At 40.3% G+C, this 72089-nt stretch overlaps 2 protein-coding genes and 1 pseudogene across 2 annotated transcripts; 2 read left to right on the top strand and 1 right to left on the bottom strand.

Annotated features, from left to right (window-relative positions):
• The first annotated feature begins 11797 nt into the window (after window positions 1–11797).
• On the top strand, window positions 11798–12755 carry LOC130865108 (pyruvate kinase PKM-like; annotated as a pseudogene).
• Window positions 12756–29303: 16548 nt separating this feature from the next.
• On the top strand, window positions 29304–30335 carry LOC130865585 (mas-related G-protein coupled receptor member A-like). Its single transcript, XM_057756679.1, has one exon. It carries the CDS (start codon window positions 29307–29309, stop codon window positions 30333–30335), a length of 1029 nt encoding a protein of 342 aa, XP_057612662.1. The 5' UTR covers window positions 29304–29306.
• A 190-nt stretch (window positions 30336–30525) lies between these two features.
• On the bottom strand, window positions 30526–50586 carry LOC130865584 (mas-related G-protein coupled receptor member B2-like). The gene is made up of 3 exons (XM_057756678.1): window positions 50576–50586; window positions 46714–47712; window positions 30526–30985 (listed from the first exon to the last, which is right to left on the bottom strand). Exons 1-3 carry the CDS (start codon window positions 50584–50586, stop codon window positions 30526–30528), a joined length of 1470 nt encoding a protein of 489 aa, XP_057612661.1.
• Between the last annotated feature and the right edge of the window lie 21503 nt (window positions 50587–72089).

Raw genomic sequence — 72089 nt, 5'->3', positions numbered from 1 at the left:
AAAGAAGTTGGCACTGCCTTAACTCATAGGATTCCAATCTCCTGAAGTCATGTCTGTAACCCACCAAGAGTAGCATTTGTAACTGATTCTTAAGAAACACCTAGGTTTTTTGGATTCTCCACCTTAAGGTGTAGTTATATGGTCACAGACTAAGCAAAAGAGATAAAATCTTTAGGAGAAAGGTTTCAAAAAACCTCTTACCTATTTTCCATTTTTCATATGGGAGGTGACAAGCTGGTCTGTGGTGAAGTGAAGTGTCCACTTAGTCAGTCATCTCCATGAAAGACTTCTGTAGCCTGGAGAATGCAATGAGATTGGTGCTTGAGGAAAGCTGATAAATAGAGCAGAGAAACCTATGGTTTCCTGTACTTGGATCTTGCATCTGAAGTGTCATGTAAGCATCACCCCTTTGAGTCAGCTCTTCACAAGACTGTTCTTGACTGTTGACCTTGCTCTTATCTCTAATCCTCTGGTCACGCCTATTCTTAGATTTCCACACCCTGTTTGTTTCAGTTGAAACAAGACATACCTTTTAAACTAGTTTAGCTCTTCATCTTTTTCCAGGTAATCCCACATTCTGAAATTGCAGGCAGACCACAAAACAGCATCAATGTTGGTAATAGGGATTTTAAATCAGGCCCTTACAACTTCAGGACAAATATTTTACCCCCTGAGCCATCTTTCCAGGACTATCTAGAAAACTTTTTATAATTACAAAATCCCACTTTATCTTCCCAATCTATTTTCATATGAATGACTTTTTAATGATGAAATTATTCACTGGGTTTTTGAGTTATGTGTTACACTGATTGATTGGTTTCTTTACAAACAGGGAGCAGGATGTTACAACTTAGTGTTGGACCCTAGTGTCCAATCACCGAGGAGGAGGAGTCACCCCAAAAGACCATCTCTCATCACAGGTGATGTAAAAGCATGAGGATTTTTTAAATTCTGTCATGACAGGGTCTTCCAGCAGTCGGGAAGCTAGAAGACCCTGAATGTCTGGTACAGGCTATTTTTAAAGGGAAAAAACACAGAATGAAGGGTGTCTGGGGGTTGTTCTTTAACTATTATGATTGGCTTATTCAAAAAGGCTATTACCAGTAATTGGCTGGAGAGTGGTTGCCAGATCAGATGAGGTAAAGGGAAACTTCTGAGGGTCACTTTGCCTCTTCCCAGGGACTAAGTCAATACATCAGTAACTGAGTCAAAACCCAAGGGTTATCTTGCCCCTATTCAGGGAGATGGAAAGTTCCCAACATCTCAGTATGTATATTCATAGTCGTTATGTCCTTGGTTCCCAGGGGAGGAGGGAAAGTACTGAGAGTCGATGGCTTCAGAATTATCTTAAAGTTCTACATTAGAGAATGTTTTTGGTTCTCTGCATTTTCAGCTTTGCACATTGCACAGGGTAAAGTGATTGACTTCTGATACACAATCATAAGTAGTGAGTCAGCAGGCAAAACTCCTGAGTCCAGGCCACTCCTCCACCACCTACAGCTGCATCAGAGAGCCTCAGAAGCACAGACACAATCTGCACTGACTGGAAGAAGAGGGAAGTGGCTGTACTTCTGGCAGGACAGACCCACTCTCCTGCCTGGACAGTCCAGCTCTCTAGTGCCTAAGTCATGTGGACTTCCTCTGCCCCTCCCTCACCAAACTTAAAATAGTAGCTCATCAACAGAAAAATCTCCTGTGGCCAAGTTACTCTACCACTATCTCAAGCTGCATCACAAGGCCATGGAATCATAACCCCCCCACCTACACTGACTGGAGAAAAAATAGAATCAGAGCACCCCGGAGAGTCACAAACACAAATTACACCAATTAAAGGATGAGATTGTTCCACCCCTATCCTCAGTCATATCAGAGGACAGTGGAGAAACATCCCCCACCTACACCAATTGGAGAAAGAGCCCCAGCAGCCTGTCAGCAGGCATGACTACTATAGACAGTCTACTTCACCACCAGCCCCAGTGGCATCAGAGGATATCCAGAGAAACAGCCTTCATTTTACCCATTGTAGGAAGACTCAACATAGGTATCTACAATTACCAATCTGGGTACTTTATAAAGATGACAGAGACACTTTAAAAGAAAATGAAAAATTCTTTTATAGAAAAGATGGAAACAACAAACAAAAATGGAAGAAATTAATAATCCCTTAAAGAAAGTCAGGAAAATCAAGAAAAAACAATCCAAATGGGTGAAAGAAACAGTTCAACACTCCATAATAAAAATAGGAGCAATAATAAAAACACAAACTGAATGAATTCTGGAAATGGAAAATTGGCGTAAAGGGTCAGGAACCACAGGTGCAAGCTTAACCAACAGAATACAAGAGATATATTTATCAGTAAGAAAACATCAAATCTTACAAATTCTTAATACAAAACACCCAGAATATCTAGAAGACCATGAAAAGACCAAACCTAAGAATAAAAACAATAGGAAAAGCAGACCTCTATCTAGCTCAAAGTCACAGAAAATATACTCAACAAAACCATCAAGGAAAATATTCCCAACCTAAAAAGTCATATCTATGAAGGAACATAGTATTGCATAACACCAAATACTCTGAACCAAAACAAATACCCTCAACACATATTAATTGAAACACTACACATATAAAATAAAGCATAAAGCAAGAATATTAAGAGCTGAAAATATAAAGGCAGACATATCAGAATTATCCTAGTCTGGTCACCTAGACTTGGTGCCTAGCTACTGGCCAATCAGCACTTGATTAAACCACTATGTGTGACAAATCTTTATAATATTTAAGAGCAATAAAAGAGAATTAAAAACCAATTTGCCTCATGAACATTCATGAGAGATACTCAATACAATATTGGCAATACAAATCCAAGAACACATCAAAAAAAAATCACCCAACATGATCAAATGGGCTTCATTCCATATAGAGATGGTTCAACATATGAAAATCTGTCAATGTAATCCACAAAATAAGCAAACCAAAAGAAAAAAGAAAACACATGATCATCTAAATATATGCTGGAAAAATCTTTTGAACAAGTCCAACACTCCTTCATGATAAAGGTCTTAGAGAGCTAAGAGAAACAGGTACATACAAACACATAATAAAGGGAATATACACCAAGCTGAAGGCCAACATCAAGCTAAATAATAGGATAGAAAGTCAAAGCAGTTACACTAAAATCAGAAAAAAGAGAAGGCTGTCCACTATCTCCATATCTATTGAATATAGTACTTGAAGGTATAGCTAAAACATTAAGAAAATAAAAGAAGGTCAAGGGGAGACAAAGTGGAAAAGAAGTTGAACTTTTGCTATCTGTGGATGATATGATAGTATGTATACACAAGTGATCCCAAAATTCTACCAGGGAACTTCTACAGCTGATAAAACTTTCATCAAGCTGGGCGGTAGTGGTGTATGCCTTTAATCCCAGCACTCGGGAGGCAGAGGCAGGCGGATCTCTGTGAGTCAAGGCCAGCCTGGTCTACAAGAGCTAGTTCCAGGACAGGCTCCAAAGCCTCAGAGAAACCCTGTCTCGAAAAACCAAAAAAAAAAAAAAAAACCAAACAAAAACAAAAACCTTCATCAATATTGAAGGATACAATATTGACTCAAAACTAAACCAGTAGCCCTCCTATGCACAAATCATAAATGGGCTAAAAAATTAGGGAAACATCACCCTTTACAATGGCCACAAATAACATAAAATGTCTTGAGGTAACTAACTAAACAACTGAAAGACCTATACAACAAGTTCTTTAAGTCTCTGAAGAAAGAAGTTGATGAAGATACCAGAAAATAAAAAGATCTCCCATGCTCCTTCATGAGTCAGATCAACATAGTAAAAATGACAATCTTACCGAAAGCAACCAAGAGATTCAATACAATCCCATCAATATGCCATCACAATTCTGCACAGACCTCAAAAGAGGTTACTCACCTTTGAATGGAAAAAAACTCCAAGACAGCAAAAGTAATTCAGTACAATAGAGAAATATCTAGATGCAACACCATTTCTTACCTCAAACTTTAATTTAGAGCAGTAGTCATAAAAGCAGCTTGGTATTGGCATAAAAACAGATACATGGAATCAATTCAAAGACCTGGACATTAATCCACAAACTGATGAACACTAGAAATTTTTCAAAGAAGCTAAAACTGGTGCACAGCAGAGACTTGTCCTGACCCTTCAGTCGTCCGACTTGGGTATCACTGTAGGATCCAGAGTACGCCCGAGTGTTGAGGAAACTGCGGGCTGTGTTCCTGCCATGCAGCTCCCGGCCGCCTGACTAGCTTATGCCCCAAAATAACAACACACAAACGGTATTCATTTTTTTTTTTTTTTTTTTTGGTTTTTCAAGACAGGGTTTCTCTGTGGCTTTGGAGCCTTTCCTGGAACTAGCTCTTGCCTCTTCTCGGCTAACTCTCACAGCTGGACTAGCCCATTTCTTTCTTTCTTTTTTTTTTTTTAGAAGATTGAGAATTTTATATATTTTTTTTTTTTTACTTTTACTCTTGGATATTTATTTTTTTTATTCGTTTTAAATTAAAATTTCCAACTGTTCCCCGTTTCCCATTTCCCTCCCCCTCCTCCCACATATTGCCCCCTCCCCCCACTCCCTTCCCCCATCCCCACTCCTCTTCTCCTCTCCCCAGTCCATTCCCCCTCCCTCTCGATACTGAAGAGCAGTCCAAATTCCCTGCCCTACAGGAAGACCAAGGTCCTCCCACTTCCATCCAGGCCCAGGAAGGTGAGCATCCAATCAGGCTAAGCTCCCACAAAGCCAGTTCATGTATTAGGATCGAAACCTAGTGCCATTGTCCTTGGCTTCTCATCAGCCTTCATTGTCCGCCATGTTCAGAGAGTCCAGTTTCAACCCGTGCTTATTCAGTCCCAGTCCAGCTGGCCTTGGAGAGCTCCCAATAGATCAGTTCCACTGTCACAGTGGGTGGGTGCACGCCTCGTGGTCCTGATTTCCTTGCTCATGTTCTCCCTCCTTCTGCTCCTCATTTGGACCTTAAGAGCTCAGACCGTTGCTCTAAATTGGGTCTCTGTCTCTCTCTCGATCTATCGCCAGATGAAAGTTCCTGTGCCATTCTCCTTGGCCTCTCGTCAGCTCTCATTGTCCGCCACATTCAGAGAGTCCGGTTTTATCCCATGTTTTTTCAGTAGCAGTCCAGCTGGCCTTGGTGAGCTCCCAATAGAACGGCCCCACTGTCTCAGTGGTTGGGTGCACCCCTCATGGTCCTGACTTCCTTGCTCATGTTCTCCCTCCTTCTCCTCATTAGGACCTTGGGAGCTCAGTCCGGTGCTCCAGTGTGGGTCTCTGTCTCTATCTCCATCCATCGCTAGATGAAGGTTCTATGGCGATATGTAAGATATTCATCAGTATGATTATAGGATAGGTTCATTTCGGGTTCCCTATCCTCAGGTGTCCCAATGAACTAATTGGGGACATTGCCCTGGGCATCTGGTAGCCATTCCAAGTTCAAGTCTCTTGCCAACCCTTAGGTGGCACCCTTACCTAAGGTATGAGTTTCCCTGCTCCCCTATCCAACCTTCCTTTATCCCCAATCACCCCGATTCCTCCAGTTCCCCTCATCTTCTCCTTCACACTTTTCTCTCCCCATCACCCCTCATCGCCATCCCACCCCACCCCCACGATTCCAATTTTTTGCCCATCAATCTTGTCTATTTCCCATATCTGGGAGGATACCTATATGTTTTTCCTTGCGTTTACCCTCTTGTTTAGCTTCTTTAGGATCACAAATTATAGACTCAGTGGCCCCTATCCATGGCTAGAAACCAATTATGAGTGAGTACATCCCATGTTCTTCTTTTTGGGTCTGGGTTACCTCACTCAGGATCGTATTTTCTATTTCCATCCATTTGCATGCAAACTTCGAGAAGTCATTGTTTTTTTACCGCAGAGTAGTACTCTAATGTGTATATATTCCACACTTTCTTCATCCATTCTTCCATTGAAGGGCATCTAGGTTGCTTCCAGGTTCTGGCTATTACAAATAATGCTGCTATGAACATAGTTGGACAAATGCTTTTGTCATATGATAGGGCATCTCTTGGATATATTCCCAAGAGTGGTATTGCTGGGTCCAGGGGTAGGTTGATCCCAATTTTTCTGAGAAACCGCCACACTGATTTCCAAAGTGGTTGCACAAGTTTGCAGTCCCACCAGCAATGGATGAGGGTACCCCTTTCTCCACAACCTCTCCAGCAAAGGCTATCCTTGGTGTTTTTGATTTTAGCCATTCTGACAGGTGTAAGATGATATCTCAAAGTTGTTTTGATTTGCATTTCTCTGATCGCTAAGGAGGTTGAGCATGACCTTAAGTATCTTTTGGCCATTTTAACTTCTTCTGATGAGAATTCTCTGTTCAGTTCAGTGCCCCATTTTTTAATTGGGTTAATTATCCTTTTAAAGTCTAGTTTCTTGAGTTCTTTATATATTTTGGAGATCAGACCTTTGTCTGTTGCGGGGTTGGTGAAGATCTTCTCCCAGTCAGTAGGCTGCCTTTTTGTCTTAATGACAGTGTCCTTTGCTTTACAGAAGCTTCTCAGTTTCAGGAGGTCCCATTTATTCAATGTTGCCCTTAATGTCTGTGCTGCTGGGGTTATACATAGGAAGCGATCTCCTGTGCCCATATGTTGTAGGGTACTTCCCATTTTCTCTTCTATCAGGTTGAGTGTGTTCAGATTGATATTGAGGTCTTTGATCCATTTGGACTTGAGTTTTGTGCATGGTGATAGATATGGGTCTATTTTCATTCTTCTACAGGTTGACATACAATTGTGCCAGCACCATTTGTTGAAGATGCTTTCTTTCTTCCATTGTATACTTTTAGCTCCTTTATCGAAAATCAGTTGTTCATAGGTTTGTGGGTTATAATCCGGGTCTTCTACACGATTCCATTGGTCGACTGCTCTGTTTTTATGCCAGTACCACGCTGTTTTCATTACTGTAGCTCTGTAATAGAGTTTGAAGTCAGGGATGGTAATGCCTCCAGAAGTTCCTTTATTGTATAAGATTGTTTTGGCTATCCTGGGTTTTTTGTTTCTCCATATAAAGTTGATTATTGTTCTTTCAAGATCTGTGAAGAATTTTGATGGGATTTTAATGGGGATTGCATTGAATCTATAAATTGCCCTTGGTAGAATCGCCATTTTTACTATGTTGATTCTCCCAATCCAAGAGCAAGGGAGATCCTTCCATTTTCTGGTATCCTCTTCAATTTCTTTCTTCAATGCCTTAAAGTTTTTGTCAAATAGATCTTTCACTTCCTTGGTTAGAGTTACCCCAAGATATTTTATGCTGTTTGTGGCTATCGTGAAAGGTGATGATTCTCTTATTTCCCTCTCTGCTTCCATATCCTTTGTGTATAAGAGGGCGACTGATTTTTTTGGAGTTGATATTGTACCCTGCCACATTACTAAAGGCGTTTATCAGCTGTAGGAGTTCTTTGGAGGAGTTTTTGGGATCGCTCATGTACACTATCATATCATCTGCAAATAATGCAAGTTTAACTTCTTCCTTTCCAATTTGAATCCCCTTTATCCCCTTATGTTGCCTTATTGCTATTGCTAAAACTTCAAGAACTATATTGAAGAGGTATGGAGAGAGTGGACAGCCTTGGCGTGTTCCTGATTTTAGTGGGATGGCTTTAAGTTTCTCTCCATTTAATTTGATATTAGCTGTCGGCTTGCTGTATATAGCTTTAATTAAATTTAGGTATGACCCTTGTATCCCTAATCTCTCCAAGACTTTTATCATAAAGGGATGTTGAATTTTGTCAAATGCTTTTTCAGCGTCTAATGAAACGATCATATGGTTTTTTTCTTTCAGTTTATTTATATGATGGATTACATTGATAGATTTGCGTATGTTAAACCAGCCCTGCATCTCTGGTATGAAGCCTACTTGATCATAATGGATAATTTTTCTAATGTGTTCTTGGATTCGGTTTGCCAGAATTTTGTTGAGGATTTTTGCGTCGATGTTCATGAGTGAGATTGGCCTGTAATTTTCTTTCTTGGTTGGGTCTTTGTGTGGTTTTGGTATCAGAGTTACTGTAGCTTCATAAAAGGAATTTGGCAATGACTCTTCTGTTTCTGTATTGTGAAATACCTTAAGGAGTATAGGTATTAGGACTTCTTGGAAGTTCTGGTAGAATTCCGCATTGAAACCATCTGGTCCTGGACTTTTTTTGGAAGGGAGGTTTTTGATAGCCGCTTCTAATTCTTCACGACTAACAGGTCTATTTAGGTTGTTCACCTGGTCCTGGTTTAACTTTGGTATATGGTATTTATCTAAAAAAGTGTCCATATCTTTTACATTTTCCAGTTTTGTGGCATACATGCTTTTGTAGTAAGATCTAATGATTCTCTGAATTTCCTCTGTGTCTGTGGTTATGTCTCCCTTTTCATTTCTGATCTTATTAATTTGCAAATTCTCTCTCTGCCGTTTGATTAGTTTGGATAGGGGTTTATCAATCTTGTTGATTTTCTCCAGGAACCAGCTTATTGATTTATTGATTCTTTCAATTGTTTTCTGTGTTTCTATTTTGTTGATTTCAGCCCTCAGTTTCATTATTTCCAGTCTTCTACCCCTTCTAGGTGAGTCTGCTTCTTTTTTTTCTAGAGCTTTCAGGTGGGCTGTTAAGTCTCCAATGTGTGCTTTCTCTGTTTTCTTTAAGTGGGCAGTTAGTGCTATGAACTTTCCTCTCAGGACTGCTTTCATAGTGTCCCATAGGTTTGAGTATGTTGTTTCTTTATTTTCATTGTCTTCAAGGAAGACTTTAATTTCTTTCTTTATTTCTTCCTTAATCCAGGTATGGTTCAGTAGTTGACTATTCAGTTTCCATGAGTTTGTAGGCTTTCTGGTGGTAGCATTGTTGCTGAATTCTAGCTTTAATCCATGGTGATCTGATAAGATACAGGTGGTTATTAATATTTTTTTGTAACTGTGAATGTTTGCTTTGTTACCGAGTATGTGGTCGATTTTTGAGAAGGTTCCATGAGCTGCAGAGAAGAAGGTATATTCTTTCCTATTTGGGTGGAATATTCTATAGATGTCTGTTAAGTCCATTTGATTCATTACCTCCATTAATTCTCTTATTTCTCTGTTAGGTTTCTGTCTAATTGACCTGTCCATTGGTGAGAGAGGAGTATTAAAGTCTCCTACTATTAATGTGTGCGGTTTGATGGCTGCCTTGAGTTTTAACAATGTTTCTTTTACGTACGTGGGTGCTTTTATATTAGGGGCATAGATATTCAGGATTGAGATTTCATCCTGATGAATTGTTCCTGTTATGAGTAGAAAATGTCCCTCTCCATCTCTTCTGATTGATTTAAGTTTGAAGTCAACTTTGTTAGAAATTAGTATGGCCACACCTGCTTGTTTCCTAGGTCCATTTACTTGATAAACCTTATCCCAGCCCTTTACTCTGAGTAGGTGCCTGTCTTTGTGGTTGAGGTGTGTTTCTTGTAAACAGCAGAATGTTGGATCCTGTTTTCGTATCCAATCTCTTAGTCTGTGCCTTTTGATAGGTGAGTTGAGTCCATTGACATTAAGTGATATTAATGACCAGTGGTTGTTAACTCCGGTCATTTTTTTAGTAGTAGATTTTGTGTGTTTCCCTTCTTTGAGATGTGCTGGTAAAGGATCTCTAGATGTCTGAGTTACTATGGTCATTGTTGGACTCCTTGATTAGTGATTTTCCTTCTATTACTTTCTGTAAGGCTGGATTTGTGGCTACGTATTGTTTAAATTTGTTTTTATCCTGGAAAATTTTGTTTTCTCCATTTATAGTGAACGAAAGCTTGGCTGGGTATAGTAGTCTGGGCTTGCATCCATGGTCTCTTAGTTTCTGCAGTACATCTATCCAGGACCTTCTGGCTTTCATGGTTTCCATAGAGAAGTCAGGTGTAAGTCTGATAGGTTTACCTTTATAAGTAACTTGGCCTTTTTCCTTTGCTGCTCTTAGTATTCTTTCTTTATTCTGTATGCTTTGTGTTTTGATTATTATATGGCGAGAGGATGTTTTTTTTTTGATCCAGCCTATTCGGTGTTCTGTATGCTTCTTGAACCTTCATAGGTATATCTTTCTTTAGGTTGGGAAAGTTTTCTTCTATAATTTTATTAAATATATTTTCTGGACCGTTGAGCTGCGCTTCTTCTCCTTCTTCTATTCCTATTCTTAGGTTTGGTCTTTTTATTGTGTCCCATATTTCCTGAATGTTTTGTGATGAGAATTTGTTGGCCTTGCTGTTTTCTTTGATCAGCGTGTTTATTTTCTCTATGGTATCTTCAGAATCTGAGATTCTTTCTTCTATCTCTTGTATTCTGTTGGTTTTGCTTGCTTCTGTAGTCTCTATTCGTTTACCTAGATTTTCCCTGTCCAGCTGGCCTTCTGTTTGTGTTTTCTTCTTTGCCTCCATTTCAGTTTTTAAGTCTTGAACTGTTTCCATTATCTGTTTGATTGTTTTTCCTTGGTTTCCTAGGGTATCATTCACTGATTTACTCATTTCTTCAAACTTTCTGTTATACTTCTCATCCATTTCTATAAGGGCATTTTTTACATGCTGTTTAACGGCGTCAATCATTTTCATAAAGTCAATTTTATCTACTTCTTCATGATTAAGGTGTTCATGTCCTCCTGTTTGGAGGTCGCTGGGTTCTGGTGGTTTCATATAGTTTTTCAGATTGTTGGGTGAATTCTTGCATTGGCGCCTGCCCATCTCTTTCTCCGAATGCTCCCCTATGGATCTTCTTTTACCGGATCAGGTCTCCTTGCCTACTGATGTACCTTCCCAGTGATGGCTCTCTGCAGTGATAGCTCTCCTGGTGCTCCAGTGATGTCTCTCCTTGCCCCCTGCTGTCTCTCCTGGTGCCGAGATCAGATCTCCGTGCAGGTTGGGTAGTTCGTAAACAAAGCGCCTACCTTGGTTGGTGCAGGCAGGCCAGTGAAACAAAGGAAGACTCGCCTGCCTACTTGCCCTGAGGATTTGCCCCCAGTGCCAGACAGACTGAGCTGGATGGTGTTATGTGCCCAAAGAGGAAAGGGGACAGAAGGAAGAAGGGTTCTGGATGCAAGATGGGTGGGACAAGAAGAGAGAGGCAGTATGCAGGGTGTAGAGCCCCTGCAGGGAGCCCAGGGAGTATAGGGTGGGGGATGAGGAACTTCAGAGTTCCCTGTCCAGGGCTGCTTCCGCAGCTGCTGGTCACAGACTCACCCCACTGCTGTCTCTCCTGGTGCCGAGATCAGATCTCCGTGCAGGTTGGGTAGTTCGTAAACAAAGCGCCTACCTTGGTTGGTGCAGGCAGGCCAGTGAAACAAAGGAAGTCTCGCCTGCCTACTTGCCCTGAGGATTTGCCCCCAGCGCCAGACAGACTGAGCTGGATGGTGTTATGTGCCCAAAGAGGAAAAGGGGCAGAAGGAAGAAGGGTTCTGGATGCAAGCTGGGTGGGACAAGAAGAGAGAGGCAGTATGCGGGGTGTAGAGCCCCTGCAGGGAGCCTAGGGAGTATAGGGAGGGGGATGAGGCTAGCCCATTTCTAATAATGTGTGTAGCACCCCAAAGTGCGCTTACTGGGAAGATTCTAGCCTACGGCCATCCTGGGTTGGAGCTTCATCTGGGTCCGAGCTTCATCGCATCTGCCCTGGGGAGCAGCTGCCGTGCATCTGAGCTCACTTCCTCTTCCTCCCAGCATTCTGTTCTGTTTACTCCACCCACCTATGTTCTAACCTATGAGGGCCAAGCAGTTTCTTTATTTTTTAACCAATGACCTTCCTCCATCACCCAAGGACCTCAGGAACCAGGCAGAAACCACACAGCGAAGCAGGGACTGTCTTCATTCAAACCCAGCAGCTTCATGCAGCCATGGCTGACACCTTTTTGGAACACACGTGCCGCCTGGACATTGACTCCACACCCATTATGGACCGCAACACTGGCATCATTTGAACCATTGATCCTGCTTCCCGGTCTGTGGCGATGCTGAAGGAGATGATCAAATCGGGAATGAATGTGGCTCGTCTCAATTTCTCTCATGGAACTCATGAGTACCATGCAGAAACTATCAAGAACGTGTGTGCAGCCACAGAAAGCTTCGCCTCTGATCCCATTCTTTACTGGCCTGTTGCTGTGGCTCTGGACACAAAGGGGCCTGAGATCTGGACTGGACTCATCAAAGGGAGCTGCACTGCAGAAGTGGAGCTAAAGAAGGGAGCCAACCTGAAGATCACCCTGGACAATGCCTACATGGAGAAGTGTGACGAGAACACCCAGTAGCTGGACTATAAGAACATCTGCAAGGTGATAGAAGTGGGCAGCAAGATCTACGTAGATGATGGACTCATTTCACTGCAGGTGAAAGGCGCTGACTTCCTGGTGACAGAGGTAGAGAATGGTGGTTCCTTGGGCAGCAAGAAGGGGATGAACCTCCCTGGAGCCACCGTGGACCTCCCTGCTGTGTCAGAAAAGGACATCCAGGACCTGAAGTTTGGGGTGGAGCAGGATGTAGACATGGTGTTTGCGTCTTTCCTTCGCAAGGCAGCTGATGTGCAAGAGGTTAGGAAGGTCCTGGGAGAGAAGGGCAAGAACATCAAGATCATCAGTAAAATTGAGAACCATGAAGGTGTCCCGCAGGTTTGATGAGATTTTGGAGGCCATTGTGCTGACTGGGTGGCGCCCTGGCTCTGGCTTCACCAACACCATGCGTGTAGTGCCTGTGCCTTAATGGCCCTCTGGAGCCCCTCTTCTAGCCCCTGTCCCATCCCCTTCCCCATCCCATCCATTAGGTCAGCAATGCTTGCAGTGCTCACTCTGGGCCAGAGTGTGGTGCTGGTGGGCTGGTACACCCGGGAAAATTACTGTCACTGAAACGTGGAATAGAGCCCAGCTGTCTGTCTATCATATGGCCCTACCCAAGCCAGGGGTGACAGAGGAATTCAAAATTGGAAACCCTCCCCTCTGGCTTTATCACAAAGGGGCAGCAACATCTCTGTGTACTTTGCTCTTGTAGAAAGTTGCCCAGAGAACTCCCAGCCCTGGCCTGGGGTCAGGAGACAGCAAGAGTAGGGGCTTAAGGCATGGGGCCCAGGTTCCTGTGTAGATAATAAACTCTGGCCCGGGGCCGGACTTGCTTCACCAACAGCTTTGGCCTCCCCCACTGTTCCTTGCACACTTCTCAGCTGTCACTGTGGTCACACCCTCCACCTCCCATTCTACTGTGCAGCATCTCCAAGCCTGTTGCTATAATGCCCACCTGAGTGTCAATAAACAGCAGCTGAAAAAAAAAAAGAAGCTAAAACTGTACAATGGAGAAAAGAAAGCATCTTCAACAAATGGTGCTGGCATTACTGTATGTCAATATGTAGAAGAATGCAAAGAGATCCATGTCTGTCACCATGCACAAAACACAAGTCTAAGTGGATCAAAAACCTCAACATCAATTCAGGTACAATGAACCTGGTAGAAGAAAAAGTTGGAAGAATCCTTGAAGGCAGTAGCACAAAAGTCCACCTCCTAAATATCACATTAGTATCACAGACACTGAAAGCAAAAATTAATAAATGGGGCCTTCTTAAACTGAGAAGCTTCTTTTAGGCAAAGAACGTGATAAATAAGATAAAATGGCAGATTACAGAATGGGAAAATATCTTCACCAATCCCACATCTGACAGATTTTCAAAATATATAAATAACTCAAGAAACTAGACATCAAAACACCAAACAATCCAATTTAAAAAAATGGTGTACAGACCTAAACAGAGAATTTGCAACAGAAGGATCTCAAAAGGCTAAAATACACTTAAACAATTGTTCAGCATTTTTAGTCATCAGGGAAATGGAAATCAAAATGACTCTGAGATAGTTTCTTAAACTTATTATTTAGTCAGAATTACTAAAAGAAAACCATAGATGACAGTTCATGTTGGAGAGAATTTGGAGTAAGAGGAACACTCATCCATTGTCGTCAGAGCGCAAACTTTGGAAATCAGTGTAGTGGCTTCCCAGAAAATTGGGAGTTAATCTACCTCAAGACCCAGATTACCATTTTCAGGCATATACCCAAATAATGCACATTCATATCACAAAGACATTTGCTCAAATAAGTTCATAGTAGCATTCTTAAAAGTCAGAACCTGGAAACAACCTAGATACCCCTCAATGGATAAAGAAAATGTGATACATTTTCAAAATGGAGCATTATTCAGCAGTAAAAAATGACAAATTATAAATTTGCAGACAAATGGATAGTACTACAAAATACAGACCTAGAAAGACAAACATGGTATGTACTTACTCATAAATGGATACTACACATGAAAGATAACTAGGCTACCATCCATAAACCTGAGAAGTTAGGTAAAAAGAGACTTGAGAGACTTGCTTGGATGCGAAGAAATAGATAAGATTTCCTAAGTAAATTGGGAGCACTTAGGATCTGGAAGAAGAAAACATTAGGGAGTGGTAATGGGATAGTAGAGTTGGTGAAGTAACAGAAAGGAAGAGCAAGGAAAAAGATATCTTGATAGTGGGAGTTGATACGGGGTTAGGAGGACACCTGTTGCTAGTGAAATATACAGGAATCCACAAGGATGACCTCAGCTAAGATTCCAATAATAATAGAGAGGGTGCCTGAACTGGCCTTTCCCAGTCATGAGATTGATGACCACCCTGATTGTAATCATAGAACCTTCCTCCAGTAACTAATATAAGCAGATGCTAAACACTGTGTCAAGCTCCCAGAATCCAGTTGAAGAAAAAGAGGAGGTATTTCAGAAGCAAAGGGGTTAAGATAATGATGGGGAAACCCAAAGAGACAGCTGATCCAGGCTGGTGGGCGCTCACTGACCCTGGACTGACAGCTGTGGAAACTGCATAGGACAAGACTAGGCACTCTGAATGGGGGTGGCAGTTCTGTGGCTTGGGCACTCTTTGGGGCCACTGGAAATGGCACTAGAATTTAACTTGCTTTTTTGGAGCCCATTCTTTTTGGAGGGATAACTTGTTCAGCATAATAAAGGGGGGTGGGTCTTGGTCCTGCCTCAACTTCATATGCCAGACTTTGATTACTCCCCATGGTAAACCCTACTCATTCTGAAGAGTGGATGGGGCAATGAATAATTAATACAGAAATAAATAAAATGTTAACACCAAATACATTTCAAAAATCAATACTAAGAGAAAACTTAAGTTCAAGTACTACATATACTATGTCAAATATTTTAAATGTCTTCTATACCCATGTGACATTTTAATAGAATTTTATAAGTACAGCTGCTGTGTGATCTTTCCCTCTCAGAACTATTTGAATGTCATAATGACTTTTGTTGTGCTGTTACATTTTCCTTATTTTTATTATTGGGACCTGAAAGAAAATATGAGTATATGTTATATAACATATAAAACTTTGAATATCTGTACTTGAAAGCAATGGCACTTAAGGAGAAGATTAAAAGCTCCTAGAGTAACTTGATAAGAATCCCAGGAAATGATCTTTTAGATTTTTGATGCTGAGAGAATTTTTTTTTATTTATTAAAAATTTCTGCCTTCTCTGATCCTCCCATTTCCCTCCTTTTTTCCTCCTCCCCCTCCCTCTCCAGTCCTAAGAGAAGTCAAGGTGCCCTGCTCTGTGGGAAGTCCAAGGCTCTCCCCCCTCTATCCAGGTCTAGGAAGGTGAGCATCCAAACAGACTAGGCTCCCAAAAAGCCAGTACATGCAGTAGAATCAAATCTTGGTGTTATTATCATTGGCTTCTCAGTCAGCCCTCCTTGTCAGCCACATTCAGAGAGTCTGGGTTGATCCCATGCTCGTTCAGTCCCAGTCCAGCTGGCTTTGGTGAGCTCCCATTAGATCAGTCCCACTGTCTCAGTGGGTGGATGCACCCCTCGCGGTCTTGACTTCCTTGCTCATCTTCTCCCTTCTTCTGCTTTTCATTTGGGCCTTGGGAGCTCAGTCCATTGCTCCCATGTGGGTCTTTGTGTCTATCTCCACCCATTGCCAGAGAAGGTTCTGTGGTGATATGTAAGATATTTATCAGTGTGGCTATGGGACAAGGCCAGTTCAGGAACCTTCTCCTCTGCTGCCCAAGGACCTACCTAGGGAAATCTCCTTGGACACCTGGGAACCCCTCTAGAGCTAAGTCTCTTGCCAACCCTAAAATGGCTCCCTTAGTTAAGATATCTTCTTCCCTGCTCCCATATCGACCTTTCCTCCATCTCAACCATCCCATTTCCCCACGCTCTCCCAAACCCTCCCCTTCTCCCTTCTCTCTCCCCATCTCCCCTTCCCCCAAACCTCCTATCTCCATGCTCCCAACTTTTGCCCAGTCACCTTGTCTACTTCCAATATCCAGGAGGAAAAATATAAGTTTTTCTTTGGGTTCACCTTCTTATTTAGCTTCTATAGGATCACGAACTATAGGCTCAATGTCCTTTGTTTATGGCTAGAATCCACTTCTGAGTGAGTACATATCATATTCCTCTTTTTGGGTCTGATTTATCTCACTCAGTAAAGTATTTTCTATTTCCATCCATTTGCATGCAAAATTCAATATGTCATTGTTTTTTACAGCTGAGTAGAACTCTAAAGTGTATATGTGCTACACCTTCTTTATCCATTCTTCTATTGAGGGGCATCTAGGTTGTTTCCAGGTTCTGGCTAATACAAATAGTGCTGCTATGAACATAGTTGAACAAATGCTTTTGTAGTATGATTAGGCATCTCTTGGGTATATTAACAAGAGTGGAATTGCTGAATCCTAAGGTATGTTGACTCCCAGTTTTCTGAGAAACCACCACACTGCAAAGTGGTTGCACAAGTTTGCATTCCCACCAGCAATGGATGAGTATTTCCCTTACTCCACATCCTCTCCAGTATAGGCTAACATTGGTGTTTTTGATTTTAGCTATTCTGACAGGTTCCGTGTGGTCAGATTTATATTGAGGTCTTTAATCCACTTGGACTTGAGTTTTGTGCATTAGAGAGTGTGAGACTCAGCATGCAGTGATGTTGCTGAGATCACAATGTCTAGTGCAGGTTCAATAACAGTTTCAGTCACCTAAATCCATGTTCTGAATTTAACCATTACTTTTCTATGAGAATGAGAAATGTTTCCTGTACTGTGTTCCTGAGTATAACCTTCATAAGCATGTAAGATGACTGTCAACCAGAGGCTTATAGACATTCCCATTTTTCCCATCACCTGTCTTCTCCAGCAACATAGTAATTCATAAAATTTAAGCGCTGATAAATGATCCCATTTATCAGCCTCTCTTTATACTGCATGACAGCATTGGGGTTGATGATGAGAAATAGGGGTGGATAGATATTACATGGGTCTGGACCCTGTATGAGGATCACAGATTCCTCTTCCTCAAAAAGAATGCTGATGTATTTCAGAGTTAGGTGGAAGTAGGGAGATGAGATATATTCTTCCCAGAATTGTCAATGTCTAACAATTCCTTCTCTCCTTTAAATAACTGTTCATATGTATAGAAACAAGCCCCCTCATACAATTAATTTAAAACAAAAATACCTGTGTGCACCAATTTAACTCGCTTTGTTCCATTCTCAAGTAAGCCATGGTAGCAGTAAAACCATTCCACAAAAATGACACTATATGAGAAGACACAATCATACTGGTAGAATATAACAGGAAAAGTCAGGTTGTCACTGAGATAGAGAAAGTCCACGAACATTCGAACTGTGTGGAGGACCCAGAAAGACATAAAGACATAAAATATTTTCATTTTCTATTAGTATCCTATATTTTCCCTTTAAACTCTTCTGCATCCTGATAAAAGACATCACTGTGCCTTGACAATGGGTTCACAAACAGCCTGATTTTTCATTTTAACTGTGTACAGTCACACATTGACAGTAGTCAGGAGGAGAGAAATTTGGTGTTGTGTTTATTTTATTTTTTTTTTTGCTTTTCTTTCAATTATCTTTCTTTTTCACAGTAGCACAATCTCTGTCTCTCTGTGTCTGTCTGTCTCTCTCTCATTTTCTCTCTCTCTCTCATTTTCTCTCTCTCTCTCTCTCTCTCTCTCTCTCTCTCTCTCTCTCTCTCTCTCTCTCCCCCTTTCTCTCTTTGTGTGTGTAGTAGGCTATAAAGTGACCATTCCATAATAATCCTACACCTAAATAACACTACCTTCCCAATAACCCATTCCCAAAACCACAGATACCTACAGTCAATTCTGTATTCTTTTTACTTCTCTCCATTCCTTCATTCCCAGTACCAGTAATGCTTCTCTGATAAAATATTGTACATGTTTCTCCAGAACTCCATTTATCTTGGTTAAATGTCTGTATAGAAGAAGTTTCAGTTATCCTTTTGTTTCCTGTCTTTTGTTTCTGAGGATGAAAAAAACAGACATTAAAGATGTGGCAGTAAACATCTGTGAATAAAAAAATAATCAGTGAAGAATGAGGGCATTATAAGAGTTTGGAAATTTGGCTTCACTGACATCATCTATAAAACCAGGACCAAAGAAAATAAGCATGGCCAGATTGTGGACAATCACATGTGTTTCTGGAGGAAAGGGAACACTTTGTTTAAGCTTCCTAGCTGGAGGTGAAGAAGAGACACAGCCTTCATAGAAGAGAGATGACACAGATGTGGAGACTAGAAGAAAACAAGAGCTAAAATATAAACAAAGAATGAGCACATGAGGTACACTATCACTAATCAGCCCAGAACATCACATGAGCATTCATTTCTTACTGAGTAAGAAACCCTTCCTTACCACAGATAACACAAGAGATTTGCTTGTGCCTGAGAACATTAGATAAGACAATTTTTTCTATAGTGTGGTTTTGACTCAGAATACAGAAGTTCATTTAACTTCTAGGTATCTCTGAGCTACTCTGGTGAAACAAATTCCTTCTAAGTGAAACAGTTCCTCCCAGAGTAAAGAGGGAGGCTCCTAAGGATCTATGACCTGATGCAGCTTCCTGGAGAAGACTTTCTAAATTAGCATGCCGTACATCATTCACGTCCTGCAGAGAGCATCAAGACTACAGATTTCATGAGTTGTTCTCCATGCTAGAGTACAGCTATCCCTGGGTTATCCATACTCCTGTAAGTAAACCCTTATCCACTCACTCTCCACTATTTCTTATCCCTCACTCAGAGTCCTATAAGATATTCCAGTAACCTTATTGGTACACCAAGCTGAACTTTGTTCTTTATGGGATTCCTACATAAGAGAATGTTTATTTATATCTCCTCTGAGAAGTCACACAGCCACTTGGGTCCAAACATTGCCAAAGGAGTCAAATCAGAGTTTGAGAGGAGGATGTCTGGGCCCTGCTTTGATCATTGTGTTACTAAATGCAACTGGCATTCTGATATGCACATAAACTTCTACGCTCAAGAGCAGAATGTAAAGGTTTGAATGTGCAAAACATTCTATATGTATGAATGCTTTATATGCTTCCTTTCCAGATGCTGGAGCTACTTGGGGAGATTGCAAGAATTTTGGAAGCCAGAATATACTAAAGAAGTAAGTCACCGGGAGGGTTGACATCTTTTCTCATCACATCCTATCTTCCATAGTGTGACCCTCCATCTTCTGATTTGTGCTCTCATTTCCAGCTCAGATGCATGGAACAAATCCTCGTGAAATAAATATAAGTAAACCATTCCCCTTTAGTTACTACATAAAATATTTGATCACAGTGAAGCAAAACAACTAATCTACCACATTTACTGCTCAGTGTATGCTTGTACCATGATGAACTGCAATTATTGTAGTGAATGAATGCTCTAGCCTAACTTTTGCAGTTGATACAAAGGTTCTTGTGCTCACAGATAAGCACCAGAAAAAAAACAGGAATATTAAATACACAGAATTTTCTTTTTAAAGTGAGAAAAGAATAATGAGTTTTCCACACCAAAGGTCAGAATAGGATGTGGTTAGTAGCCTGATGACTTTTGTCCTGTCTTTAGAACAGAGACCGTACTAGGTCCTCCACTCCAACCTTATCATGAGCTTGATTTTTGTCAGTAAATCTACAAAACCCATCTATATGAAAGATGTCACATATTCTATAAAAACACTTCAAATGTAGTCACATCTTAAATTTTATTGTGAAAATAGGATAGAGTATATCATCACCTGGAAACTTCCCCAAATTTCTCCATGCTGTAGGAAATCCTGTAGCCAGTAGTTACCCTCCCACTGGGGTGTGTCCTCTTATACTATTGATGCTGATGTAAAGCATACATCTGGCCTCTTTTTCGACTGTGGAATTCGGTTACTGTTTTCTGTTCCAGCAGAGGATTCTGATATGTGAGTCTACCCCTAAATAAATAACCTTCTATTATTCTCAATTCTGACATAGTATGGGATTGCTTTTAAGTGTCCATCTTCATCTGGTGCCCATGTGGATTCGGACTCCACACCTACTAGGTGGTCCACAGCCCAGAAATTCTCCCAGCCCTGACTGCTTGGCTTGCTTTTACCTAAGTGGCTTTTTGTAGAACCCCTTCCACAGTATGGCAACTTTAAAATTTCCCAAGGGCACGCTTGACTGCTGTGTTCTCTGGTGTGTTTCCTTGCCATATGGCAACTTTTGAAGCTTCTGGTTTCTGCTCCCTGTCCATGAGTTCTGGGTTTCTTGCTTCCTGCATGGAATTGATTTAATTGTTTATAATTTGTCATGCAAAGCATATTTCTCAGTATTTAACCAGTACTAAGGAAGAAAACTAAGGCTGCTCAGGACTGTTCCTGTCACCATTGTGACTCTGGAAACACCATGTTTGCTGGACAATAAAGATTACAGTTTATAGGATCACATAATAGGTAATTAATAAATCAATATGGCAGACTACATTAATATTGGAACTTTTAGTAACTTCTTTGCTAATACTACGGATTGTATTATGTGAGGTTTATATATTTATGGTGATAGTTCATTTATTGGGTATCAGGATTCAATTTTTCTCTTCATATTCTATCATTAAGAAAGAATGTGGCACTTTTAGAAATGATAGAGTCTTTACAGATTAATAATGAACAGCTAGTTGACAGGATTAATACCATTGAAAATCAAAAGTTACCTGAAAAAAAATTAATACTTTAAAAAAGGATAACATTAATTCGACAGACAAAATTGAATCCATATCTAAGGGTACTAAGAAACAATGGACATAAGAGATGTTACAACTCAAATGGACTTAATACATATCTACACATCATTTCATGCAAACATAAAAGAAAATACCTTCTTCTAAGCACTTCATGGAACCTTCTCTAATATTTACAACATACTAAGTCATAAAGCAAATCTCAATAGATACAAAAATAACCCCTTGAATTTTATCTGACCACCATGTGAAGTTAGAGTTCACAAACTACAGGAAGTCTACAAAATCATGGAAACTGTATTTGTAGCAGCAGGCCACTTGTTTGTCCCAGCCACCCAGAAACAAAATAACCACACAGAAACTATATTTATTGTTTAACACTGCTTGGCCCATTAGCTCTAGCTTCTTATTGACTAACTCATATTAATTTAACCCATTTTTATTAATCTGTATATTGCCATGTAGCTGTGGCTTAACAACAAATATTTGGCATGTCTGACTCTGGCAGCTCCATGACATCTCCCTGTCTCTGCCTTCTTCCTTGCAGTATTCAGTTCCATCTTCCCTGCCTACCTAAGTTCCGCCCTATCAACAGGCCAAGACAGTTTCTTTATTCATTAATGGTAATCACAGCACGCAGAGGGGGACTCTCTCACATCACCTCCCTTTTCTGTTTAAATAAAAAGGAAGGCTTTAACTTTAACATAGTAAAATTACATATAACAAAACAGTTATCAAGCATAAATTATAGTTATAATATTTATATTTACTTTATCTTTTATCATAACTAAGGAAAATTATAACTATAACTATCTATCTATTCTTTAACTCCAGCAAAGACTCCAAAAGGTTATAATATTGAAGTAAACAGGAAGTACATTGTAAGCCATGTCTGGACAGTCACCCAAAGTTCTTCTGTACTGTTGAGGCATCAATATTCAGTCTATAGGCCCATAGTATCTAGCAGACTTTTCCACAAAGCAAAAATTTCAAAGACAGTTCTGCCTATATTGGCAGTTTGTCAGTCACTTTCTTCTGTATCCTGCAGAATGTCTCACAGAGTCTTTCATGAAGCAGGAACCCCAAAGAACCATCTCACCTTTAAGCAAGTTCAGCAGTCATTTCTCTTTGGGTCCTGCATGTCCAATCAAGTAGACTAGACAAGAGCAGTTTCTTGCCCAAATGACTAGCAAACTCCATAAGTAGCCTCTTCGATGCCCATCATCCTTTTGAAGTAGCTTGATGTTGCCAGGATAAGATGTATCTCACTGTCATGAAAAGTCTTAAGTTTCTTAAACATTTTAAATACCATAATCTGAAGATCTCTGAAAGATTTGAAAAATATCTATCTAACTGAAATATATCTCTTTTTTTGAGAAAAGCATATTCATAGAACTTTATTTCAAAATTTATCTCAACATGAGAGCATCAGAAGCTAGGGGTACTTGTAAAAGACTCTATGAATCAGGTAACTATGTTGTGGCAAACAAATATACAAATAAAATGTCAACTTATTTTGAAAGACTGAAAAGGCATTGGATTATAAAATATTCTTTGTATTTCCTCACAACTGTACCTTGGAGAATCTGATGTTCACATGCAAATTTATGTTTCATCTCACAGTGAAAATTCAACTGACTCAAAAGTTAATAGCCTAGGTGATGATTATGATGATTTTCATGATGAGAAAATGAAGTTAAAAAAGTAAAATTTAATGAATATTCCTGTTAGTTTTGAAATATATCTCTATACATTTAGAAAATCTAGCTAGCATGACTACAAGACTATTATAGATGATTATCTATTAACCTATATTTCTTAACTATACTTTACATTTTTAAATGAACTTCACAAACATAATACCTTAATCAAGAGCAGAAATATACATATAATAAAATAGACCTTAAATTTGTATCAATAAACCAAGATCTATACCAATGCAAATCTCTGTAACATATCCCCTTTTAAATGGAAACAAACATTTATAGATAGTATTTGGGATTATGGGCACAGTTTCTCTAAACTGCTTCCTGCTGTTTATTGAATGAAGTGTTTTCTTTGTGGAGGTGCTTACAGCAACCTTTCAGGGGGTCTTGTTCCATCAAACAATATTGGTCTGGAAGCAATCCAAAGGTTCTCATCTTCTGTGGAAACAAAAGAAGAACCTCTTTTCAAAGGAACATATCCTTAGACTCAAATTTTGGATAACTTTATGTTGGTTTAACTTAGCAGTCCACACAATGAAATGTCTCTCTGTACTTACCTCCTTCACAGACAAAAAATTCAAAGATAACACGATAATAAACATAATCCAAACTCTCTGAATTTTTCATGTTTATGTGACTTATTTTTCTTTACTCCTTTTAATCTATGACTGTTAGTACTCTGTCTCTTTAAAGACTTTACCTTTTTTAAAAGCATAAACATTATTTTATGACTCTCTATACTCTTCCAAGCCCATGTACATTTATCCACCACTATAACTCATCTGTATTTGCCTTTATTGCTTATCTTTAATTCTTTAATATCCAGGAACACTTTTTAAAAACTAAGAGCCCTTTAAAACTTAAGCTGCACCATTAGTATGGCATATCTGGTACTGACTTCTTGACAGCTCAGTCTAAAACTTAAGTGTGCTATTATTATGATATATATGGTACTTCCTGCTCACTCTGCACAGTCCAGAACGGCACAGCCACTTGTGACTCCAAGCCACGTACACTGCCCCAGTTCCAGGCACAAAGCTGGTCCACATTTTCATCAACCAAGTTGCTCCACACTGCTCACAAACTCCATTCAAATGCTCTGTCACCTGAAAGAGCCAGAGTTTGCATAGGCAGCAAGACCCGGAAAGCCAGCATTTCAGAACTGCCACTTTTTAAAAGCCTTCCTTAAAGGAACTGCCTCACACAGTCAGCAAACAGTAAGAAGTTGTGTTAAACTCTGTATTTTGTGTCTAGAATTTGTTTACAAGCTCTCTCAGATTTTTAAGTCGACTTAGTTGGCCACATGGGCACCAAAATGTAGCAGCAGGCCGCTTGTTTGTCCTGGCTGCCCAGAATCAAAATAACCACACAGAAACTATATTAATTAAATGCTGCTTGGCCCATTAGCTCTAGCTTCTTATTGGCTAATTCGTATATTAATTTAATCCATTTCTATTAATCTGTATATTGCCATGTGGCAGTGGCTTACTGGCAAAGATCTGGCATGTCTGGCTCTGGCAGCTCCATGGCTTCTTTTTGACTCTGCCTTCTTCCTCCCAGCATTCTGTTCCATATTCCCTGCATACCTAAGTTCTGCCCTACCAAAAGGTCAAAATAGTTTCTTTATTCATTTATGGTAATCACAGCACACAGAGGGGACTCACACACCATTAAGTCATAAAGAAAATCTCGACAGATAAAAAAATAACCCCTTGAATTTTATCAGACCACCCTGTGAAGTTGGAGTTCACAAACTATAGAAATTCTACAAAATCATGGAAACTTTATTACAAATGAAGAAATCCCAATAAAACCATCTGTGGACTCCTTGGCAGAAACCCAACAGATCAGAACATAGAATAAAATACGTAAATTACTGTAGTAAAAACAATTGTGGAAAAAGAACACCATAACAAGTATGTCTGTCACTCAGAAGGGCTGTAGAAATAGCAAACTTTCCTGGATAAACAAGGCAAAGTTTATAACCTCTTGACATATTCAGGAAACGGAAAAGGAATTTTTTTTAAACCAGAAAACATGGGCCATTATTAATAACATGAGACTTACCAAACGACAGACTATAAACCCAACTAATGAAATAATACAGGTTCCACAGTGTCTTGCTCTTCATTGGTGGCTTGACTGGCTTTACAGAAGCCTAGGAAATGCATCTCTGGCAGTGTCTCTGGAGATATTTCCAGAGCAGTTTTATTAAGGAGGGAAGAGTCACCCTGAATGACATCATGCTGTAGTTGGAATCTTTTTCTACTTTCTGATTTAAGAAACCCATCATGAGCGAGGTCCTCCCCTGCCATGATGGGTCCTCCGAAACGATGAACCCAAATAAACCCTTCCTTCTCTGAACTGCTTTCATTAAGTGCTTTTATCACAACACTAAATATATTCCATAACTAAAATTTTTGTATTCAATGGTTTGTGTAGTGATGTGCAGGGCGAGAGGGGAACATAGATCCCATGGTGGGGGACAAACACACCATCAGATAGACCTTACATGGGAAGGAAGTTTATTGGGGAAGGGAGGGGAGAGAAGAGAGAGAGAGAGAGAGAGAGAGAGAGAGAGAGAGAGAGAGAGAGAGAGAGAGAGAGAGAGAGAGAGAGAACAGAGACGGGACTCCTAAGAGAAATGGCAGAAAAGGGAGTGGGCAGAGCTTGTCTCTTAATGAGACCTTTCCACCTGCATACAGAGTCAAGATACTGCCTGTCATGCATGTGTGGGTGTCCACTCTGTCTCTGCCAGGTCCCCAAGGAGTGGGGTCATGTGTGTATTTGCCTGGATGATAATAATTTTAAGCCTAATGCAAAAGTGAAAATACAAAATTATTGATAATGGCCACATCCATTACTTTTCCTTGCTATGGCTAGTACCTGACATAATGTAAGTGGAAGATTTACATATTTTGGCTTATGATTTCAGAGGATTCAGTCCCTTTGTTTCTGGGCCCACTGTGAGCAGAACCAGAACATAGTGGTGAAAGCTTATGGCAGAGGAGATTCAAATGTTGGTTTGTGGGAAGCAAAAATGGGGACATGAGAGAGGATGCCAGAGAAAGCTGTGACTCCAAGGAACACACTATCAATGACATATTTTATACGACTAGGCCCTACCTCCCACCAGCACATTCTTCATGAGTCCATCAATGGTTAATACATTTATTGCAACGGTTCTCATGACCTCATTTCTGGAGGTGACCTAGCACCCCTATTGAGAGATATGCTTCATGAAGTTCTTAGGTGTTTTCTAACCTACTCAAGTTTACTCTCAAGATTAACGATAACAAAGTCCACCCCTTCCCAGCCTGACACCCCAAAGTCCAACCCTTCCCAGTCTGGCACTCCAAAACATTACTTTAAACCACACTATTCCACCTCTGAGACTTGTGTCTCTCTCATAATGAAAAATCCAGTCCAACTGCAAAATTCCCAAAGCCTTAGCAGTTCCAACATTATAAATTCAGACTCCTCTGAGATGCAAGACAAACATTCAGCTGTGAACACCTATGAGAATATAAAAAGTGCATGAGAATGGGGGAGCTGGTCCTGCCCCTCACTGGCTGCAGCACTCAGGAGAGCAGGCCCTGTACCTCATTCTGGGCAACACAGCAGAAATAACCCTGTTGGAAAGGCTTAGGTGAGCCAGCCCTGAGAGTGTGAGAGCAGGAAAGTTGACCCCTCCCCTGTCTTCCTGTGGCACCCTCACACCCACTCCTTGTCACTTGCAGCAGGTGAGAGAGATGGCCATGGAGTCAAGAGAGAGGGAGAGCTGGCCCTGCCCCTCACCAACTGCAGCAATTGGGTGAGCAAGCCCTAACCCTTGCCTGGGTCAAACAGTAGAGCTGGCCCCCATGTTGTGGGTGTGGTGGAACCAGCCCCAGGGCCATGAGAGCAGGAGAACTGGCCCTGCTCCTAGCTGCCTACTGCGGTGGGTGAGCTAGCTGGGGCAGTGCTGGAGAGCCTCGCCTGGCGCTGATGATGAGGGAAAGCCCGCAGGCTGCCCAATCCAGCTCCATCCCAGCCCAGAACCAAGGCTATGATTTGGTCCACCCCAACGTCGACCCCATCTATGAACCTGCTAGAGTACTGAAGAGGCTGGACCTGCAGATCTAAAGCTCAGGGACTCTGTGACACGGGGCAAGGACAGGATATCCCAGAGGAGCCCCGGTGAGGCTCAGTATAAATGGTGTAGTAGAAGCCAGAGCCCTCGAACCAGATCTGTAACTCATTGCAGTGAACACTTGCAAGTAAAGATGTACAGACTAAAGGGTATTTTGTGTGACTCACCACAGTTTCCATGCTGAGACTTTAGTTCATTTGCTTTTTTTTATTGTTGTTTTTTGTTTTTCTTTCAAATTTTATTTTATTTTTGGTGGGGGATATTGCAAGGGCAGAGGATAGATATGAAGGGATGAGGAAATAAATGGGTTGGGATGCATGATGTAAAAGACACAAAGAATCAATAAAAAATTACATACATATAAAATACAATTCTATAAAGCTGTGACACAGAGTAGTCATTTTTATACAAACAACAATAAATGGAGGAGCAGAGAAAAAGGCTTTACCTTAATAGTTCACACATCACACTCTCAGGGATTCCCTGTAGAGAATACAACTCTGTTCCAGACTTCCTAGTTCTCCTCAGGAATCACAGTAAAAATTCTATGATCCAGGAACCTTTTTATCCTGAATGTATCACATGAACACCAGCTCAAGCAGTCGCTGGGCGCCCAAGGGTCTTGACTTCAACAGCCTCTGAGAACCTTGGCCAATGAGGCTGGGAAAGCACTTGCACTGATGGCAGGGTGCCCTCGGGGCTCATTCACTCACAGGGAAGTCTTTCAAATTAGTGTACTAGTTTGCACCCTTGAACTTACAATGCAAAGAGGTGAGTCTGGCCAGTGAATAGAATCTTGAAATGCCCTCAGGAAACTTTCTATTTATTGGCCACAGTAATTTTCTGTTTGTTTGGTTTGGTTTTTCTCAACTTGTCTGCCTCCATCAGATTCGCTAGTAGACAAGTCTGTAGGCATTTTCTTCATTAATGATTGATGCAAAAGGGCTCTGCCCACTGGTGGGTTGAAAAATCCTTGAGTCACAAACTAGTTACCAGTGGTCTCCATGGCTTGTGCTTCAATTCCAGTCTCCACGTGCCTGCCTTGAGTCCCTTCCCTAACTTCCATCAGTGATAATCATAAAGCATGATATGAGAGTTTTAAGCTTGAAACAAATCATTTTTACCCCGAATTACTTTTGGTTACGATGTTTTATCATAATAGAAACACTAACTAAGACGCTAATGTCCTAGTGCAGTGCTTGGCTTCTTCTTAATGGTCTTACTCTTTTTAACAACCATGCACTCACTGATCACAGATTAAAACTTGACTCTATTCTGGTCAAACTACATATCTTTCATGATGGGGTGTGTGGTGATGTACAGCATCATGGTGGGGTGTGTAGAGACGCAGTGCATCATGGTGTGTGGGAGGTGATGCATACCATAATGGTGAGAGGGAGCAGTGATGTGAGGAGAGAAAGCCTTAAGCAGCACTGCAATTGATCAGGGATGAGTAATAAAATGACTTGCATGGTATAATCAGAGGAGTATTTAGTTCTCTTCTCCCTGTCCCCCGTGTTAAATGAGGATTCTACAAACCCAAGTAGGTTAGTCAAAAAACTAAGTATAAATAACTTGTTGCTATGGATTTCCAGGTTTCATGAAAAAGAAAATGCATAAGATCCTACAACTAGCTGTACAAATTTTTAAATTCCATAAAATGGGAACGGGGACCAAAGCGGCCATTGTTTCTTAGAGAGGGCATCGATAATGGGGTGCATCAGTGCTGGATGTCTGTCTGAATCCCCGAAGAACAATGCATCCTCCTGCCTCTGTGAATTCCTGAAATCATGGTTGCTTTTTTAAGGGGGGGGGTGTGTGTGCAAGCAAGCAAAGCAAACTTCCAGAATCTGATTTTTCCTCTAGATGAATATTTCATTCCATGTTGTTGGCTTCTTTTCTTTACTCCTTCTGTATTTCATTTAAGCCTGGTAGTTTCTTAATCCACAATACTGACTGCCATCTTGAAAATAATTAGAACATTTTCCTGCTTGTCTCATATATATATATATATATATATATATATATATATATATATATATATATCACTGTGGTGATAATTCTACAGAACTGCTCAAAGGGATATGGGCAGGTTCCAGGGCTTTGGGATTTTTAGTAAATTGTATGAACTCTGCCAGCGTATATCACCTCCCGTGAAACACAAGATGCTAAAATAGGCCTATCAATTAATTAGTGATCATAAAAAGTACATTATAAACATGTCTGAAAATCTCATAATAAACCCATCATCTTATACAGTTAATATGTGCTAATAAAAGTATATCTTAATAAAAAGTTGTATACATACAACAGGCTCACGTCTTCTCTGTGTTCCCAGCAGCACCATGGCAGGGTTTCTGAGCCTCAACACCTCAGCCTCGGGGACGGCAGTCACTACAAATCCAATGAACAAAGCCGTGCCTGGGAGTTTCAACAGCATAGCCCTGGTCCCTAACTTGATGATCATCATCTCAGGACTGTTTGGACTGACAGGAAACGCCATTGTGTTCTGGTTCCTGTGCTTCCGCTTGCGCAGGAACGCCTTCTCCGTCTACATCCTAAACCTGGCGGTGGCTGACTTCCTATTCCTCCTCTGTCACATCATAGACTCCACGCTGCTTCTCCTCGAGTTTTCCTATCCCAACATTATCTTCCTCCCAGCCTTTAACACCGTCATGATGGTTCCCTACATAGCAGGCCTGAGCATGCTCAGTGCCATCAGCACCGAGCGCTGCCTGTCTGTCCTGTGCCCGATCTGGTATCGCTGCCGCCGCCCGAAACACACATCAGCTGTCGTGTGTGCTGCGATCTGGATCCTGTCCATGTTGATCAGCATTCTGAACTGGTATTTCTGTGTCTTCTTAGATGCCAAATATAAAAATGTCAACCTGTGTCGGGCATCACATTTCTTCACTGCTGCGTGCCTGATGTTTTTGTTTGTGGTCCTCTTTCTGTCCAGCCTGACCCTGCTGGCCAGGTTGTTCTGTGGTGCTGGTCGGATCAAGCTCACCAGACTGTACGCGACCATCATGCTCACAGTGTTGGTTTTTCTCCTCTGCGGCTTACCCTTTGGCATCCACTGGTTCCTGTTAATCTGGATTAAGACTGATTATGATGTATTTGACTATGGCCTTTATCTGGCATCACTTGTTCTGACTGCCATTAACAGCTGTGCCAACCCCGTCATTTACTTCTTCGTGGGCTCCTTCAGGCATCAGCTGAAGCATCAGACCCTCAAGATGGTTCTCCAGAGGGCTCTACAGGACGTCCCTGGGATGGGTGAAAATGGAAGCAGTGTCCCTCAGGACACCACGGAGATGTCAAACAACAGAGTGGAGCAGAGAGGAAGAGAACTGCCTGGACCTCAGAGATGACTTTGGAGGGATCACGGCTATGTTCCCTTAAGGGTGGGCTGCTCTCTTCTCAGCCTTGTAACCTGACATGCCTCAGTGGCTCACCAATGTCTTCAACAGATCACTGTTGAAGTTTTTTTCTACCTTTCCTGAGTAAAACTATTTATCTGAAAGTATCATCTCTTCATCCTCCTTGACATAAATAGAATTCTCAAGCTAACTTCTGAGGCTTTCTTGCTGTTTCTTTCCAACTTTTGTTGCCATGGAAATAGCCCCGTCCAAAACCATGACTCTCTTGTTTGCGATTGTTCTGTACCGGACAGTAAAGACGAAGGAGCCTCATGGTTTTCTGGGAACCACGCTCATGAGACAACACCTTCAGCAACAGCAAAATGTTTGCGATCATAATGCTCATGGTGCTGATAGTAGCCCTCCGTCGTGAGACTGCTGCACAGTTTACAAAGACAGATGCCAGGGCCCAGGCGCTGCGCTGCCTCACACACTCCCACAGCCCTGTGCTGCAGCAGAAGAATCCCGGGGCTCCAGTCAGCTGACCCCAGCAATCACAGAGCAGCTGGGCTTCAGAAGCTCTGAGAACGTGGGAGAAAGATGTGGTGTGACAATGCTTCTGCTCTCCCTTTACCTTGTCCTTTACTCCTTCCCAAAAGCCACTGGAAGAAAAGATAAAAATTTCAATATTGCTTAATTACCATAAATGCTTGAGTCATTTTCTTCCTGCCTAGGTGTCTGGGTTATAATACCTCTCCAGAAGACCAGTGTCCCCATTAGCTGTGACGGACCCCCATGTACTTGTGTGGAACATCTATCTACAAACTGCCCTGCTGAATACATTGTATTCTGGTTTAATTGTTGGTGTGTGTGTGTGTGGTGTGTGCACGTGTGTATTCCTATGTGCATGTGTATGCTCACTCATGTGTGTGCCTGCACATGTGTGCATGTATGGGCATGTGTGTGAGTTTGTGTGTGTGTGGTGCTTTTCACTTGTTGTTTGAGACACCCTACCCCCATTAGCCTGGACTTCACCACACAGGCCAGGAGAGTTAGCCTTCAAGTTTCCAGGGATAATATCTCCCATCCTGTCTCCTGTCTGATTACAGGCTCCTTTTCACATGGTCTGTTAGTTACTTATCTTGTTATTGCAAAAAAAATATCTGAACAAAGCAACTTGGGAAAGGAAGGGTCTCTTCTGAGTTATGATTCAAGGTGAGGGCTGTCATGACAAGTCTGTCACAGCAGCAAGAGCCTGAGGCCGCTGCCTACATCACAGCCCTTGTCAGGAAGCAGAATAACAAATGTTCCATGCCCATCAGGTTCTCTCCTTCTTATTCCATCCTGGACCGCAATTCATGGAATGGAGACAACCACATTCGGGGTGGGACTTCCCACTTCATTTAATGTAATCTAGATAATCCCTCACAGAGTTACCAGAGACTAGCCTAACCCACCCTTGTCTTCTAGGTGGCTCTAGATCCTATCAGACAGACAATAAACATTAAGCATCGCACATGGTCTTCAGGCTTGCAAGCAAGGGCTTTCCTGGCTGAGCTATCTCCACAGGCCTACTTGAGAATTCATTAGCTCAGAAGTGTTATGTAGTGGACTCACATACTAACTTTGAGTTTGTCTTTTTCTTCTCAGTATACTGTCCTTAGGATCCATTCAAGTTGTAGTGTGCGCCAATAGTCCATTGCTGACTCGCTTTAATGATAGAGCAGGATTCTATGATAAGATCATACACGTCTTTCCACATGTCACAAGTGAGAGGGTGTTGGGATTGTTTCCAGACTAGCTATTATAAATAAAGTCAAGTTCAGAGTGCCTGTACAGATTTTTAAGTGAACATCGTTTTCCATTTCCTGGGATATGTGCCACAGTGGAGCGTTGGGTAGAATACAAAGTACGTGTTTAATTTTCCAGGAAATGCAAAAGTACTTTCCATAGAGCTAAGCTGAGTTACTTTCCTATTGGCAGTGTGTGAAAACTCAGCTTTCTCCAAGACCTTGCCAGAGTAATTTAGCCATTCTGTGAGGAACACAGCAAGCTCATCCAGTTTCTTATGCGCCTTCTCTCTGTAGCTTGTAAATGGGACCTTCTTCACATGAACCAACTTTTGTCTCTTTGGACTAATCACGTCTTCTTTTTATTGTGCTTCTAATTTTATTCTTCCACAACTGTTGTATAACATTTTCCTAGAGATTCAAAAACTCCATCCTTCATGGAAGCTCATTAAGAAAGAAAGTAAGTCTGTGAAGAATTTTGATGGGATTTTGATGGGGATTGCATTGAATCTATAGATTGCTTTTGGTAGAATTGCCATTTTTATGATGTTGATCCTCTCAATCCAAGAGCAAGGGAGATCCTTCCATTTCCTGGTATCCTCTTCAACTTCTTTCTTCAAAGACTTAAAGTTCTTTCAAATAGATCTTTCACTTCCTTGGTCAGAGTTACCCCAAGATAATTTTTGCTGTTTGTGGCTATCATGAAAGGTGATGTTTCTCTGATTTCCCTCTCTGCTTCTTTATCCTTTGTGTATAGGAGGGCAACTGATTTTTTGGAGTTGATATTGTATCCTGCCACATTACTAAAGGTGTTTATCAGCTGTAGGAGTTCTTTGGTAGAGTTTTTGGGGTCACTGATGTACACTATCATATCATCTGCAAATAACAAAAGTTCAACTTCTTCCTTTCCAATTCGAATCATAACTCAGAAGAGACCCTTCCTTTCCCAAGTTGCTTTGTTCAGATATTTTTTTGCAATAACAAGATAAGTAACTAACACACCATGTGAAAAGGAGCCTGTAATCAGTGCTCCAAGGTGGGAGACAGGATGGGAGATAGGATCCCTGGAAGCTTGAAGGCTAACTCTCCTGGCCCAAAAAGATAAATTTGGTATGTACTCACTCATAAGTGGATTCTAGACATAAATAAAGGTCAGTGAATCTATAATTCGTGATCCTAGAGAAGCTAAATAAGAAGGTGAACCCAAAGAAAAACATATAGTAATCCTCCTGGATATTGGAAGTAGACTAGATTGCCAGGCAAAAATTGGGATCTTGGGGGTGGGGGTGGGTGGGGGTAAAGGAAGAATGGGAGTTGGGGAGAGAAAAGTGAGTAGGGGAGGATGGGGAGACCCTGGGGGAATGGGATGGTTGGGATTGTGGAAGGGTGGATGTGGGAGCAGGGAAGAAGATATCTTAATTAAGGGAGCAATTTTGGGTTTGGCAAGAGACTTGACTCTAGAGGGTTTCCCAGGTATCCATAGAGATGTCCCCAGCTAGTTCCTTGGGCACCTGAGGAGAGGGAGCCTGAAATGGCCCTATCCTATAGCCATATGGATGAGTATCTTGCATATCACCATAGAAGCTTCATCTGGTGATGAAAGGGGATGGAGACAGAGACCCACATTGGAGCGCTGGACTGAGCCCCCAAGGCCCAGATGAGGAGCTGAAGGGTGGAGAACATGAGAAAGGAAGTCAGGACTGCAAGGAGTGCACCCACCCACGGAGACGGTGGGGCTGATCTGATGGGAGCTCACTAAGGACAGCTCGACTGGAACTGAAAAAGCATGGGATCAAACCAGACTCTCTGAACGTGGTTGATAATGAGGGCTGACTGAGAGGGAAAGGACAATGGCACTGGGTTTTGATCCTGCTGCATGTACTGGCTTTGGGGGAGCCTAGCCTGTTTGGATGCTCACCTTCCTGGACCTGGATGGAGCGGGGAGGACCTTGGACTTCCCATGGGGCGGGGAGCCCTGACTGCTCTTTGGACTGGAGAGGGAGGGGAAGGGGAGTAGGGGAGGGGAGTGGGATGTGGGGAGGAGGTGGAAATTTTTAATAATAAAAAAAAGAAAGTAGGCCAGCCTGGTGGCATAAGCCTTTAATCCCAGTGCCTGGGAGATAGAGGTAGCTAGATCACTGTGAGTTCAAGGCCTCCCTGATCTACATAACAAGTTCTAGGGCAGCCAGGTCTCCATAGAGAGGTTTTAAGTCTCTGTCTTAAATCTTACTCCTAAAATAAATAAATTATATATATATATATATTGTAAAAAGAAAGAAAGCAAAAGTTTCAAAATAGCTTCAGGAAGTCCTGGAAGCTGATCAGATTCACTAGGCTCCTTGCCTCCCCAAGAAGATATAAATTGTAAGGATTACTAAGAACTACTGTCAGACAATCCAAGCAACAGAGAAGTCTTTGAAGTCTGACCACCTGCCTGGAAGAGGCTCAGACCACCTGGAGCACCTGGACAGGACACTCCCACCTGTGGAGCTGTCTACAGTTGTGCAGTGCATTCCAGCACCCCAGGTTTTATATGCTGTCACCCATACTAGGGTGGGTTTGAGAGATCCAGCTGTCCTTGAGTAAGTGTAAGTGACCCTTCATCCACATTCTTGTAGGGAACCCCAACAAAAGTCACTGGTTCACCAAGTTGGACTTTGGTACTTCAGTGGTGTCTGTACTTTGCTCTGTCATCTTCTCCCTACCTGGAGAGAGTAGATGTGTGTGGTTCAACTCCTCGGGAAGGATATGTCACACAACAACAATTTCATGCATACATTGGACTTTAATTGTATCCACTTCCCATCACCCGCTCTTATCCCCATCCCACTCTGGATACAACTCTTACTGGTTATGACCTATCCTAAGTGGTGACAGTCTGAGATGAGAGGGGCTGATATTTCCACATACAACTACTGGAGGGACACAGTTAAGTCCATAGCAAGGTTTTTATTGTGTATTTGCTGAAGTTCTCCACTGAAGAAATCTTCTGAGTGTGGTTATTTATTTGTCATATTTTCATTCCTTGACATGGCCTCCTTAATGGAATAGATCTTAATTTAGATCACAGTTCTGGAAACTACAAGTTCAAGCATCAGTCAGGCTCTGGGATGAGTCTCACGGTGGATGATTGGAGTGCACACGGAGGAATGATCCCTTTCTTTTTTTTTTCTTTTTCTTTTTTTAAGATTTATTTATGCAGTATCCTGCCTGTAGGCCAGAAGAGGGCACCAGATCTCATTATAGGTGGTTGTGAGCCACCACATGGTTGCTGGGAATTGAACTCAGGACCTCTGGAAGAGCAATCAGTGCTCTTAACCACTGAGCCATCTCTCCAGCCCCTGGAATGATCCCTTATCCAGCCAGAAATCCCTTAGACATGGGTGGGGCCAGGCTTGATCCTTCTGTAACAACTATGCTTCGAAAACCTCCTGAGACTTTTTGAAGGACTTCCTGAGAATGGGATTCCAAGAGCACCTAACAATGTCCCATTGGGCAGCACTTTGTAAAGTTCCACAGAGCCTGTCACCATGGGAACCAAGTGCCAGTCACATGGGCTCTCAGAAGGGTGGGAGGATACAATTAAACAGTGTCCAAAACTAGCAATAATATTAGGCTACTTGTAGCAGGAAGAACAGAATCAAAGATTTAAAACTTTATGTATCTACACTACATGAAAATTAATGAATTACAAATTCTCTCAAGTAGAAGAAGGAGAATGAAGAATATGCTCTGTATGCTGAACCCTTTATATTTTATAAGAGAAGCAAACTGATCCTTTTATTCATAGTAATAAATTAAAAATAAATAAAAGGAACTAGACATTTATGTCACACAAGTGGGGTACTAGGATCAATCCCTACTGCTGCAGAAGTAAATAATAAAATAATAAAATTGCTATTCAGAGTTAATAATAATGAGAAGAATAATAATAGATTAGGAGTGGGCATGGTTGTACATGTCTTTAATCCCAGCAGTCAGGAGGCAAAGGTAAGTGAATGTCTGAGTTCAAGGCCAGTCTGGCCTACACAACAAATTTTAGGTAGTGAAGAATAGATAGTTAGACCCTGTCTCAAAAAAATAAAATCAGTGATGGTGGAAAAGGGTAGGAAGTAATAGTCTCTAGAATGTAAGACTCAGGGGGAATCTCAGTGCGTATACATTTCTCTGTCATTTGGGATAAAGGTGAATGCATTTCTGCCAGGACAAGGTAAGTCTTTTTCTCGTAAGCCTTGGGTGGCTCAGTTCTTCATTTATCACTTATAAACCTCCATAGTGCAATCAAAGAGAAGAATCACAGTAACTTTTAGAAAAAGGAGAAAAAGCAAGAGGCTTGTTTGTGAGTTGAATTGGGGCCGTGAGTTGAATTGGGGCCGATGCCAGGAAACATCTCTGTGATAGATTGTGACTCAGTTGACTCTGCTCTCTGATTTGCTCCCACCCCTTTCATAAGAAATGCCATGATCCATCCAGAGTACTGATAAGCTTCAGCTAGCATCCATATCTATTCCAGGCTCAGCAGGTGTCTCACAATTTACAAAACCATACACTCTGCTATCACTCAGGCTGAGAGAGGATCTTCCCTTTCAGTGAGGGTCAGGTCCCCACCCTTGACTGCAGAATGAAAAAAGGTAAGGGTGCATTCTTGATCTTTCAAGTGTCCTCTTGTGAGGTTGACCTCTGAGGTCATGACCCTGTGTCTCCAGCACAGGATGTGAGGAGCAGAAAGTCATAGTGCTTCCTCAAGGGGGAAGGCAGGACACAGACACAACTTTCTGAGCACTGTGTGTTCTCACAGCCTTTTATGGTGTCCTAATTGGGCTTACTTAGACCTTCTCATGCAAATCCTTCCATTGCTACCATTCAGATCTGCTACCATGAAAATGGCTGTCTCTTGCATTCTGTAAAGAAGCAGGAAGATGTGCAGCTATTGCTTCCCAGGTTTCATGACTCTGTTGCCTTTTCATACACTTTCTATTGTCTATTTCTCAAGACTCCAGGAAGAAACAGAAGAAAAATGCCTCAGAAGGAAACTGTTTACTATAACATGAGGTTTGCTGGCTTGTTGGGGGTTTCTGTCCTGCCCAGTTCCCACAGCTGTTTAGCCCCAAAGAAAATCACACAGAGGTCTCCATAAATTATAAGCTGATTGGCCCATTAGCTGAGGCTACTTAATAGCTCTTGTAGCTTATATTAACCCATTATTCTGATCTATTTTTGCCATATGGCTTGTTACCTTTTCCAGCTGGCAGGTCACATCCTGCTTCCTTGGTGGTCTGCACAGGACTGGGAGGAATCAGCTTCCTCCTTCCCAGAATTCTCCTGTTCTCATTGCATCACCTCTACTTCCTGTCTTGTTTTCCTGGCTATACTTCCTGCCTGGCCAATCAGCATTTATTTAAAACATGATTGACAGAGTACAGACAATTCTCTGGCACTAGTTTACAAGAACAGGAAGGTTGAGTATAAATGTTAGTGCCCACTTCTCGAATTTTGCGTGCAAATGGATGGAAATAGAAAACACTATCCTGAGTGAGGTATCCCAGACTCAAAAAGAGGAACATGGGATGTACTCACTCATAATCGGTTTCTAGCCATAAAATAAAAGACATTAAGCATATAATGTGTGATCCTATAGAAGCTAAATAAGAAAGTGAACCCAAAGAAAATCATATAGTCATCCGCATGGAGAGGGGGAAGTAGACAAGATTCCAGGGCAAAAACTGGGAACTTGCGGGTGAGGTGGCATGGGGCAAAGGGGAAATGGGATGAGAAATATGAGAAGAGGAGGATGGGAGGAGCTCGGAGGATTGGGATGGTTGGGATATAGGAAGGATGGATACGGGAGCAGCGAAGTATATATCCTATCTAAGGGAGCCATCTTAGGGTTGGCAAGAGACTTGACTCTTGAGGGGTTCGCAGGTGTCCAGGAATATGTCCCCAGCTGGTACCTTGGGCAACTAAGGAGAGGGAACCTGAAATGACCCTATCCTATACTGATGAATATCTTGCATATCACCTTAGAACCTTCATCTGGCGATGGATCGAGGTAGAGACAGAGTCTCAATTTGGAGCAATGGTCTGAGCTCTTAAGGTCCAAATGAGGAGCAGAAGGAGGGAGAACATGAGCAAAGAATCAGGACCACGAGGGATGCACCCACCCACTGTGACAGTGGAACTGATTTATTGGGAGCCCACCAAGGCCAGCTGGTCTGGGACTGAATAAGCATGGGTTGATTCCGGACTCTCTGAGCATGGCGGTCAATGAAGACTGATGAGAAGCCAAGGACAATGGCACTAGGTTTCGATCCTAATACATGAACTGGCTTTGTGGGAGCTTAGCCTGTTTGGACGCTCACCTTTCTGGACGTAGATAGAAGGACCTTGGTCTTCCCGCAGGGCAGGGAATTTGGACTGCTCTTCAGTATCGAGAGGGAGGGGGAATGGAGTGGGGGGAGGAGAAGAGGAGTGGGGATAGGGGGAGGGAAGTGGGGGGAGGGCAATATTTGGGAGGAGGGGAGGGAAATGGGAAATGGGGAGCAGGTGGAAATTTTAATTAAAAAAGAATAAAAATAAATAAATAAGTAAAAAAAAAAAAAAAAAAAGAAACAGTAGCCAGGAAGCACAATGGCCACTGGCTGTGAGGCATGGGGCAAAGCCCTGGCTGCAGCAAAAGAGGAGAACAACGGCAGGTAGGAAAGTGCTGCCAGGGCAACGGCCTCATAGAAGAAAGGTAGAGAGCAAGAAACCCAGATCCCTCTCCTCTTCCCTTCCAGAACCCTACAGTATAACCAGTGGCTCAATCCAAACAGAAGCAGAAGGAAAAGATTCTGATGGATGGGGTTCATAATACCACTCTCCTTGGATGCCAAAGCAGAGAAGATTTATTGATAGCCCATGAACACCTGTCAGCTCTTCTTTGTCTTAAAGCCCAGTCAAATTCTCTCCTGGGGATTTCTGGGGATGAGGTGCTTCAGCCATCATGGCAAACCCTCAGACACCTGTGGAGTACCCAATGGAAACAAGTGGAATAGAACAGATGGATGTGACAGTTAGCGGGGAAGCATCAGCACCACTTCCAATCCGACCGCCAAACTCTGGGCCATACAAAAAACAAGCTTTTCCTATGATCTCAAAATGACCAGAGCACCTGCGTATGAATCTATGACAAAACAATGCTTTTATTGATGCAAAAAGAAAGCAAAATTCAGGGAAGGTTGTGTGAACATCCTACAAGATAAAATGAGAAATCAAAATGGCAATCAATGCTATTACCTAGAATGCTTTGGAGAGAGGAAAAAATAAACATGGATTTAAAAAAAATCAATGAGTGGTGCAAAAAAATAACCCCCCCCAAAAAAAAAACTCAAGCAAAATAGTATTGTGGAACCCATAGACACATCGATTGACTGGTTCCTATCTAGGACATCTCAGCATTAGCAAGGGTTTTCACGTTGATGGTTCCAAATCGACAGTATTAAGGGTAGCATGTTGCTTCTGAATCACCGTTGAAACTTGAAGATGTCAAAGAAGGGTTATCCTTTCATAGGCATTTTGCCTGTAATACTTTCAACTGAGGACAAATTAGCATGCAAGCTTTGTCAAACTTTTTTCAGCAACACGAATCAAAGACAAAAGAAACTTATTGATTGATGTTTTACATGCAAACAACATGAATCTTTTTTATATAAATATACGTTTTTCAAATAGATTTTTGATTCAGCTCATTATGGAGAACATCCCAAACTTTAAAATGCAAAATTATTGGTTGATATGAAGAAAGCCAGGTTCCATTTCTTCTCTTAATGAAATAAAATACAAATGAATCATTGTTAACGACAGCTGTGGCTCTTATGAGGGCTTGGGGTAAACCTGGGGTGTTTTTTGTTTTTGTTTAGTAACCTAGCTCTAGCAATACCTTTCTGTAGTACTAGAAGAAAAAAGTCTGTTTAATCATTTCTACTTGCAGTACTGTTGTGTGCTAGGTGTAACTGCAAGCCTTGGGAACGGCAGAAGTTATATTTCTACGTTGCATCCTGGGCCTTCATTGCACTGGAAAAACATTGCCACCCGTTCTTATGCCAGTATTTGGGTCAAGCCCACAGCTGAGGAAAGACAGAAGAAAGTCAGGCTAAAGTGCATAACTAGGGCGGTAAGCAGGAGAGACAGAGGCCTGCAGGGAAGGGGGTTGCCATGGTCCACCCTCAGTCTGTCTCTTCTCTGCATATTGGGAAGGTTTTCAGTCTTACTTTGTACTACTTTTGCTGTTTACCTTCCTTAACATTTTTTTCTCTAAAGAGTTTAAAAAAGAAAAAAATGGTGGTTTTTCCCTCCTATTCTGGGGCTACATTTTTTAATTGTAAAAATATTTGATGGCTTTTTGATGAATGTTTTTCATAGTGAATAAGAAAACTTAGTGGCTTAATTTAGGAAACATGTTAACCAGACATTGTTTTTGAAAATGTAACAAAATCTACATAAGTTATTTACAGGTACAAAGAATAAAAATAAAGGTAACTTTACCTTTCTTAAATACTTCCTGCCTTAAAGAGCATTTCCATGACTAGCTGGTGAGACGGTTTAATAACTGCAGAGCTTTATAAAATATGCTTCATTGCATACTGGTCTAGGTAGATGGTCACACTGCGAGTTTTGTCACTTCACTTTGTTTGTCTTTATGTCTCCAGTCTGTGCAGCTCGCTTGGTATAGTTGCAGCCTTAGGGTTTCTTTATGCAGATGCTCTTGCTATGTTCTTCATAGAATCCAAGACATAAAATTCCTTATGCACATCAAAGTCAATCAGGAGAGACCAAGCTTGCTTCTTTAAATTGCAATTGAAGTGAGATGGGAGGAAAGTTTAACAATGAGCAAAAGTAGAACTGTGAGGGGCTGGAGAGATGGTTCAGAGGTTAAAAACTCTGGCTCCTCTTCCAGAGGTCCTGAGTTCAATTCCCAGCACCCACATTGTGGTTCCCAACTGTCTATAACGGCAGTCCAATGGAATCAGATGCCCTTTCTGGTGTGAATAACTTATGGACAAAACACCTGGATACATGAAATACATAAAAATCTTTTTTTAAAAAAAAATTCATGACACATGATTAGAAATACAATCTTTCAATTGTGGCAGTAAATGAAAGAATTGATAAATCCATCTTTGGACAGAGAGGCTTTATTTATATCATCTAATTCTCCCTCCTGGATCTCTGACTGCAGCCGCCTTTTGAGAACTTTGTGATTGCAGCAGTAAATGAAGAGCTGCAGTGATGATTAAAGGCAGAAATTGTAAAGTTCCCCTTTCCCCCGAAAACCCCACCTACGGTGATGCATATAGGAAACATTTCAGACTGCAAATGGCTTGTGCTACTCTGATATCTGTTTCCAAATGTGTTTGCTGACTATGGCGTTGACTGCCTGGCCAAATTCCATAAAACTTTTACATCAAACAGTTCCTCCTCAGCCCTAGTTGCTAGTAATATGTGCACTGTGACTGCCCCATAATTAAACTGTTTAACTGTAGTAGTGCCAGCAATAGCGGCAAATACTGCAGCTTTTTTGCATAGAAAGCATTAATTATACACCTTCCATCTGCACAATAATGTATAGGTTTTCTATCACAACATTAAGTGAAATTGATTTCTCATGCTGTGGCAAGTTGATTGAGAAATTGTTTCATGAATGGATATCCCTACTATGACTGTGAAAACATGTCAGGTGTCACATGCGTGTCACAGACAGAAAACACACGCCTATGCAGTATGGCCTACTCTGTATTTATTTGTAAAAGCTGAAGCGTAAAATATATGTTAATACTAGTTTGAGTTTATAAGAGAGGTGTTCATGCTTGTACCAGGTAAGTGTATAAAGATAATGAAGTGCTTTTTCTTTTATTACCTGATTATTTTCTTTAAAATCAGCTATTACAGGATATTTTTTATTTTCTACATACAATTTTTTAATTAAAATGAACTGACGTTTACTAAAATTGTTTTATAAGGTTTGTAGTGTCACAGAATAACTAAATTGGGATTTATAAACCAGCCATAATTAACAGTGTATTAATTATTGAACTTGAACTAGACTTTTAGGAAAATTATGTTTTTTTCTTCCCTTTTATGATCTTAACTTCAAGGATTTTTTTCCGTACCATTTTTGAGCTAAAAGATAGTTTGAGATTTGGGGAAAGGAGGATGCATGTGTGAGACTCCATAAGTTTGACATTCTGTACTATAGGTAACAATTATAATCAAAACATCTTAGTATTAATATCATGAGCCCTGTGTTATAAAGAGGGTAGCGGGGTGTGTTCCTGGTGCCCTGCTAGCTTAACCCCTGAAATAACTACACAGAACTTGTATTAATTTAAACACTGCCTGCCCATTAGTTCTAGCCTCTTATTGGCTAACTCTCACATCTTGAGTCAACCCATTTCTAATAATCTGTATGTCACCATGAGGATGTGGCTTTATTCAACCAATGAAAGCAACACATAGAAAGAAGACCCTCCTACACCATTCCCCCTTTTTCTGTTTAAACAAAAAAGAAAGGCTTTCACTTTAACATAGTAAAATTACATAAAACAAAACAGTTATCAAGCAAGAATTACAGTTGCAATATTTATATCTATTTTATCTTTTATCATAACAAAGGAAAACTATAATTATAACTAACCATTCTTCAACTTCATCAAAGACTCCAGAAGGATATAATATTACCTAAGTAAACAAGAAGTAAGCAACTTCCAAAACTCTAGAAATGACAGAGACATCTTGCTTCCTGGACAGTCACCCAAAGTTCTTTTGTACAGTTGGGGCATCCATCTTCAGCCTACAGGCCCATAATATCCAGCAGACATTTCCACAAAGCAGGAATATTCAAAGACAGTTCAGTCACTTTCTTCTGTGTCCTGCAGAATGTCTAGCAGACTCTTTCATAAAGTATAAACCCCGAAGGACAATCTCACCTTTAGGCAAATTTAGCAGTCCTCTCTCTGCGGGTTTTTTGTGTCCAGTTTATGCAACAGTCCAGGCAAGAGCAGTTTCTGGCCAAAATGGCTAATCAACTCCATAAGGAGCCTCTTTGAGGCCCATCTTCGTCTTGAATAGATTGGTGCTGCCAGGAGCAGATGTGTCTCATTGTCATGAAAAGCCCTAAGTTATTAAAACATTAAATGTCATATTCTTTAGTCTTTGAAAGATATGAAGAATGCCTATCTAACTGAAATATATCTCTACATATCTAGAAAATCTAACATGACTACACACTTCACTATTATTGATGTTTAGCCATTAACAACCAATATTTTCTAATTATACATTGCATTTTTAAATGAACTACACATTCACAATACCTTAATCAAGAGCAGAAATACATATACATATAACAAAATTGACCTTAAAATCCATACAAATGCAAATTATTCATATCTATATCATATCCCCCTTTAAATGTAAAAGAACATTTATAAACAATATCTGGGAATATGGACATAATTATTTCTCTCCAAACTTCTTCCTGCTGTATAGGGACACTCTTTATCAGGTCTTTTATGATGTATCCTGTGTGCCAGGTTTATCTCAGTTGGCAGTTGAGTGAAGTAATTTTTGAGGGTGTTCACAGAAACCTTTCAGGAGGGTATGGTCTATCATACCATATTGGGATAGAAGCAATCCACAGGGTCTCATCCTCTTTGAAAACAAAAGAAGAACTTCTTTTCCAAAACATCATGTTCTTAGATCCAAATTCTGAAGTCAAGATAGCTTTATAATACACATGTTGAATTAGCTTAGCAGACCATACAATAAAATTTCTCTCTGTATTTAGCTCTTTTGCAGTCAAAAAATTCAAAGAAAACACAATAATATATAGAATCCAGGCTCTCTGTGAATTTTCCATTTTTTTATGTGGCTTATTTTTTTTATTTCTTTTAATCTATAACTATCTTACTCTGTCTCTTTAAAGACTTTACCCCCTTTTAAGACACTAACTTTATTTTCTATATACTTTTTTTTTCTCTCTCCCAAGCCTACGTATATCTAACACTATGACCCATTTAGAGGTCTTTTATGTCTGAATCTGTCCTATTGCATTGTCTGTAATTCTTTACTGTCCAGGAACATTTTTTGCTTTGTGCTTTTAAATCTCTAAGCACTTAAGAATTTAAGTGTGACATTCCTAGGTCAAAAACAGGTACTGCAGGCTTGTCCCGCCAAGTCCAACATGGCAGAGCCTCTTGTGCTTCTGAGTCAGTTGTGCCTCTGAGCCGTGGGCTGTTCTGGATGCTGGCTCCACCTCTCTCCAATTTCAAAATGGTGACGTACCATTTCTGCTAGCTCTGGGGCCACCAGGTAGGAGCCGCACTCAGCACTTTAACTCTGAGACTGAGCATGCGGCACATAAATTCTTTCTTTCTGAGTTACAGCGAAATCTGCCACAGAGAGCACTGTGCAGCCTGGAAACATCTCTCTGTGTGGCGGCAGGAATCCGCCATGCTCTCCCGCCTGCCTAAGCCTGATCCCACAGTCTGCCCAGGCAGGGAGCACAGGCATGGTCTCAGAGTATTTTCTTCCCAATCCTGAGCAGGAACACAAACATCCTGTCCCACAAAAGCCATTGATCCAAAGGAGGAGCAGAAGGAGAGTGAGCACGAGCAAGGAACTCAGGACCGCGAGGGGTGCACCCACACACTGAGGCAATGGGGATGTTCTATCGGGAACTCACCAAGGCCAGCTGGCCGGGGTCTGAAAAAGCAAGGGACAAAACCGGTCTCGCTGAACATAATGGACAATGAGGACTACTGAGAACTGAAGAACAATGGCAATGGGTTCTTGATCCTATTGCACGTAATGGCTTTGTGGGAGCCCAGGTAGTTTGGATACTCACCTTAATAGACCTGGATGGAGGTGGGTGGTCCTTGGACCTCCCACAGGGCAGAGAAACCTGCTTGCTCTTTGGGCTGAGGAGGAAGGAAGACTTGATTGGGGGAGGGGGAGGGAATGGGAGGTGGTGGCGGGGAAGAGGCAGAAATCTTTAATAATTAAATAAATTAATTAATAAAAAAAAAGAAATGCTTTATAGCTGGAGTTCCCACTGGTGGCACAGTTCAGGAAGCCTCGTTTTAAAATGGCGTGGCTTTTTTTCTGCCGCTTTTGCTGAATCAGGAAATCTCTCTACCCGGCACACCCTAGCAAACAGCAAAAAGCTGTGTTAAACTCTCTTTCCTTTTTAAGCCCTCTCAAGTTTTTAAGTGGATTTAGTCCATCACAGATATCATAATTAATATAGGACCTTTAAAAAACTATTCAGTTAGTTGTATTTCCTAGCCTACAAGGACTAGATCGAAGATAATTCCCATGAGAATTGTTGAATTTATGAAGGATGGATTTTGGGGCTTTGAAAATGGTTAGTATCTAAAAGAGTCAATACCCAAAACATCTGCCTTTGTTGTAGGAACAGATACTAGCTAGCTGGACAAAGCAGTCATCATAATATTCATCACATAGGACCTGTGGTCTGTTGCTGATTAATACATGTGACCCTTAACACTACAGCACAAGTAATATTTCCCCGGATTCTCTGGAGAAGCATCTGGAAGATGGGGTTCTGACAGTGTTTGTTCTTTAAACAGTGTTCGTTTCTACCCCAAGTTGACTTTGCATCTATTAAATAGTTCTTCAGCTGCCTTATTACGAGTGCTATAAGGGCAACACCTTTTCTGCGTTTCATCTTGTATTTAGTTTACTGTATTAAGATAGTTGATTTTAGATTGAATGAATGTAAATAGAAATTAAATGGCAAATTTGAATGAAAAAAAATGAAGGTCAGGAAACCACTGGGTGTAAAGAAGTTTAAGACAGACTTGTCTTGAAAATGCCTACTTGTTAACTAAGCAAATTGTGTATGAAAGATTATAGCTACATAAAATAGCTATAGCTTCATAAATTCTTCAAAACTTGTAGAAATTAATAAGAACTGGCATTGTAGGCATATCTATTTAATATTTCAAGCACTGAAAAAGATTGTTTATAAGAAAGGAAGTTTAGCAAATTATAACAATTATTTAACCAGTATAATTTCGGTGACTAAAGAAAAGCAACACCTTTCTACACTTTTTTTATGCGTTCTCATGAAAAAGGGATTTCCCAACAGTAGGAACAGTCCTTGATCCAAGAGCACTTACAAGTAACCCCATCAAATGGATCTGATGAGGCCTTGTGTAAAACAGCTCCAGAAATGCTGCAGTCAGTGTTTGTGTAAAAAGTTTAGTACCACTCGACTCCCACAAACATGATTGTTCTTTTTAAAAACTAATTGGGGGCCGGGCGGTGGTGGCGCACGCCTTTAATCCCAGAACTTGGGAGGCAGAGGCAGGCGGATCTCTGTGAGTTCGAGACCAGCCTGGTCTACAAGAGCTAGTTCCAGGACAGGCTCCAAAACCACAGAGAAACCCTGTCTCGAAAAACCAAAAAAAAAAAAAAACTAATTGGGGTCAGGTGACAAACTGAACAAGGTTATGAAAATAGCCCACGCATGAAGAACAAAATTGTCTCTCAAAACTACTTCTCTCTAGTCAGAGCATCTCTGAGCTGCTGCTCTACACAGTTCTCCATGCTCTTCTGAAGAGCCCCTCTCTCCACAAGTCTCCTCTTCAGGAGTGTCCTGCAGGGCTCTCTGAAGAAACAGCTTAAGAGTCTTCCTCTGTAACCTGCGGTGCCTGATGGAGCCAACAATGAAGTAAATGAAGGGATTGGCACAGCTGTTAACACAGCATAGGAATAATAACAAATGAGTATCACAACTTTTAACAAAACAAAGATACCCAAAAAGTTGGCAGAAGAAAAAGACAATGCCCAGGGGGAGAGCAAAGATCAGGAAGAACAGCACTGTGAGTACAATGATTGCATACAGCCTGGTCACAGGGATCCTTTGTGTGCCACAAAAGACCTGCACCAGCAGGGTGAGGCTGGATGCACAGAGAACTACAAATAAAACAATTGGCCAGGAAGATGTGATGTAATCAAATGTTTGACACCAAAAAGTGTCAATACAATTAAACAGAAAACCACGTTCCTCCCCATGCAGGAGACTCAAGAGCAGGGACAGAGCCCAAAGCAAGGCACATGTGACAGCTGATGTGTGCCTTGGGCGTCGGCAACGATACCAGATGGGCCACAAAACAGACAGACAGCGCTCAACACTAATGGCACTGAGAATGCTCAGGCCAGAAAGATAAGCAATTGTTGGCACAAGAGGATAAAACCAAGGCATATGGATATAGATGGGAATGGAGTAGAAAATGTAAAGGAAAAGATGAAGGAAATATACAAATTCAAAGCTCAGGAAGAGAAAGTCAGCCACAGCCAGGTTGAGGATGTAGACAGAGAAGGCATTCCTGTGCATGCGGAAGCCCAGAAGCCACATCACTATGGCATTTCCTGCCAATCCAACCAGAACAAAGATGAGGGAAAGAAAAATTATGGCTTGGAAAATGATGTTACAATATGAAGAATCAGTGTAGATGCTTCCATTTGGTGCTGTGATGGTAGTATCCCAGGTTGAGATGTTGGAATCCTTGTTTAGGAAATCTCCACTAATGCTCCTGAAACAAAAAATAAAAAGATATGAGCATATGCTATGTACTCTGATTCACCAGACTACCCTGCTCTGTGGTAATAGCTGAGTCGATTCATGAGAAGCAGGATTGTAAAGATTAAGTAATTTATCAAATCCAATATTTCTGTAACCTTAATTTAAATCCTGTTTATATTTTTGGACTATCTAACCCTTGCCCTGTACTGAAATAAGAGTAGCTGATGGTCCCGTAGAGACACTCAGTGTCTCATACCATTTGAGAAAGAAAAAATTCCTTTCTGTGCTAAGAATGCTCCTTCTCTGTCTGATACAGGAAGCATGACCATCAGCTGATTTCAGTCCTGGCAGGGGGAAGCTGTCAAATGGGAAAAGATGGAAATCATGAATGAGATTCTTGAAGGAAATGGCAAATCTTACTAAGATCAGTATGAAAAGAAGAAGGCATACAGGCTAAGGCAAATATGTCTCCATTTCAGATTTGAAACTAGAAATCATGGAAGTCTTTGAAGACATTAAACACATTTCTGTTGTTGTTAAATCGCAACTATACATTTCTCTATTGAGACACAGTGAGAAATTAAGACTTTATACTGAATAAATGAATAAATTAATAATAGACCCAAGAGTAGCTACAGATTGAGAGTAAATTTTTTGCATATATTTTAGAGCAAGTTGGTGCCACAAAACACATAGAAAAGGAAGAAAATTTTATTGCTGAGCTTTCTGTCAGTGGAAAATTCTAGTGTCTTTGAAAGAATGACTATGCTGCAAGATGACTAATGATGGGATTTGTGATCCCCAAACCGTGAATGTCCAAAAAAATGATGACATTGGTGACCTAAAAGAGTTTCAGCCTAGAATTTAGGAATTGATTTGAGTTTAACTGAATTTCTAACCCTCTTAAAGAAAAAAAAAGGAAATATACAGAAATAAGAAAAAAATAAAAAAATGACAACTGCCTATATAGAGGTACTGTGTCACAGGGAATACAGAATACAACAGAAACCATCTACCAGGCATGGTAGCTTACTTGGGAAATACCATTTAGTAGAGAATGGGCCTGGAAAAGTTCAAAGAGTTCAAGCACAATCTAAATTACACAGTGGAGTCCAGAAAAGCCTGGGCTGAATGTAAAGAAAGAAACAGAAATAACAAAAGAAAGGAAGAAAAAAGGGAAGGAGAGAGGGAAGGATGGAGGGAGGAATAGATAAGAGGTGCAGGGGAGGGAAGGAAGAGAAGAGGAAGGAAGGAAGGGAGGAAGGGAGGGAGGGAAGGAGGAAGGAAGGAAGAAAGGAAGGGGATATAGAAAAAGATCTCAACCTTGGAGACCTCTGTAGCTCCATTTAGAGACCAAGCCTCATTATCCTATCTTCAAAGGATGGGTCTGAGATGCAGATTAAAACACAGCAGAGTAATTCCATGATGATAGCATTAAAGATTTTCCTTACTCTACAAATATACATGGATAATCCAACAATGGTGGCCTCCCAAATGTACATGAAAAGTGTGAGCCTATATAACAAAATGCAGTGGCAAGTGTCAGGAGTAGATGACACATAGCAGATACTGATGCTAAAGGATGCAGGTGCATGTGTCAGTTTACCCACAAAGTGAAACCTATCCCCAAAATAATGTTCTGTGTAAACATTTTAGAGCTGGAAGAACACAGAAAGATAATGTTCTACACCCTGGAAGAATATGTAACTGCCAATCAAGTGTCACACTCACCCTGATAGAAACCACTCTCTCAGTTTACAGCCTCTTAGGACTACCCTAGCTATCCAGATAGATACCCCAGCTTGGTCTCCTCTGAAGCTACTCACAGGCCCCTGATTAGAAACTCCCTCTAAAATATTGCTCCTTTGGTATTTCCCCAAAGATATGTAATCCACGAACAACATAGGTACTCTAAAATGATGACCAAAATCTTATACCAAAATATGTAAGTAAGAAACAAACTCCAGATGCCCAGGTCCCATTGTAAAATTGCAAACAATCAGAAAAATAAAAACAATATGTATCTCATAAAGTACATGAATCCTATAGTATATACCTAAAGAGTGTACAATTTAGCTTAAGACATGAAATACAAAAATAATTAAAAGAATGCAGTGTAGGTCAAGAAATTCAAAGAGGATTAGCATAAACCCTTTAATGAACTTAAAGAAGACAGAAATAAACATGAGACTGAAGTAAAAACAACACAATATCCAGCTCTACACACGACAGAAGACTGTTGTCTAGAACACATGAAGACTCAATAAAGAAAACACCAACATAAGGAGCTACAAAATCAAGGAATGGACTATAGATTTTAACAAAAAATTCCCAAAGAAGAAATATGAAAGTCTGTTAACATTCTGAAAAGTGTTTATTAGTGGCCATTGGAAAAACACAAATTAAAGCTGCTTTGAGATTCCATCTTATCCCAAGCAGAATGGCTATCATCAAGAATCCAAGAACAAGAAATGCTGATGATGATATGGGGAAAGGGGAACACTCAGTTACCGTTGGTGAGAATGCAAACTGAAACGGCCACTACAGAAATCGGTGTGGTGATTCCTCAGAAAGTGAGATAGAACTGTTACAGGAAATGTACTAGCTAGTGTCAAGTCAACTTGCTACAAGTTAGCACCATCAGATAGAAGGGAACCCCTACTGGGAAAATGCCTTCATAAAACCAGACTGTACACAGATGTGTAGGGCATTTTATTAATTAGTGGTTAGGGGAAAATCTCAATCCATTATGAGTGGTGCCATCTCTGAGTTGATAGTTCTGAATTCTATAACAAATATAGCTAGCCATGTGATAAGAGACTAAGAAAAAATAAATAACATCTTTAGGAAAAAGGTCTCAGAAGGCATCTTACCTTTGCTCCATTCCATTTAGAGGAGGTGGCAAGCTGGTCTGTGGCAAACAGAAATGTTCTGAGAGTCAACCATCAATAGGAAACATGTCTGCAGTGCAGAAACTGTAGAAAGAATACTGCTGAGGAAGGACAATCAATAAAGGAAGAAAGATCTGTGACTTCCTGCACTTGAATCTGATTAAATAATTGTCTCTTATTATGTCATAGCCTGGTGGGGTCAAAGGAGCTACAAAACTTAATACAATGTTTTCAGTACTTTCAGAATCTGCTATCTGCCAATAAATCATCAGTAAGTAGCATCAACTTATGAGCCCCTTCTTTCGTGAAAGCTGACTGTTCAGAGTACTCAGTGTGTGTAGGCACAGAGCCAGTAGACAAAACAGCTGTGATTTCATGATTGCCATTATTGTGTCACGCTTACAAGATGGCACTTTAAAGCACTCTCCCCAACATCAGCTCTTCAGTCCCCTCTTTGGAACCATTCCCTTATGTCAGGGATGATGGTATAAATGCCTTGTGTAGGGCCAAACTATCCTTTTTTGCTAGCACTTTGTAGAGCCGTATGTCTCTGATAAACCCTGCATTCATTGAAAAGAAAGACCCCTCTGAATAAATTTGAGAGTAGCCTTTGTCTGGGTATGTAAGCAAAAATATTTGAAGAGTGTTTGATACTATATCAAATTAACTAAGAAACACTTAGTTTCACACTAAGGACTTAAAATATCTCAGTCATAAGTTCATGAGCAGATTAATACTACAATGCTTAGGTATAAATAAGCCATTTATTTAGCCATGTATAGTATAAGAGAACTAAATGATTTTCAGAGCCCAGTTAAGGAGATTAATATTCATTTTTTTCATTCTACTGTTAAGGATAAAGAGTACAAACGGACTGAAGACATGTTATAAGAACATGAACTTTCTCCATGGTTCTCTGTCAGAGTTTTAGTCCTTCATTAGTACTCTCCATCAATTCCAGAATTTCTGGCCAACTAAACCTGGAGGGAGGAATCTGAGCAAAAATGACCAAATCAAATGCAAAATGAACTCCCAAACTTTATTTTCAGCAATATCCTGAAATCAAGGAGGAGAAAGCAATCAAGAAAAGTAAAAATAAATAAGATCAAATAATAAAGACAGCACGATCTTTTTCTCGCTCCAGAGCAGAAAACTATCAATCATCCACACAGCTGAAGACTCACCTGGGCTGGAAGAATCTGAGTGGAAAGAAGTTGCCTTCTCTATTAGTGTTGAGAGTCAAACTGATGCATCAGTCACAAGCTCTGCAGTCCTTCATCATGACTGGTTGATGAGTGGAAGGAAAACCACAGTTCTCTTTTCCTCTCTTAGGCCAACTTTGTCTTTTCTTTCCCTGCATTGAACACAGTTTGCATGTCTATTGATGAGAATGGCTTTTTCATGTCCCTTTCACTAAATCAATGCCCAATGAGTCTAGGTTTGTCTAGTATTTGTGATTGTAACCAAGCCTTCAGCACATGTGCATTAGAGAGCCTGATGCTTAGGTGCAACAATGCTGATGAATTCACAAGGTCCAGAGTTGGCTCAACAACTACCTAAAACACAAGGATCATTCCTCTAAGTTTACCCATTACACAGCTATGAGAAATGTTACTTGTGTGGTATTCCAGAGAAAACCTTCACATACATGTAGAAAATGACTGTCAACCAGAAGCTTGTAGATACGTTTTCCATCAATATCTGTCTTCCTCTGCAACATACTGATTCTCAGAGTTTATACTCAGAAAAATTATCTTATCCTCAGCCTCTCTAGATACTAGATGACAGTACATTGTTGGGTGCTGATAAATAGGAGGTGGATATACGTTATTACAAATACTCCCTGGATCCTGGTGTCAATATCTGGAGCACAGATTCCTTTTCCTTCAAATTAGACATTTCTGAGTCAAGTGGGACCAGGAAGATGAGAGACCTTCCCACGTGTGTTTAGTTCTAACAATCTTTTCTTCTGTTAAAGTCACTATTACTATGTATAGAACCAAACCCACAAGCTTTAAAACACAAATGCCTACATACTCCCTTTTTCCATATTTCAGTCGATTCTCAAGGCAGTTATACTACGAGTAAGATCATTCCACAGAAATGATCCTGGATAAGGAGGATTAAACACCTGGTACAAGTTCATACAGGCTGATTCATCACACCAAGATAAATTCCTAGAATAGTGCCTAAGTAAGGCAATACCACCTTTCCTGTGACCCTTATGTACAATCATAGCTACTACAACCAATTCTGCATTCTTTTAACTTCTCTCCATCCATCAGTCCAGGTACTATAACTCTCTGCTGCTAAAACATGCTTCTGTGATCCTCCTATCATTCCTATACCTTTCCAAAGAGTCTCAATAAAGGAATATCTGTGACCATTTTATTTCATGCCTTCCGTTTTCTGAGGGTAGTGACTATGCACTATGAGAAGTCATGTATGCGTATATGTATGTATGTATGGATGGATGGATGAATGGTTGAATATAGCTGTGAAAAAATAGAAGTCTATAATGTTTGAGAATAGTAAGAACAGTTTTGGACTTGTCCTTCATTAGCCTCATCTCTTCTTAAAACCAAGACTTTGGTCACAGATTCCCTAAGGTGCTCTAACCGTGCCAGTTTGGCAATTGAGTAGGCAGTCTTCATTCTTTTTCCTGTCCTCCAATGCCATAGTCTCAATCCCAGCCTTTAAGCAGTCTGCTTGAAGGGCTTTTTTCTATCTCCACTGAACCTCCAGGCAGTCTTAGCTTTGCTTTCCCTAAATCCCTCTCATGACTTCCCATAGTGCATTCTTATTAATTCATGTCAGTTCCAAATATTTAGAAATATAGTCTACCCAGTACAAGCATCATAAAAATCAACAAATAGATTGGACAAGAAAAGAAATTCCCTGCAGCACATGATAGTTAAAACACTAAATGAGCAGAACAAAGTGAGAATATTAAAAAGCTACTAAGGAGAAAACAAACAATGTATTAGGTCAGATATATTAGAAAAATGCATGGCTTCTTAATGGAGACACTAAAAGCCAGGAGAGCCTGGATAGATGTCCTACAAACTCTTAAGAGACCACAGATGTCAGTAAAAACCACTATACTGACCAAAACTTTCAATAATAATATAAGGAAAAGAAAACATTCCAGGATAAAACCAAATTTATGCAATATATAATTACAAATTCAGCTATAGAGAAGATGACAAAAGAAAAACTCCAAAGTGAAAAAGTTAATCATACCTGAGAAAACACAAAGAATAAATAATTCTAGTCCAGAAAATCACATATGGGTGAGCAGGGGTGCACACCTTAGAAACAAAATAGCAAAAATCATAAACATTGCTCATTAATAGCTCTCAACATCAATGGTCTCGTTTTCCCAATAAAAAGTCACAGACTAACAGATGGATTCAAATTAGAAACCATCCTGCTGCTGCATCCAAGAAACACATCATAGTCTAAAAAATAGATATCAGTTCAGTGTAAAAAATGGAAAAGGATATTACAATCAAATAGACTCAATAGCAAGCTGATATAGACATTTTAAAATCTGGCAAAACAGAATTGAAGCCAAAACAAAACAGAAAACATAAGCAAGAATGTTACATACTCATCAAGGTAAAAAGGAAAAGGAGGATAATGCAGTTACCGCCCTGGATCCTATCTGACAACCAAGCTTTAAAGCTAGACGTGAACAACAACAGAAACAACAGAAAGCTTCCAAACTCATAGAAACTGGACAATGTACTACTGAATGAAAATGGGTCAAGATAGAAATGAAGAAACAAAAACTTGCCCCACCACATCAGTACCCACCAGAACCTTGGCCCAGACTGCCCCTGGAGAGGTAAGTGTCTGGGTCCCCGCATAGACAGCTCAACTCTGTAGGCCCCTGAACAGGGAGGAACACCCCATTCCCCTATCTCCACATGCCAACCCCTGGAGACCCAGAACAGCCTCCATATACCCACTGCCATCCCCCCCACACAAAGAAATCACAAATGGAATACAGCACATAAGCAAAGTCAACCTCCAAAAATCATTATAAAGAAGATAATATTGAAAAACTGACTGTTTCCTCAGAATGGAAAACTGACAAAACTCAGAATCTAAACATGATAAGGTGATATGATGAAGGAACTATACTGCAGCTTGCTGAGTGGGGAAAAATGAAACTATTTTTAAGTAAAAATTGGATACTAATCCCCTCATTCCTCTCTGTTGACTGAATGAATGAAAAAAAGGTGATACAGTGAAGCACTTGAAATATGGGTAAAGATGGGCATCCCACTGCAACTAGAGGAACAGGACAAGCTCATATATGGACTGAATGCATCCGTTCATTTCAGGTTAACTTTATTGTCACTTTGAGTCCCCACAACAGCATAAGAATGGCTGTTTTTATAAGTTTCTAAGGATGGAGTTGTAACACATAAATATGAGTGAATACATCAGGTTCTGAAAGTGTGAATTCCAATTTAGAAAAACTACCTCAGGACCAGGGCAGTATGTGTGTCAGGTGTTGGGGTGGGTGGTAGGTGTTATTAGAAACTACAGGTTGATGTCAAGTTTTTCTTTAAAGACATCACTATCATACTTTGTGAGAAAGCTCATTGAACATTGACCTTGCATACTCAATCTAAGACCAGAAAATCTCCCAGGATTGTTTGATCTTTGCATCCACAGCACTGGAGTGATGGGCATGACTTGCCAGGCCTGGATTATTCTGGAGGCTGGAATTCAAGTTCTCATTCTTACAGTGTAGTTGTGTTACAAATTAAGCTATATAACATCGACAGGACCAACCTTCAACAAATGCTTTGTCCATGAAAACACTCTTTGTCTATAGAAGTGAATAATGGAAAAGCAAGGAGACTTACCCATACTATATACAAGATAGCAGTCACAACTGTGGGTGAATGAAGACTCTAGCTAAAAATTGTGTAACAGTGGGAGAGAAGCATTTAAATGGGATTGAGAGTGGAGGTGGTGGACATCAGTTACAGTCAGCATAAATGTATCTATGATAGTGCTCCCCTGTAACCACAGTGCTCATCAGATGAAGGCAAGATAAGAAGTTTATAGATATTCTCCATAATCTAGGAAGTCTAAGGCCAATTTGAGTACTTAGAAATATGTCTCCTGATATCCAAAGGGGCTGTACCAGTTTACACTCCCACCAGCAATGCAGGAGTGTTCCCTTTACGCCACATTCTCTCCAGTGAGGCAGTTAGTGACATTTCAAGGACACTGGAAAGAGGGGAAAGATGTTTGGGATTTTATTTTTCTCTATCTTAAGGTCAACTGTGTGTTGACAACAGCAATGCTTCTCTGTATATCTAGTTATCCCCTCTTACAACTTACCTATAACTATTGCCTATCTGTCTGTCTGTTTGTCTGTCTGTCTACCTATATCCACCCATCCACTCACCCACCTATCCACCCATCCATCCACCCACCCAAGAAATAATCCACCCACCCACCTCAACTCATCCACCCCACCTTACCCATCTGTCTATCTATCTATCTATCTATCTATCTATCTATCTATCTATCTATCTATCTATCTATCATCTATCTATCTACTTACCTACTATCTGGCTTCTAAGTACCAATTACTTTTGCTGTTTATTAGAGTGAAGAAGTGGGAAACTTGCTCCACTGTATTGCTTTATTATGATTTTCCATGCATTCCCTCTGTTCATAAGATCTGTGGTTTTTGTAAATTAACATGCACTTTCTGACATATTCCTCAGTTATTCAAATTCTAAAAATCTGTTTCCTCTTGGGATCAACATACACACAAATGTATGTGTACACACATAGCAGATAACTTTTTTTTTTTTTTTTGGTTTTTTGAGACAGGGTTTCTCTGTGGTTTTGGAGCCTGTTGTGGAACTAGCTCTTGTAGACCAGGCTGGTCTTGAACTCACTGAGAGCAGATAACTTTTGAGAAATAACAATGAACCTGCTTATAGGGTTTGTAGCCTGAAAAATATTTTATGTATATCACCTTCCTCTTTAATGAATGACAGACACGAATATGAATGATTTGTGGAAAAGTAGAGTCTGTTGAAGTCAGACCATCTCTGTTTCAAAAGGAAGTATATGTCTCCCGCCTTCCCAGGAAAAAGTCCTAGACCCTCCATGTTACATTTTGTGGTAGCATCATAGGGAAGTGAATTGAGAGAAACACTATGACAACAACTCTCTAAACATTCTTGGAATATATTCTTACCTTTATTGTATTTACCAGTCTAGATGTGGAGAGATTACCAATGTTGAAGAAGTCCCTTCCACAGAAAGATTCTAGACTCTGTTTCCTTCTTCTGGAGTTGGGATTTGTATTCAGGAACTGAGTAGATGCTTCTGACCCAGAGGAGGCTTATATATAAAAGCATTGAGCAGACCTTATGACTTCCAGTATGTATGCTGGTACCAAGTTGCTCATCAGATACCTTTAAGTCCAGATGTCCACTAAGATGTTTCTTGGCATCTGCCCCAATTACACTCATATATCGGCCTCTCCCATCACATCCTTTTAGGTCTACCACTCTCTAAATAATCACTATTCCCTCCTTTAAGGACCATCTCCCATCATAGGTAACAACATTGAGCAGTATCTGCTTGTGGTGTGTGACTGAAAAACTGAAACATAGACATATCATGTCTCACAAATCAGCCTATTCCATTGGATCCTAACTGGTCCAACTCCATGTAAGAAACTGTTGCTCTCTCCATTAAGGATTAATCCCCACTATAGCACCACTGAGCAGTATAAGATTGGGGTGTATTATTGTATAACTGAAGCATAAACATATTGTACCTCACATATCAGCCTCTATCATCCCTTATTAAATGATCCATCTCAGTGTAAGTAAACATTCTTCTCTACACTAAGGGACAATCCCCATCATAAAATCACTGAGCAATGTCAGCATAGGGTATGTTACTGTAGTACTGAAGCACAAATATACCATGTAGCTGATGTGGGATTCCCCTCTGTATGCTGTGAATACCATTGGTTAATAAAGAAACTGGCATGACCTGATAGGGTAGAACAGAGTTAGGTGAGGAAAACTAAACTGAATGCTGGGAGAAGGAAGGTGGAGTCAGGGAAGAAGCCATGGAGCCACCTACAGAGGCAGACATCCTGAATTTTGCTGGTAAACCACTTCCACGTGGAGACAGACAGATTAGTAGAGATGAATTAAATCAAAATGTAAAAATTGGCCAATAAGAAGTTAGAGCTTAATGGGACAAGCAGTGATTTAATTAATATAGTTTCTGTGTAATTATTTCAGGAGTCTGGGCAGCCTGGAAATGAAATAGCGGTCACTTACTACACGTAGCTTTGAAGAGTTCTGCATGAAGGTGGTATCACTATTGATACTGCCTCTTCCACATCAATACTGCACTAAATGTGGTTTTCTTCCAACCGACATTCAACCTGACAGTTCCCTTGAATGCTCTACAGGTGTCTAAGTTCCAACTCACACCCATCTTCACACTGTCATTACTACCATCTCCAAACAGAAATTCTATTTTTGTTTTATATTGCCAATGTGATGATGTGTGTTAGCCCATCTATCTCATGATTTGGAGAGTTTAATTGTACATTTTACACCACTACATAAAATTTGCTAATCTCTACTTTGTAAATGCTCAGAGTATAAGTCCTTCTATGACTCACTTTTATATTCTTCAAGTCACAGGCACCATAGGTTCCCATTCAGATTTTTTAAAATGCCATTTCACTTAGAATACATGAGGTACATGTCCTTTGGCAGCCATGGGAAGAAGGCTGTGCTTTGGATGTGACTTAACCATGTCCTATCTAGCCAGTGCTGGGCAATTTTTCACTCAGCATGACAGTTTTGAGGGGATCTATGGGCACTTATAAGAATGGTAACATAGAAATACTCTCAGTTTTGCCCTAGAAAACTGACCCTACTTACCACACTCTCATCCTGATGGTGAAATATGAATAAATAGTTATTACTGGGAGATAAGTAGATGATTTTTAATACCTCCTACTCAAGGAATTAATAGGAGTAGGAATTAATAGGGCTGATTCCATCTCTGTCTTTGTCAGGTCAACACACTGATGTGGCTGAGTCATGTTAACTACAGAATGATGCTACCCTTTAATTGGGAGAACAAATTTTAAACATTATTAGGACTGATTCTCTATGGATTTCAGTTGACTTTAATAAACATCATTTTAATTAATTATGTTACCATTTTTATTTTGTAGCCACATTTATATATTTGCCCTTGAGAAAAATGTCCCTTCATAAATTTCAAGCTATTCTCAAGGAAAAAAATTATTAATGTATGCGATTACACTATAAAAGTAGTAATACTGAAATATAAGACAAACAATGAAAAATAAAGACATTTGAGGAAAAATGATCTAATGATAATGAAAACTTGGCAGACATAATATGTGTCATAACACTGGTGTGACCTTTCTGCTGAACTGAGCCTCTCTGGAATTTCCCAGGACCCTAGAGGGCAGGTGAGAGGATTTGAGCTTTTCTCTCCTGTCATCTGATGAAACTGTGTTGGCAACACTCTCCATCTTCCTGGTCATTCATCACTACTTCTAAGGGACAACTGTGGCTGTGATCTTTCCAGTGACAGCTCTTACCCTCGTCATTTCAAGCCTAGGAGTAACACCCTGACTTAGTGCACTCCATAAGTATTCACCATGCATTTCCATTTTTCCCAACTCTGCCCCTCTTTCTGGATCATCTCATCCTGAGGTAGTGCTTCAATGGCTCCAGTGTAAACCAGTGTTTCTCTTGGTGGTTTCTCACATGCATCATACAAATGATTTGAAGAAACAAGCAAAGTACTGAAATCTGTTTGGCAGCCCTCAGCTCTGAGAAGCAATACATCCACATAGTCTTTTCCTTAAATGAATGTCAGAGGATGTCTTATGTCCACGGCAGAATGTGAATGTTCAGGGTGAAGCAGGGACTGTATTTAAAGGGAGAACATTTCAGAGGGACGCTTGTCCCTTGTCTTTCTCTCTCGGAAGTTCCTGGCCCCTGCATGTAGTACTCTGTTGTAGAATCAGGACTTTGTGAGTTCAGAGAAAAAAGAAAACCTGAACTCTCTGGAAGTTGGTGAAATATATCCTGATCTTTACTTCATGTTCCATTTTCATAAATGGGGAACTGGCCAGTTAAGAAGAAGAGGGAGTCTTTCTTGAGTGACTCCACAGTTCACGTTCTTGTTCTTTAAATCAGTAGATGCTTTTAGGTTATGTTTGTGACCAACTTTAACTATAGAAATTTTTATAATTGAGGTATATAAAAACTCTTACATGTCATGTAACTTCCTATACATGTGCTGGAGCAAATCACAGATCAGAAACATTTAAATCCAGGTACTCGCCAAGATGTTTCTTGGTGATTTCCCTGTTCCACTCACACATCAACCTCTTCCATTTTTATTTATCCCACATTTCTTTAAATACCTGATTTTCTCTGAGTGTGAATTCCCATCATAGGTAGTAAAATCATGCATTGTTAGCTGTGTTCTAGGGTTTTATGATTAGAGAATAAGTGTATTATTATGACACTCAATACCTTGTGGCCACAATGAAGTTACCACTTCGCAGTATATTCATCTGTATAACTTTTCTTCAAATTATATAAAAACATATACAATTGAATAGACTCTGAATTCAATTATCCAGATGGTACCACATCCTATGAACTAATTACTTTTATTAGTAGTATCTCTGAATACAAACTTACTTTGCTTGTTGATATGTCCATAAATTAAATGGATCTAAGGGAATGAAGAATTCCACACATGGAACTCTTTTTTCTTCCCTCTCATTCAGGAAATTTGTTCTTTACTTATGTTCTTATAATGTAAAAGCTCACATATCCAGTCTCATTTTCTATTATTTCTCCTTTTGTTCTTAATGCCACAGTCACTTTAGATACTTATTATTAATATGAAATTTTATCTAATAGGAAATGGACAAATGCATCAACATGGTAGGTGAGTAACATGATTTGGATTTGTTTGAACTCTGTCCTCCTCCTTGCTTCAAGTGATTGGTTATTTTGCCTCAGGGTAGAAATTTAAAAATTTTTGTGAGATTCTTAATAGCCAAAGCTTAGAGGATGGCCCTGGGAATATTGGGGCTTTGGTCTCAGATGTCAGGCTGGGGAAATGGTTCAGTGTTTCAAGTGTGTACTGCTCTTCAAATGAGAACTTGGTTCATTTCCAAGCATGCATGTACAGCAGCTCACAACAACCAGTACTCCAGCTGGAGAGGATCTGTTGCTCTCTTCTTATCTCATTGGATATTTCCTCATACCCCCCCACATATACATGATTTTTAAATGAAGCAAGTCTTTTAAAAAGAAGATGTACTCGGCTCAAGTATGCATGGGGTTCTGATATGCTATAAAGGACTGAAAATTAAAGAGAAACATAATGAGATGCCGGAATATGTCCACTGTATTGTAAAAGTGTTAATGGCACCAAGTTCTGGTGCAGTTGGAGTTCTCACACATAGTGAGTAGAACACAAGTCTACAGACACTTATAAGGTCAGATGAATTTTTCTAACTGTACAAAATAGTGGTTTGTCATTGGAAATGTTGGCCATGTTCTTAAGAATTCATCAAATTAAATAAAAATATACTCTCATGTAATTTTCTACACAAGTACTTAGCCTTACCTAGAGACTTATTTAGCATGCATAAGGCCCTGGAATCAATCATCAGCACTTCAGAAGCATTATTTTAAAAGTTGCCACCTCTTAATCCCTTTGACAATCTAGAAGTGATCAGAATGTTCTTCATACATAAGTGAATAAGTAAACAATGGAACATCTACGGAAACAAAACATTATATATTATCAATAATAAATGAGCACACTATGAGAAGTCATGAGAGAAGGCTCAACAATAACTCAGTGAAGTTGGTCTAATAGACCAACTTTCTTTCAATTAAGGAAGTGCTATGAGAGAAATCTCAGAGCAATGGTTGTCAACCTGTGTGCTGCAATCCCTTTGGGTGATATATTAGGTAACTTGAATATCAGATATTTCCATTACAACTCATAACAGTAGCAACATTACAGTTATAAAGTAGCAACAAAATAATTTTATGGTTTGAGGGTCACCACAACATAGGGAACTATATTAAAGTGTAAAAACAATAGGAATATTCAGAAGCACTGCCCTATAATGACAGAAAAAGGTTGGTCTTTTCTTGGAGTGACGGCAGGAAGTGAAAGGACACAGGATGGATAGAGGATCAATGCTAACATACATGTGAGTCTGAGAACAAATGAATGCATTGTGTTTTGTCAAATCCATTGAATTGGTTTTGGGTCACCCACACTCTGTGCTGTCTTGTCAGGTACTGCTGCCTCCTTTTTGCCCCTCTCCCTCCCTGTGAGAATCACAGTATCCCAGCCTATTCCTCACAAGTGAATTGAGTCATAATGTGTGACTGGAAGTACGAGACTCTTCACCATTTTAACACACATATATCTATAAAATCTTGGTTTACTATGATGGAGAAATTACTTTCATTTAATAAAGAAACTGCCTTGGCCCATTTATAGGCCAGCCCTTAGGTGGGTGGAGTAAACAGAGCAGAATGCTGGGAGAAAGAAGCCGAGTGAGGAGTCGCCATGATTCTCCCACTCCAGACAGACGCAGGTTAAGATCTGCCCTGGTAAGCCAGCTCATGGTGCTACACAGAATATTAAAAATGGGTTAGATCAATATGTAAGAGCTAGCCAATAAGAGGCTGAAACTAATGGGCCAGGCAGTGATTAAAAGAATACAGTTTCCGTGTAATTATTTCGGGGCATAAGCTAGCCATGTGGGCGGCCGGGTGCCGGAGACGCAGCCCCGCCGCTCTTATTACAACATTACTGTTTCAATTTATTTCTTATGGTTTTTAAGATGTAATTTTTAGTTTTATGTATGTGTCTCTATTCACCAGTGCATGAGGCTGCCTGCAGAGGCCAGAAGATCAGAAGATTCCCAGGATCTAGAGTTGCATGTGGTTAAAAGCAGGTTCATATAAGTTCTGGAAATTAAACTTCAAGAATTAGCAAAAGAGCAGTAAGTGTTCTAACCATTGAATTCTCTCCATAACCATACATACTGTTTATTTTTAAAAATACAAGGGGAAAGTGTACGCCTATGATGCAAGAAAAATGACTAGAGAAAGCAATGGGAACTCACAGAACCTTATATAAAGAATTTTATATCTTGATTTGGTTTGGAGGATCTCTTATTTGGACTTCATTGAAATTATAAAATATTGCAATATTTAAAGTTAACATAGAATTCTATAGAAAATGTAATGTAAATATATCTCAATCATGTAATAAATATTTTGAATTCCTGTAAATTATGTAAATATGACAAAAGTTCTGTTACAATAGGAAAGAGCCTTGTTAACGTCATTCACATTTTCCTGGACTATTTAAGATAAAGGAAGGGGAAAGAAGAGAAAAGACATGTTCTTGGGAAGCTAATCATGGCTTTGAAATGAAGCCTTGGGTAGACAATCTACTCACACTTTAACTGTGCTCAGATATTAGACTTTTAAGTTGATACTGAGCATTTAAAGCATTGGAAGTTTTAAGGAGTTCAGGACTTTTAAGGCTGGATTTTTTTTATATACTGTGATGTTATTAGAATATTTTGAGGACAAGATAGGACAGAAAATGGTTTAACAGTGAGATGCTTGTATGTCAAATTGGCAAGGGATTAATTGTCCTGTTAAGCTTTAATTGTCTAATTTACACAGCCTAGATTCATCTGAGAGGAGACGTCTCCATTAGGAAATTACTTGGATCAGATTGGTTATGGGCTTGTCTTTGGGGGAGAGGGTGGCCCATTCCTCTGTGCTTGTCATGATTCATAAACTGAGAGTCCTGAACTGTATGTGAATGCTAAATGAGCGTGAAGAATGATCAATCCGAGGAATGAGTCAGTAAGCAGTTTTCTCTGTGGTTACTGTTCCAGGTCCTGCTTGAGTTGCTGACATGTCATCCTAAGGGATGGACTGTGACATGCAAGTGGAAGACAGATAAAGCCTTTCTTCAGATCAGCTTCTATTGAGCAGAGTGTTTTTCCAAGCCACAGTAAAACAAACTAGAACTCTGTCCGAATAAATTATTGAGGAAACATTCATTAATTTGCAGAAGCACTCCAAAGACAACTGAAATTTATGGAAACCAAGGACAGGGTATATCCTATTCAGTTGTTCTAATATGATGACACAGCTGTTAATACAGGATAAAAATAGTTTCATTTAGTAATTTTTGAAAGGAAAACACTATAAACATTCATAATTCCATCTAAGTCGAACCAGTTGATCCCACAGAATAAGCAAAAGAACAAGAAGACCAGCACAGTTAGTGCAGTAGTCACATACAACCTGGGCACCATTGTGAGACAAAGAGGACCCTGGACATCAGGGTCAGGCTGGACTCTGAGAAAAGCACAAGAACAACAATTAAACAAGCAAAATGATTAAATCTATGCTCGGATCCCACTCAGACCAAAACCATTAGAGAATAACGAGAAGCCTTGCATTTGTGGATGCTCTAGAGCAGAGACAATGTCCACAGAGGGATCCACATGGCAGCTGATATGTGTCTCTGTCTTCCTCAGACATTCCAGATGGGCCACATAACAAGCAGACAGCACTTAGCAATAGTGATGGCAAGTAGGCTCAGACATGCAAGGTAATAAAAAGTGAACAAAATCCTCAAAGAGTTGGGAATGATGATGCAGATTGTGTGGGTGTGATAATATATGTTCTGCAGTGAATAGGAAGTCTTAGAGCAGAGAAAGAAGAAGCTGGCCCCAGCCAGGTTGAAGATGTACACAGATAAGGCATTCCTGTGCATGTGGAAACCCAGAAGCCACAACATTGAAATTTTCTGCCACTCCAATCAGGGAAATGATAATGACCAGAAAATTTAGGGTAAGTTTCTGGTGTCACAAGATGTGGTTAGAATGTTGTCACTTCCATTACTGTGATGATATCAGTCCAGCAGGTTAGGCCTATTGGACCCATGCTTAAAAACTCTCCACTAAACGTAGTGATTTGTACACTCCCTGCAATCTATGATGATGAAAGGGTAATTCCTAGTAATAGGTGATATGAAGCTTTAACTGACCATCTTCTGTAACCAGGCAAGGCTTCCCATAGTGGGACTGGTACATGAACCCAGTCACAAAAGCTTCTACCTACAATTTGTTCTGCCTGTAAGATGTTCTGGGGTAATGGTGGCACAGAACTTGCATTTGTGTCCAATCAGTGACTTGTCCAACCTGAGACCTACATCATGAGAGGGAGGCTTTTTTGACATTACCTCAATGGTCAGGAACCAGAGGCTGTATAGCCTAGAGACTTAGGATAGAATCAAAGTGAATTGGAAGAAAAAAAAACCAATGAAATGATTCCTGGTGACAATTCTGCTAGACTCATAGACCTGAGCCTGCCGTAATAGTCATCACAAAGGCTTCATCCAGCAACTAATGGTAACAGATGCAGAGACCCACAGTCAAACATTAGACAGAGCTCAAAGTACCCCATGATAAATGGGGAGGAAGGATTATAGAAACCAGAGGGTTTGAGGCTATCACAAGAAAACTCCCCACAGACTCATAAGGGATCACAAAGGTTGAAGCAACAATTAGGGAGAATGTAAGCTATGTCCTAGTTGGTTACATCAGTCAGTCTTGATATGAGGATATGAGCCTTTGGAGGGGATGGATTCAAGACAGGATTTATGAGGCTAGTTTTATTGTAACTTGTTATACTATTTTTTGTTGATATCCCTGGGAAGTCTGTTGTTTTCTGAAGGGAAAAAGAGGAAGAGTGGATCTGGAGGAGAGGGGAGATGAAGGCAGGGGGAAACTAGGAGGACTGGAGCAAGGGGAAAGTGCAGTAGGGATTTAATATATGAGAGATTAAAAAAAGATAAAAAAAACTTTACACTAGTGTTCCCCAAAAGAAAGTCAAGAGCATATGCTGTGTATGTTCTGATTCTTAGGACCACACTGACATATGGAGATGATTGCCCCTAATTTATAAACAATGGATCCAGGGATGTAGAAATTAAAAAAATTATCAAATCCTGAAATTCTTTCAAATATCTTTCAAATCCAACTTATATTAAATTTGGGCTTTATACAATCCATGTCCTCTACTGCAGTAAAGACTCCAGTGTAGCCACTCAACAGCTGAGAATGAATGAGAAGGAAACAGGACCCTGAATTTAACTTTCTTTCTCTCATTGGACTCAGGTTTCTTCTCAGTTACAGGTGTATGGAATGCCCAGCATGACCAATGGCTGTCTTGAGTCATTGTGGTAGATATCAAAATGGTGATATTTTGTTTGTCATCTAACAAATAAAGCTTTCCTGAAGATCAGAGTATGCAGCTAAGCCACTAGTTAGCCATAGAGGCCAGGCAGTGGTGCTGTGCACTTTAAATCCCAGGACTAGGGATGCAGAGGCAGATGGATCTCTGTGAGTTCAAAGCCACCCTGGGATACACTAGATTGATCCAGTCTAAAAGACAAACAGAGCCATGTGTTGGTGACTCAAACTCTTAAATCCCAGTATGTGGAGTCATACATATTGAATCCCTGCAATAGGGATGTAGAAAAAGGAAGGATACAACTGAGCAGAGAGAGAAATATAAGTTGGGAGGAGAAAGGAGCCCATGGCATTCAGTTTGAGGATTAGTGGAGACAGGATCTTTCCCACTTTGGTCTGAGGTAAGAGGTGTCTATAATGGCTGGCTCCTTTACTTCTCTGATATTTCAGCATTTACAGCAGTATCTGAATCCAGATTTTTATTATTAAGACCAATTAGAATTTGTGTAAAAAAATGCATGAAATTCCTTAGTGAAGATTATATTTCTTACTTTTCTGTTTTGGTGACAAAATGCCATGACATAAGCAACTTGTGGATGAGAGTTTATTTGGATTTATGCTTCCAGAGACAAGGGGGAGACAAGGCAGCAAGCAGCAGCCGTGGAGGTAGGAACAGGAAGCTGATCACTCACATCCTCACATGAAAGCATGAAGAAGAACAAGCAAGAATGTCACTTAATAGGAGATTTTTATTCTCAAAGCCTCCCCACCTCCACAGACATACTTCCTTCAGCATAGCCAGTCCAACTAACCTTCCCCAACAGCACCGTCAACTGGGACCAAGGGTTCAAATAACTGAGCCAGTGGTTAACAATATAATTCAAACTAGTGCAAGAGTCATGAAGAGAATGTCACTTCTATTAAGACTACTATGAGAAAAGTCAGACCTGTTAGTCTAGAGGCAGTGGGTTTCCATTTCAAATGTTGTAAGCCAGACAGCAGGGGGGCTTTGGAAGATACCATGGCATTTCCTGCTTCTGTTACCTATGTCAGTGTGCAGCTCTCTACAGAGGTAGAGTGAAAAGTTAGTACATTTGTGTTTAATTGATGTATAAATAAGTCATAGGTCTAACAGTTGTTGAAATTTTATAAGAAATGTTGAGCAAATTTATTACTAGAAAACACATGTAGATAATAAAGGATATTTCATAGATTCTAAACAAAGACTACATTTATTTCCCAGTCACCCAGACCCAAATAATCACACAGAAACTACATTAATTACAACAACACTGTGTGACCTTGCTCAGGCTTCTTATTAAGTAACTCTTACATCTTAAATTAACCCATTTTTATTAATCTATGTATCACCATGTGACTGTAGCTTATAGGTAAGTTTCTGGCATCTTTCTTTCTTCCTCTGTAGCTACATGGCATCTGCCTTGAATCTGCCTACTCTCTCTATATATTTATTTTCAGATTTCCTGCCTGGGTATACTCTGCTAAGTCATTGGCCCAAACTGCTTTATTCATCAATCAATAAAAACAACACGTATACAAAGGACATTCCAAATCATTTCCCAATTTTTCCCTGATTAAAAAAGGAAGGTTTTAATTTTAATATAGCAAATTACATATTAAAAACAGGTTTTAAGCAAGAATTACAGTCACATTATTTATATCTAATTGATCTTTGTCATTACTAAACAAAATTATAACTATCTAGTCTTCAACTCCATTGAAGACCCCAAAATGATATAATAATACTTAAGTAAACAGAAAGTGCATTGTAAACAAGTTCCAAAATTTTAGAAGTGATAGAGACATCTTACTGCCTGGAAAGTCACCCAAAGTTCTTTTTTAGCATTTCAGCCTACAGACTGCAATGGATTAATTAAAAAATGTTGCAAGATTCCCAGTGGTTGCAGTGGCAGAAATGTTACAGGTCCCCAAACAGTGGCAGCAGGCAATGGGTCCCGAGAGTAGCCAGTCCCAGGCAGGGATGGCGCAGTTCCCCAAGTGGCTGCAGCAGGCCACAAAGAAAGAAAGACAGATGGGCACCACATGAGACCATGGCACAGGTCTCCCAAGGTGCCTGGCTGGTCCCAGGCAGAGAGACATATGATGGTGGGTGAGAGACAGAGACATGGATAGGCATGCCATGCAGAGTGAGGTTGGATATTTATTTAGTGGGTTATGAAAGGGAAGAGGGAGGAGGAGAGAAGAGCAATGGGGAGCAAGGGGAAAATGGGGAGAGACAGAAGCTGCCTCTTTAAAAGGGAGACAGAAAAAGGAAGAGACTTGGGCTTCAAGGAGGAAGGAAAATCTGTCTGCCTCAATGGATGGGGAGGGAGTGGGTGTGGTTTGTCTCTTAAAGAGACAGGACAGACCATTATATTCCCATATCATTTTTATAATAAAAAGTTGGTAGGTTAGGCACCACAGGTTAAAGGAATTGGGGTGGCAGATTCTCAAGACAGCTTCCTGCTTATTTGTGGACATTGTCTTTGGGGGGAACCTGAGAAGGCTGGGTGCTGGTCACATCCTGGTCTCTTTGTTTCTGTCTGGTGTTTGTGGTATGGAAATGTCTGGTGTCTCTTACACCTGTTTAATGTGTTGGTTGTAACACTAGGGGGCTGGCTTGTTAGGGTTTCTGTCCTGCCTGGTCCCCCACAGCCGGGAAGCCCCAAGGAAAATCACACAGAAATCTCTATAAGTTATAAAGCTGATTGGCCCATTAGGTCAGGCTAATTATTAGCTCTTGTAGCTTATATTAACCCATTATTCTGATCTATTTTTGCCATATGGCTTGGTACCTTTCAGCTGGCAGATCACATTCTGATTCCTCGGTGATCTGCGCAGGACTGGGAGGAATCAAATTCCTCTTTCCCAGAATTATCCTGTTCTCATTGCATTATTTCTACTTCCTGTCTGGTTTTCCCACCTATACTTCTTGCTTGGCCAATTAGCATTTATTTAAAACATGATTGACAGAATACAGACAATTCTCCCACATCACTTCCCCCTCTTTTAAAAAAAAAAAAAAAAACAAAGGAAAATATCCATATTCCATTTTTTGGGAATGCGGGTGTAGTATTTCAGGCTATTTCCAGCTGGTTGGGGGCACCGATAATCTTATGGGGACCTGAAGAAAATTTAGAGTTATTATTATCAAGTCCTTTGAATCTTGATCATCTCAGGCAGCAGTCTTGAACCTGTTCTGGATGAAGAACTCAGACATCTGGGCCATCTATTCTTGCCAGAGATTTCTCAGGTGGTCTTCCTTGATCAAAGCTGATTTTTCTTAATTCTGAATAAATCCAGAGCTTCTCGTTTTCTGTGGAATCAAAAGCAAATTCTCTTCTCCAAAGTAACATACCTTTTGACTTCAATTTTGAAGTCAAGGTATTTTCAAAATACCTATCTTGGATTAATTCTGCAGCATTTATAAGCAAATATCTTTTAGCAGCTGTTGCTCCTTCCTCAGCATTCGAACAATTTAAAGAGAGCACAATAGCATACAGTATCAAGATTCTCTGTGTATTTTCCATCTTTACATGGATTTATTTTAACCTCTATTTCTATTATTTTTACTTTTAACTTTTGGCTTTTTGAGACAGGTTCTCTATGTATCTTTGTCCTGGAACTCCCTCTGCAAACCAGGCTATCCTTGAACTCACAGAGATCTGTCTGTCTCTGCCTCCCAGGCAAATCCTACCAGCCTGCACCATCACAACCAGCTTCTTTCTCTCTCTCTCTCTTTTCTTTCTTTCTTTCTTTCTTTCTTTCTTTCTTTCTTTCTTTCTTTCTTTCTTTCTTCTTTACTTTGCGAACTTTAACCTTTAGCCTGTATATATTTTTAACAACTGTAAACCATTTAGAGGTTTTCTTCCTCTTTGAATATCTCTTTACTCTATATCCCTCTTTTTCTGAGCACATGGGTCTTTAATTTGCTAAAGAATATGGAGAAGATTAAAGCCGGAAACTTACCTGTAGGCTACAGTCACATGGTGATACATAGATTAATAGAAATGAGTTAATTTAAGATGTAAGAGTTAGTTAATAAGAAGCCTGAGCAAGGTCACACAGTGTTGTTGTAATTAATGTAGTTTCTGTGTGATTATTTGGGTCTGGGTGACTGGGAAATAAATGTAGTCTTTGTTTAGAATCTATGAAATATCCTTTATTATCTACATGTGTTTTCTAGTAATAAATTTGCTCAACATTTCTTATAAAATTTCAACAACTGTTAGACCTATGACTTATTTATACATCAGTTAAACACAAATGTACTAACTTTTCACTCTACCTCTGTAGAGAACTGCACACTGACATTGGTAACAGAAGCAGGAAATGCCCTGGTATCTTCCAAAGTCCCCCTGCTGTCTGGCTTACAACATTTGAAATGGAAACCCACTGCTTCTAGACTAACAGGTCTGACTTTTCTCATAGTAGTCTTAATAGAAGTGACATTCTCTTCATGACTCTTGCACTAGTTTGAATTATATTGTTAACCACTGGCTCAGTTATTTGAACCCTTGGTCCCAGTTGACGGTGCTGTTGGGGAAGGTTAGTTGGACTAGCTTTGCTGAAGGAATTATGTCTGTGGAGGTGGGGAGGCTTTGAGAGTAAAAATCTCCTATTAAGTGACATTCTTGCTTGTTCTCCTTCATGCTTTCATGTGAGGATGTGAGTGATCAGCTTCCTGTTCCTACCTCCAAGACTGCTGCTTGCTGCCTTGCCTCCCCATACTGGTGGACTGTATGTCTCTGGATGCATAAACCCAATTAAATCCTTTCATCCACAAGTTGCCTTTCATCACAACAGAAAAGTAAAAAATATAATTCTCTTTAAGGACTTTCATGTGTTTTTTGTTACATGATTTCTAATTGGTCTTAATAATAAAAACCTGGATTCAGATATTGAGATAAATATCGAAAGATAAGAGAAGTAAAGGAGCAGCCATTTTAGAGACGTTTTACCTCAGACCAAAGTGGGAAAGATCCTGCCTGTCTCCACTAATCCTCAGACTGAATGCCATGAGCTCCTTTCTCAACCTAACTTATGTTCCTCTCTCTGCCCAGCCATATCCCTTCCTGTTTCCACTTCCCTAGTGCTGGGATTAAAAAATGTGGCCCCAAGTACTGGGATTAAAGTATGAGTCACTACCACCTTGCTCAGTTTGTCTTTTAGACTGAATCAATCTAGCATAACCCAGGGTGGCCTTGAACTCACAGAGATCCATCTGGCTCTGCCTCTGCCTCCTGAGTCCTGGGATTGAAGGTGTACACCACCACTAACTAGTGGCTTAGCTGCATACTCTGATCTTCGGGTAAGCTTTGTTTGTTAGATTACACACAAAATATTACCATTGATTATCCCATTTGATATCTACCACAGTGACTCAGCCATTGGTCATGCTGGAAATTCCATACACCTGTACCTGGGAAGAAACATGAGTCTATTGAGACAAAGAAAGTTGGATTCAGAGTCCTGTTTCCTTCTCATTCATTCTCAGCTGCTGAGTGGCTACTTTGGAGTCTTTACTACAGTAGAGGACATGGTTTGCATAAAGCTCAAGTTCAATAATAATTGGATTTGAAAGAAATTTGAAGTAATTTTAGGGTTTTATATAAATTTCTTAATTTCTGTGTTCTTGGTTTCCTTGTTTATGAATTAGGGGCAATCATCTCCGCATGTCAGTGTGGTTCTACTAATCAGAATATACAGAACATGTGCTCTTGTCTTCATATTCTTTTGGGAAAGACTACTGGAGAGTTCTTTTTATCCTTTTTTTAATCTCTCATATATTAAATCCCGACTGCATTTCCCCCTTGCTCCACTCCTCCCATTTCCTCCTGCACTTCATCTCTCTTCTCCTCCAGATCCACTCTTCCTCTTTTTTCCTTTAGAAAATGGCAGGCTTCCCAGGGATATTAACCAAACACAACATAACAAGCTATAATAAAACTAGGCTCAGAAACCCTGTCTTGAAACCATTTCCCCAAACTAGGCTCATATCCTCATATCAAGGCTGACTGAGGCAACCAAGAAGGAGTAAAGGGGTTACCAAAACCAAACAAAAGATTCCGAGCTCAT

The sequence above is a fragment of the Chionomys nivalis genome, chromosome 23 (genome assembly GCF_950005125.1).
Source record: "Chionomys nivalis chromosome 23, mChiNiv1.1, whole genome shotgun sequence".
Lineage (NCBI taxonomy): Eukaryota > Metazoa > Chordata > Mammalia > Rodentia > Cricetidae > Chionomys > Chionomys nivalis.
This window is presented reverse-complemented; position numbering and strand designations above follow the sequence as displayed.

Coding starts and splice junctions, on each gene's coding strand:
- LOC130865584 (XM_057756678.1), bottom strand. Junction 30,986..46,713: donor TCAGAAGAGCATGGAGAACT/GTGTAGAGCAGC, acceptor CTTTTCTTCCAG/TGGCTTTTGGGAAGGAGTAA.
- LOC130865585 (XM_057756679.1), top strand. CDS start 29,307: ATGGCAGGGTTTCTGAGCCTCAACACCTCAGCCTCGGGGACGGCAGTC.